Source organism: Protomyctophum bolini (assembly GCF_963924005.1).
Source record: "Protomyctophum bolini genome assembly, chromosome: 11".
Taxonomy (NCBI): Eukaryota; Metazoa; Chordata; class Actinopteri; order Myctophiformes; family Myctophidae; genus Protomyctophum; species Protomyctophum bolini.
In genome coordinates this window covers 21,111,916-21,172,780 of record NC_137872.1, presented here as the reverse complement: position 1 = coordinate 21,172,780, position 60,865 = coordinate 21,111,916, and the positions used below count along the sequence as shown (strand labels likewise).

At 42.7% G+C, this 60,865-nt stretch overlaps 5 protein-coding genes across 8 annotated transcripts; 3 read left to right on the top strand and 2 right to left on the bottom strand.

The window, feature by feature from the left end:
- Nucleotides 1–8,974: 8,974 nt before the first annotated feature.
- Nucleotides 8,975–10,982, top strand: LOC308323975 (G-protein coupled receptor 182-like). The gene is made up of 3 exons (XM_080775867.1): nucleotides 8,975–9,098; nucleotides 9,597–9,919; nucleotides 10,061–10,982. The coding sequence occupies exons 2-3, from the start codon at nucleotides 9,605–9,607 to the stop codon at nucleotides 10,826–10,828; spliced, it is 1,083 nt and encodes a 360-aa protein (XP_080631993.1). The 5' UTR covers nucleotides 8,975–9,098; nucleotides 9,597–9,604; the 3' UTR covers nucleotides 10,829–10,982.
- A 10,285-nt stretch (nucleotides 10,983–21,267) lies between these two features.
- On the bottom strand, nucleotides 21,268–34,602 carry mfsd11 (major facilitator superfamily domain containing 11). Its single transcript, XM_080775478.1, has 14 exons — nucleotides 34,421–34,602; nucleotides 33,631–33,794; nucleotides 33,134–33,189; nucleotides 32,232–32,339; nucleotides 31,997–32,076; nucleotides 31,425–31,521; nucleotides 31,260–31,318; nucleotides 30,821–30,980; nucleotides 27,847–27,890; nucleotides 27,584–27,649; nucleotides 27,013–27,138; nucleotides 26,058–26,232; nucleotides 24,923–25,058; nucleotides 21,268–23,418 (listed from the first exon to the last, which is right to left on the bottom strand). Exons 2-14 carry the CDS (start codon nucleotides 33,724–33,726, stop codon nucleotides 23,257–23,259), a joined length of 1,365 nt encoding a protein of 454 aa, XP_080631604.1. The 5' UTR covers nucleotides 33,727–33,794; nucleotides 34,421–34,602; the 3' UTR covers nucleotides 21,268–23,256.
- Nucleotides 34,603–35,324: 722 nt separating this feature from the next.
- srsf2b (serine and arginine rich splicing factor 2b) lies at nucleotides 35,325–39,074 on the top strand. Of its 4 annotated transcripts, XR_013964886.1 has the most exons (5): nucleotides 35,325–35,606; nucleotides 35,805–36,225; nucleotides 36,885–37,161; nucleotides 37,660–37,915; nucleotides 38,346–39,074. XR_013964886.1 is itself a non-coding variant. In XM_080776053.1 (4 exons), the coding sequence occupies exons 2-3, from the start codon at nucleotides 35,813–35,815 to the stop codon at nucleotides 37,144–37,146; spliced, it is 627 nt and encodes a 208-aa protein (XP_080632179.1). In that variant the 5' UTR covers nucleotides 35,325–35,606; nucleotides 35,805–35,812; the 3' UTR covers nucleotides 37,147–37,161; nucleotides 38,346–39,074. The 4 variants fall into 4 exon arrangements, 3 of the variants coding, with proteins under 3 accessions (XP_080632179.1, XP_080632177.1, XP_080632178.1); XM_080776053.1 differs by lacking the exon at nucleotides 37,660–37,915 and having other exon boundaries at nucleotides 35,805–36,177; XM_080776051.1 differs by lacking the exon at nucleotides 37,660–37,915.
- Nucleotides 39,075–39,216: 142 nt separating this feature from the next.
- Nucleotides 39,217–43,203, bottom strand: mettl23 (methyltransferase 23, arginine). The gene is made up of 5 exons (XM_080776050.1): nucleotides 42,941–43,203; nucleotides 41,253–41,357; nucleotides 40,721–40,958; nucleotides 40,405–40,489; nucleotides 39,217–40,321 (listed from the first exon to the last, which is right to left on the bottom strand). Exons 1-5 carry the CDS (start codon nucleotides 43,043–43,045, stop codon nucleotides 40,165–40,167), a joined length of 690 nt encoding a protein of 229 aa, XP_080632176.1. The 5' UTR covers nucleotides 43,046–43,203; the 3' UTR covers nucleotides 39,217–40,164.
- Nucleotides 43,204–43,346: 143 nt separating this feature from the next.
- jmjd6 (jumonji domain containing 6, arginine demethylase and lysine hydroxylase) lies at nucleotides 43,347–56,228 on the top strand. Its single transcript, XM_080776049.1, has 6 exons — nucleotides 43,347–43,940; nucleotides 46,466–46,854; nucleotides 48,794–49,080; nucleotides 50,058–50,193; nucleotides 51,369–51,507; nucleotides 55,576–56,228. Exons 1-6 carry the CDS (start codon nucleotides 43,812–43,814, stop codon nucleotides 55,714–55,716), a joined length of 1,221 nt encoding a protein of 406 aa, XP_080632175.1. The 5' UTR covers nucleotides 43,347–43,811; the 3' UTR covers nucleotides 55,717–56,228.
- Nucleotides 56,229–60,865: the final 4,637 nt, after the last annotated feature.

Sequence of the window (60,865 nt, the reverse complement as noted above, 5' to 3'; positions counted from 1 at the left end):
TTTACACTGCAATGGAACCAAACTCATTCTGCTGGATTCACACATAAATAATAATAAATCATTATTTAACTGCATGCAGTTTGGTTTAAATGAGTTGTGCTTATTTCTCTTATAGTTTAATGTGTTATGTTACGTAGGTTTTAACACCCTCTTGTTTTTTCAAGATTTACTCTACAGTTTTCTCCCGTGTGCCGGCACCGCCACAAGGAATTTAAAAGTTCCTTTACTTTACTTGAGTTTGTATTTTCTAGTTTAGTTATAGTTATACAGATTTACATGATCTATAATGAATGAAATTATTAATCACAAATCTTGAAATTGTTTCAAATAGCAGATCAAGGCCTACAACAACGTGACGTGTTTTGAGCTTGTAGTCATAGATTAAGATAATATAGTATATAAAAAAGTATATCACTTAAACCCTCTCACATTTTGATACCATGTTGTACTTTTACTCAAGTCAATTTTGAATTCCGGACTTTAATTTTTAACTTTCTACATTGTAGGCTATTGATACTTTTACTTAAGTAAAATATGTGAGTACTTGTTCCACCACTGTCTACTCAAGCCTACTCTACACTGACCGCAGTCCCCTATAGGCCTAGGGGTCTTGGTGACGGACGGTCCCCTCTTCCTTTTTTCCCTCTACCACAAATCTCTTCTCTAAAAATAATTGACTCAAAACGTGTCACAACATCAGAATTGGATTCTACTGCAACTAGGCCTACAACTTGCATTATCTTAAAATAAAGAGGTATTATTGGCGACCATCTTCGATTATAGCAACAAAGTCTTGGGAAACCATGCATGCTAAAATTGTTGTAGGTCCCCATAAACAAATGTTCCTGAACGTTCCAAATTGCTAATATAGAAAAAAAGGTGAACGTTCCTTTTGCTTTTAGAGCCCCGACACTTTTGCCCGAGAAGATAGGGCTTGAAGATAGAAGATAGGGCTTGCTGAATCTCAGCGCTCTTCATTTTAATGTACGGCGTTGTCGGTATGTCATTATTTTTCTTTTATTTGTTTGCTATTGTGAATGTATTGTTTTTATCTTTGTACTGTGGTTTCTTCTGTCAGGCACTTTGTGACTGAATGTTCTAAAAAAGTGCTATACAAATAAAGTTTATTTTTATTATTATAACGTTTTATTTATTATATTTTGAAAACAGAGCAATACTCATCAAAGTTGGTGTTTACTTGTGAATTTATAAATTGTCAATTACTTGCATGCAAGGGAGAGGTGGTGGAGTTGCTTTAGACCCATTGGACCGTCTAATGGAGTTAAGAGGTTTTGTCCAAAGCATTTTTTACTACTTTTCCATTGGTTCAATATTTCCGAAACAACACAGAGACAAGGGTGTTCAATAGCACTGACTTATGCAAAAAACCCTCAAAAATGGAGTTAGGTGTTTTCCTCCAGACAGCAACGGAAATATATCTTGCTATTGTGAATGAGTTTTACTTATTTACCAGTGCTGGTGCAGTAATAATATTAGCTTTACTCCTCGGGTAATAGACAGTGCTGACCCGTATACACGTATCTCGATGATGTTTACTCAGACTTCCACAGAACGTACAGGGTAGCCGGTAGCGGGCCTCAGGGACTGGTCTTCCTTAAACTTTCCCAGAATTAGTCATTCTGTGCTGACTACTCCTTCCTGCTGCTTTGGAAAAAGACACAATTGGCTATCAAACAGGATGGAAGAGGAGAGAGTGAACAACAGTTGTGGACAATGTACTCGGCCCCAGTACTAGAAGTATTCCTGGTCAAATATATACTCAACCACGAGTTGAGTTTAAATAAATGATGTGATGTGAAATCTATATAGGGCTGAAGTGGGTAATGTATGTTTTGTAATATTGATAATAGAAATCTACAAACTAGTATAAAATAAAGTTTTCTAATAATTGCAGTGGAATAAAAAGTACAATATTATTTTCTCTGAGATGCCGTGGAGTATAGTAAAAGTACTAAGAATTGGAAATACTCCAAATTCCTCAGAATTGTACGTAAGTATGTGTACTTTACACTACTGGAAAGAGGAGACATGCCATTAATCTGCAGCTGATGAGAATGTCAGCCAACACAAATGTCCCTGCATTCTGTCCCTGGCACACAGTGACCCTGTGTGTCATGGCCTTATACTCTCACCAGTGACCACATGTCAGCTAGACAGGGGTCTTCATGGGTTGAGGTACCCATGACCATGAGTGGTATTCCATCCATCGATCCATCTTCAACCGCTTATCCGTAGTCGTGTGCGGGGGCAACAGCTCCACCAGAGAACTCCAGACATCCCTTTCCAGAGCAACATTAGTCATTTTCTCCTGCAGTCGATGTGATCCCTCCATCTGCACCTTGGTCTGCCCGGGGGTCTCCAACCTGTGGGAGGACCTCCCTAGGGAGATGCCCGAGAAGCATCCTAACCAGATGCCCGGATCACCTAAATTGGCTCCTTTCCAGGCGAAGAAACAGCGACTCTACTCTCTCGCGTGACTATCACCCTATATCTCTAAGAGAGATGCCAGTCACACGTCGAAGAAAACTAATTTCAGCCGCTTGTATTCGCGACCTTATTATTTTGGTCATGACCCACACTTCATGACCACAGGTCCATAAGGGGCGAACTCCCAAAGATTGCTCGGTAGACAGAGAGCTTTGCCTTCTGGCTCAGCTCTCTTTTTGTCACAACAGTGCGGTACAGTGACTGCAATACCACCCCTGCTGCGCCGATTCTCCGGCTGATCTCCTTCTCTGTCCTCTCCTCACTTGTGTACAAGACCCGAGATACTTAAACTCCACCTGGGGTAATGACTCATTCCCTACCGGGACTGTACAATCCATCGGTTTCCTGCTGAGAACCATAGCCTCAGATTTGGAGATGCTGATCCTCATCCTAGCCACTCTACACTCGACTGCGAACCGGTCCAGTGAGAGCTGAAGGTCTTGGACCAATGATGCCATCAGGACCACATCATCTGCAAAAAGCAGTGAAGAACCCTTAGCTCACCGAGCCGTATACTCTCTCGGCCACGACTTCGCCTCGAGATCCTGTCCATGAAAATCACAAACAGAATATAGGTGCATGGGTATGAGTGGTATTCCGATATCCCCTAATTGCTTCCCTGAGTGCTAAATGACCACATCAGCTGGGGCAAACTGAAAAGTAGTTTCCCCTTGTTGGAATATTTAAGTCTTTATTATTATTATGAACAGCACCATGACCTTCAATATTGACCTGTGAAAACAAAATGACAGAGCTACGTGTGGGTGCTATAGGTGGGTTGGGTGGAGGTGGGTGAGTGTGGGTGGAGGTGGGTGGAGGTGGGTGAGGGGGGAGAAAGTGGCTTTGAAAGGAATGAACCTTTCTAGGACAGCAGCCTCATACAAGATGGTCCATGGTGGGGGTGGGTGGACATGGGTGAAGCATATTGTCCTTTTTCACCCCAGGGCTGTTTGCATGGCTGTAGGTTAGGGTCAGCTATTTAAAATGTTAATTTGTTTATTGAATGATCTTTTTTCTCTCCTCTCAAGTTCAGTCTTCTATATGGCTTATCGCTGCCATATTGTATTGTTTGTTTTTGCTATGGATTTGCAAGGTTTCTTTGCCAGTGTCAGTCATCAGTCATGAATTTGACTGCTGTCAAATGCATATTCAGTACTTCGTACTTTGTGTGACAGGTGTTATTACTGCACCGGTATTTCTCGCGCTCTGGCTTTGCTTCCACCCGACCAACAAACCACACCACTTATATTAGGAACATACCTTCACAAAAAGGGCCTCCCTAGTCATGTTCAATCAGGACATTTATCATCTGTACAGGGTTTTGTGACACAATTTCCACAACAATGTGGGCAGCAACATCTGCATGAATTTACATTTATGTTTATCATGCCTCACTGACGTCAACATATACCATGTATAGGACGTGAAGGGTCAATGGTCTCATCACAAACATCCCTCGACTAGAGGAAAGGTAGGCCTATATGTCTTTTTATCCTCTTCCACTGCCTCTACTGTGTTGTCACATTAAGAGTTTAGGAACTAAGACTATGTTATAAGAAGACTAGGGCTATTTACAGTCATTTAATATGTAAAATGTTTGTTGTATTAAAATTACATTTTGTTATAATATAAAATAAAGAATTATAGTTAAATTAAATGACCAATGCTTAAATTATCATTTTTCTTTTGTAGTGCTTCTTGTCATCTCATCCTAATCATTATCATCATCGTCGTCTTCGTCTCATCTGGGTTTTGGAAATGTTGCTTCATCGTCATCTTTTGTCTCCAAATGTAACTCCAATCTCCACTGATGTCATATGGTGTGTGGACCACGTGGAGGGCCCCGTCATCTGGGCATGTTTCGCTGCAGTCTTTTGCTTATGTGGCTTTCCCGCCTGCGTCGCTGTCATTTGGGAGCAATTTAAGAGACACAGAAATGGCGCCCCCTTCACCCCCAATGACGTCTTCATGCTGAACATCACTGTCATGAACCTGGTCTTCTTTGCGTTTCAGCCGCCCGCCATCGTGAATTTGTTGATGAGGTTCAACTTGACGTTTCAAAAAGTCATTACGTATTTGTACGGGGTGGTCCTCACCGCACAGCCTCTGTTCATGGCCTGCATCTGCCTGGACTGCTACGTAGCCGTGGTCCAGCCGCTCGTCTACAGGGCCAGGAAGAGTCTGATTCCCCGGATCGTGGCGGCGTCCATCGTCTGGCTCGTCACGCTGACTTACGGGACTGTATTTGTTATTTATATCATGTATTTGTCCAACAGTCCTGTGTTTTCGTGGCCGTACATCGTCGCTCTCCCCACCATTGCTTTCTGTGACTTCTCCATCCTCTGCGCTCTGAGGAGACCTGACCCCGCCGGGGGAAGAGACATGAATCCCCAGAAGAAGAGGGCTCATCAGATCATCGTTAACAGCCTGGTCATGTCAGTCATCGTCTACCTTCCTCCCATGACGTTTCCTTTGCTGAAACTAGTAATCCCACTGTCTGTGCCTGTGTTCACGTGTCAAGTGTTTTATACAATGTCCATCTTTCCATCTTTAGGCTGTGCACTCTTGCCTATTGTCCACCTGGGAAATCTAGGCAAAATTACGGTAATCATTTAAGTTCAGATGAGGTTATTGCTGTTTAAATGCTGGAAGTCTTTTTAATACTCCTTTTCTTATTAATATGGATTCTTCAATATACTCTTCAAAAGGTGGGTTCTCGTTCATTCATAGCACCTTATGTCTAAAACAGCTACTTTTCAGGATTTAAATAAAAATATAGCACTATACAAGCTCAAAACAGAATGCACTTTGAGCTTGTGCATACCTTGTAGATCTGCTATTTTTGCTACTTTTGTATAACACTGTAGTATGGAAAGTAGGGCATTAATTTACCCCCAAAAAGTTAAAATATGGAGTTATGAGGTTTCTGCCTAACAGCAACGATATGCTAGATATAGTTTTCTCGTTTTCTAAGCAACATGTAGTCAGAAAAAGTGGGTAGGCCTACTAAAGCAAATATTTTCGGTTACTATTTCTCGCTTCAAATGTTTTCAAAAACATTCTTGAGCAATGTTTAGCTGTAAATGACGTATACACCATGGTTGCGTGCATGCAGCATAAAATGAAGCAGCGCAGAGGATGCACACGCAGATCAGACACACCAAAGATCCAACATACGGGAACAACGGTCCGACATGCAGTGGAACATGTGCTGCGCTTGTTATTACGTGGCAGAGCCGCGGAGAAATTTGTTATTATGAGGCACTTTTTGGCTCATTTTGTTGCCCCCCCCCCCCCCTCGGCGTGTTGCCCTACACGCAGTGTGTATTGCACGTATACGTAGCAACGGCACTGTATAGAACTAGATTATCTTCATTATCTAGATTATCTTGGTGTTCTCAACATCTCAACATTGAATAAATTTGAATGGGATTTAACTTGTAATCAAAACTCCAGTAAACTTCAGTTGGGTCATAATTGTAAACACTGTACTCTGAGTATTGCAGCGGAAGATAATGATGAGCTGAATGGTTCTCATCTCCAACCTGACACAAACCTTCTGCTGAAGCCAGGAACCTGATTGAACTACTACATTACTTAACAGACCAATACTTGTTGACTTCCTGGATACAACCATTATTCTGTCAGAGCAGAGGCCAATGTCTTCACCACTTAATCTGACTGAAAACATAATCCCTCGCCTTCGGTGGTTCCGGTCTTCTGGCGGAGATAGGATAATAAACCGGCTCTTTTGAGATCTTAAACTTAGATTTAACAGGGGAAAAAAAGTACAGCCAAGTACAGCACACTGCGCACAAAGGGCCACAGATTTGCATAATCAGTTCAAACTGTGTTGTGTTGGTTGGTCTCTTCCAGCTGCACATATTTAAATGAGCTGATATGGTCTGGTATTGAATGTCATGATATTGTTGTTTATCGTTTGTTTTGCTATGGATTTGCAAGGTTTCTTTGCTTGCACATCAGTCATGAATTTGACTGCTGTCTATAGGCCTATACATACAATGAGTATAGACAGGTGTTATTACTGCACCGGCATGTCTCGCGCTATATTTTATTTATAGAGCACATTTTCAAAGACCAGGAGGCCAACCAAAGTGCTGTACAGGAAACATGACACAAGTAGTAAAACAAAATCAAAGCAACACAAAAAGTACACAGGTTAATTAGGTCAAACATTGAAAGCCAGGGAGAAGAAATGGGTTTTGAGTAAAGACTACTTAAAGGCCTCTAAGGAGGGAGCAGACTTAATATGAAGGGGCAGACAGTTCCAGAGTTTGGCCACTGAAAAGGCACGGTCACCTCTGGACCTGTAATTGGAATTGGGCACAGTCAGGAGCCGCTGGTCAGCTGACCTCAGGGCCCTGGATGGGGTGTAAGGGACCATGAGTGCCGATAAATACAGGGGGGCCAAACCGTTTAGGGATTTAAAAACAAATAATAGAATCTTAAAATCAATTCTAAATTTAACGGGAAGCCAGTGGAGGGAGGCAAGAACGGGAGTGATATGATCACGCCTCCTCGTACCAGTGAGTAGGCGCGCGGCGGCATTTTGGACAAGCTGCAGACGTCTGAGGGTGGACTGGTCCATGCCTACATATAGCGCATTGCAATAATCGAGCCGCGATGAGATAAAGGCGTGGATAACTCTCTGAAGGTCAGGTTGGGAAAGGTAGCCCTTGATCCTGGCCACTAGCCTAAGTTGATAGAAACTTGCTTTGACCACGGAGATAATCTGTTTATCAAATTTAAGGTTGTTGTCAAATAACACACCCAGATTTTTCACTGATGAGTGGATATTAGCACTGAGGGGTCCCAAGGTGGCAAGGGACGGGGCTGACTGTTGGCCAAAAATGATAACCTCCGTCTTACTTTCGTTGAGGGTGAGAAAGTTATTTAGCATCCAACTTTTGATGTCGGAGATGCAATCGAGGAGTGGCTGGAAGGGGTCTGTGAGCAGACTATTGGTGTTTAGAGGTAGATAGAGCTGCACATCATCCGCATAGAAATGAAAAGAGACATTATGCTTCTTGATTATGCTTCCTAGGGGCAGCATATATAATAAAAATGAAATGGGGCCTAAGATAGAGCCCTAATACAGGAACATACCTTCACAAAAAGGGCCTCCCTATTCGTGTTCAATCAGAATAAACTCCTTCCTACACCATTTGTCTAACCTGCAACGAATGCTGGAAATGGTGGTAATGAGTGGCATCGCTTCATCTAGCTGTGCCAAGAGGATGTGAACCCTCAAGTGACATCACAGTCCATGACAGGGAGGCAGGTACGATGGTTGCCATGGAGATTGTTGTGAAGCACATAATTATGAAAGAGTGACAAAAAATAAAATAATAATAACATTTAGGACTGAGGCTGATTCTAAAAACACCTTCAATCAGCTTTCAGCACCTTTTTGAGTGGTGCAACCACTCCAAGGAACAACAATGTCCGTGTTCATGTGACTATGTGACTATGTCCGTGTTAACCTATGTGACTATGAGTACCAGTAGGGGCGCTGTTGTGCCAGAAACAGAGAGAGAGATAGTGCTGCACTGTTGCCTGCTAATGAGAGAGAGAGAGAGAGAGAGAGAGAGAATGAGAGGGGGGGGGGTAGGTAGCCTACATTTCGGTGTACTCTGCAGGCCAAATGGTGCGTTCACACAGGCAGATGATACTGGAACAGAGACTGCATTTTTTTGCAACCCATTTTTTCACCCAGTGTCAATTATCTAATGTAATCCTGGGCGCTACATTTCCTCTGCCAACCTGGGCGGAACAGAGACCGTCATAACCCTTTCCAAGAAGGAAAGGATGTCCTGTTACAAGTGTGTGTGTGTGTGTGTGTGTGTGTGTGTGTGTGTGTGTGTGTGTGTGTGTGTGTGTGCGCGCGTGCGTGTGTGTGTGCGTGCGTGTGTGCGTGCATGCGTCCAAACAGAAAATTCCTATCTGATTGTATTAAACAATGTTAAACTCAACATGAGTGCGGAAAGCTTGAATTATTCTTTATATATCAGCAATGTTTTTGTTTCATAAACCATGCACCATAGACATGTTATGAGCTACTTTCTCCCATAAAATTACATGCAGGTGATTATTTTTCTTTTAAGTGTCAGGGTTTGGCTCAGTTTTCAATAACGCAACGTCCTGCTGCCTCCTGCATTATGTGCAATTTACAAACAGGTGGTATGCACAACGCAAGTATGCAGGGCCGTTGAGTGATTTACAACGAGCGCTTCCAAACTCCAACATTCCATGCTGCTAATTTTTTTTCCACTCAGTCTATCTATAGATGAGGTGGTTCTCACGTCTGTCCAGTGTCCACGTTCTATTGTTGGGAAGGCTTTCGCAGGAAATAGCAGATGGACAAGCGAAAGCATTCCCCCACAATAAGTGTTAATGAGCAGTGGGAGGGGAGAAACCGCAGGCTGCCTGATTGTCCAGACAGACAGTCCAGGACAGCAGAGCTGGTAGAGTTGTCTCGTGACTCTCAGACACGCCAAGCTGCACCTCAACATGGAACCCAACCTCTTCAGCATTTATCCTCTCCAGTAGACACACACCAACAGATCAAGGTAAATAATTATGACATATTCAGTTAATGTGGTGGGAAGTAACCAGGTACATTTACTCAAGTACTGTACTTGAGTACACATTTTAGGCACTTTTAGTACTTTTCAACAAGGCAAAGAAAATATAGTTTTACTCCGCTTTAATTAATTGAAAACTTTAGTTATAGTTACTTTGTAGATTTTGGCAATCAATCAATGTTTTAATATTGCCAAAGCTTGTAGATCGGCTATTGTCACTATATTGTCACTTAACATTTGTTTTAAAATTTCTTCGATTTTTCTTTTATTTCTTCATGAAATTACTGAAAAACATAATTGAATTTGTTTTGAATTCTTGAAAAAGTTTTCATTTTTGCGAATGTTTTCTGAAAATGGTTAATAATTAAAAACAACGAAGTGACCCATAACAGTGATCATAACAGTGATTTAATCGAATATTACTAAAATACAATGGGGCAGTTGCAGCCCTAATGTCCTTTTTCTCCGTGCTTTGAACCCCAGAGACCATCATGTCGCTGGAAGATCACGGCAACCACTCGGACAACGACACGGACTGGTACCACCACGACTGCACCTTCCACCTGAACAAGGACGCGCGGCGCATCACACTCTTCCTCCTCTACCTGGTGGTGTTCGTGGTGGGCCTGCTGGAGAACGCCCTGGTGGTCTGGGTCAACTGGCGCCGGCGCCACACTGCCAGCGGCGTCCTCTTCTGCGTCATCAACGTGAGCCTGTCGGACCTCATGATGATCCTGGTCCTGCCCTTCTTCATGATGGAGGTGACTGTGGGCGACGTGTGGCTCTGGGGACACTTCCTCTGCAAGGTTATTGCTTTTTATTTTTTAAGCATTTTTCAATCATTTTATAGATCGTTTCGAAATTGAAATGTATACATTTAAGAACGTCTGCTAAATGCCTACGGCCAGGTGTGATCGAAATTGTCTTTTTCTTTTCCTCTGCAAAAGGTCACCAACCTCATCTACATGCTGAACTTCTACAGCAGCTCCTTCTTCCTGGCCCTGATGACGCTGGAGCGCTACCTGTCTCTGTCCCGGCCCTCCGCTGTCTGCTTCCCGGCGGCCGACCGCCGGCGCCGCTGGCTGCTGTGCGGCGGCCTGTGGCTCACGTCCTTCCTGCTGGCGCTGCTGGAGAACGTGCACGTGGACCTGGTGGAGTGGGACGAGCCGGGCTGCTACCTGATCCCTGAGCACGGCCTGACCTCAGCCTGGTTCGAGCTATTCTTCTTCCTCAACCTGGCGTGCCAGTTCCTGGGCCCCGCCGCCGTCATCGTCACCTTCAACGTCCTCATTGCCCGCGCCATTCGCTCGGCGCCGCAGGGTGCGCGGCCACCGCAGCGAGAGACGCGGCTGGTGCACGTCTACTCGCTGGTGTTCGTGGCGTGCTGGCTGCCGTACCACCTGGTGGTGACGCTGCTGATGACGTCCTACATCAACCCGAGGTTGGACCACTACAGCTGCCTGACCATGGACGCGCTCTTCTTCCTGTACGGCCTGACGCAGAACCTGTCGCTCTTCCACTGCGTGGCCAACCCTGTCCTCTACAACTTCCTGAGCAAGGACTTCCGCAGCGACCTGGTCAGCGTCGTGGCGAGCTACATACCCAGGGAGGCTCAGGCGGGGACGGCGGCGGGGTCGCCACCTGACGCGGCGGGGAAAGGGGGCGGGAAGCCTGCAAGCGACGTGAGCACCAGCCATTCAGATGTTGGATCTTAACCCATTCGGGAGTCCCTCAGAGCTCTATGCTAGTGTCTTTTCGGTTTTCCGTAATTGTGCAGGGGAAAGCTTTCGCTTAAAATAGCAGATCCACAAGCTCACAACATGTGTTGCAAGCTTGTCGATCGGCTATTTTCAGTGACACGGATGCTGGGGTCTACGTGGATGCTGGGGTCTACGTGGATGCTGGGGTCTACGTGGATGCTGGGGTCTACGTGGATGCTGGGGTCTACGTGGATGCTGGGGTCTACGTGGATGCTGGGGTCTACGTGGATGCTGGGGTCTACGTGGATGCTGGGGTCTACGTGGATGCTGGGGTCTACGTGGATGCTGGGGTCTACGTGGATGCTGGGGTCTACGTGGATGCTGGGGTCTACGTGGATGCTGGGGTCTACGTGGATGCTGGGGTCTACGTGGATGCTGGGGTCTACGTGGATGCTGGGGTCTACGTGGATGCTGGGGTCTACGTGGATGCTGGGGTCTACGTGGATGCTGGGGTCTACGTGGATGCTGGGGTCTACGTGGATGCTGGGGTCTACGTGGATGCTGGGGTCTACGTGGATGCTGGGGTCTACGTGGATGCTGGGGTCTACGTGGATGCTGGGGTCTACGTGGATGCTGGGGTCTACGTGGATGCTGGGGTCTACGTGGATGCTGGGGTCTACGTGGATGCTGGGGTCTACGTGGATGCTGGGGTCTACGTGGATGCTGGGGTCTACGTGGATGCTGGGGTCTACGTGGATGCTGGGGTCTACGTGGATGCTGGGGTCTACGTGGATGCTGGGGTCTACGTGGATGCTGGGGTCTACGTGGATGCTGGGGTCTACGTGGATGCTGGGGTCTACGTGGATGCTGGGGTCTACGTGGATGCTGGGGTCTACGTGGATGCTGGGGTCTACGTGGATGCTGGGGTCTACGTGGATGCTGGGGTCTACGTGGATGCTGGGGTCTACGTGGATGCTGGGGTCTACGTGGATGCTGGGGTCTACGTGGATGCTGGGGTCTACGTGGATGCTGGGGTCTACGTGGATGCTGGGGTCTACGTGGATGCTGGGGTCTACGTGGATGCTGGGGTCTACGTGGATGCTGGGGTCTACGTGGATGCTGGGGTCTACGTGGATGCTGGGGTCTACGTGGATGCTGGGGTCTACGTGGATGCTGGGGTCTACGTGGATGCTGGGGTCTACGTGGATGCTGGGGTCTACGTGGATGCTGGGGTCTACGTGGATGCTGGGGTCTACGTGGATGCTGGGGTCTACGTGGATGCTGGGGTCTACGTGGATGCTGGGGTCTACGTGGATGCTGGGGTCTACGTGGATGCTGGGGTCTACGTGGATGCTGGGGTCTACGTGGATGCTGGGGTCTACGTGGATGCTGGGGTCTACGTGGATGCTGGGGTCTACGTGGATGCTGGGGTCTACGTGGATGCTGGGGTCTACGTGGATGCTGGGGTCTACGTGGATGCTGGGGTCTACGTGGATGCTGGGGTCTACGTGGATGCTGGGGTCTACGTGGATGCTGGGGTCTACGTGGATGCTGGGGTCTACGTGGCTAAAGGGATATTTCACTTGCATAAATGTGGGTCATTTTTACCGTGTACTCAGGCTTTTGTTAACAACCGGGACAGTTTTTAAGTTGCTCGATTCAGCATTTAGATATTTGATATTCATTTTATCAGACACGTCCCCAATCATCTTTTTTAAAGTGAAATATTCCTTTAAGCAGTTATCCTTCCAGGATTACACTATGACAAACAAAAAAGTGAAATATATCTTTAAGAAAGCTGGTGATTTATTGTTAGAATATAGCCTTCTATCATATCTACGCAGGAGATACAGTTCCAAAATCTTTCTCTTTAAGATGATAAGAAGACCCGTGGGAAAATGAAGTTTAATTCTACATGTGGTAATCTGAAATGCAGTTTGCAGAGGCATACAGTATACATTCTACGGTCTTCTTTCACAGACTCATGCTGTTGTTTGTTATGTAAGAACGATGGGCACCTTCCACTCCATCACTATACACTTCCTGCTTTTCTTTTTACCTAAAGGACCACTTCACCCATTTTATACTACTTTTATAACCAGAACGACACCTGAAGACACATGCCATAAAAAACACCAAAAAAAGCTGATCTACAAGGTCAAAACATGTCGTGTCGTGACTCTTGTGAGCTTGTAATTTTCCTATTTCTATTTTTTTTTTTTTTTTTTTTTTGCAATTTAAATAATTAAACATTATTAAAATGTGTAAGTTCTGGGTTCTCAGAAGTTCAGAGCTAAGGCTTAGAAGAACAAGGTCCAAATTAGGTTCTGATAATCTTATCTGAAACCGAGCCTGTATAGCGCTGTGTGGAAACAAAATGTTTGCTTAGTTCTAGTAGTAGGAAAAGAGGCTACAACAATTTGCCGTAGTTGCATTTCACTATCTGGCTTCTTGTTGCTTTGTGAGGAAGTCCAGGCGGATCCTGTGACTTCCATTTCATCGTGCCAGGCTTCACTTCCAACAATGTGGACTGGCTGATAAGAAGAGGACAAGAGTTCAGGATTCTGTCCACACCTGGGCTTAGAGAGGTCAAAGGTCACAAAGCTCTGGAAGTGAGATGTGCAAAATAAAGGCCTTTTCAGATGGGGAGCGACTGACTGACGTGCCTAGTGACTCATTTTCAATGAGAGGCATGCGTTTATTTTGGACGCGCAGAGAAGTTGAGGGGTGATTACGCAAGCGCATTTTCAAGGGGGAAATTGTTGCGTGCATGCTTGTTTTGTGCACACGCCCACGGGCGACTATAGACCTGGATTGTGGTGAGCTTTTTATCATGCTACGCATCCCACGCCCCTCATGAGCAGACCTGTTGCGACAACGCCTGGAAGGGCATCCGGAATACTGCTAATTCATCACTGAGCTTCTGAGGAATTGAATGTTGTTTAAAAAATTACGAGAGGTTCGGGATCATGGGACACTAATACCAGGAATGTCATCATTTTAACCACATGGAACCAAAATGGATCCTAACGGGTCCATTTGGTTCCATTTGTGTACACTCTCAGGCAGCGTTAAACACCCCCCCGTAAGGGGCCAATTGGAACCCCCTCAAGGAACCATGAGGACTCCTGGACCACAAGAGTGTTTCTAGTGAGCCAACATGCACAATATCACCCCCCTGTTTGACCAGAATTAATCCGTCAATATTTCAAAGGAAAAGAGGGCACTGTTTTTCCTTAATCTTTTGACGATGGGTTCTCAGATTGGACCAGAATAAACAGAGCCTTAATTAGCATCATTATTGGTAACACCTGCTGTGAAGGAAGTGAGGCCTATACTGTACATTCTTTCCAATATGGCTGCTGTGCTGTTCAGCTGGGACCCTGGGGCAGACACGTACGCACTGCTTTTTATTCTAGAACTACAAACAAGATTAGATTTGTTGGGAAGGCTAACATTTATTATACTTTGTTTTATTATAACTTGTTTAAAAATGAAATGGTTAAATAAATACATAAAAAGGCATTATGTATAACAAATAATTACATCATAATTCCAAATTGTAATTAGATACATACATACAGATGTAGGCCTACTGTTACTATTGCTGCTGTGCTGTGTCTCTGCTATAACAAATCTATACACGTGTTATACACATGGCTATTCTAATGTGCTCTTTTTCCTCTCTGCCCTTATTATGTTATGCTGATGTAGATACTGCTGAATCATATTTGTTTATGTTTTATTTTGATATTACTATTGTCATTATTTTTGTAGAACACTAGGCCTACGTTGTGAACCACACACACAATTGCATTTCGCTATACTTGTATACTAGTGACAAATAAACAGTCTTGATTCGTCTTGATTGTTCTGTACCAACAGTACCATATAGTACCACCCTGCCCTCAATTTCATGAAATTACTATCTCTACAAATGGGTGCCACATTCAATATTTAATATTTATTCTACTAGTTCCTGACATCAATTTAATTAGGATGGTCTAGAGTGGCTTGTCCATTACACGCCATTGACACACCTAAAAGTAAACAAGAAATTATGACATAGTCATTTTTTAAAGGAATGGTTTTTGGTCATACAAGGTTTCCACCTGACAGCAATATATGGTTCTGTATCAGTATCAGTCAGTTTGAGCAGATTCCATTCCCAATCGGCTACTATGACTGCATGCCTATATGAATTCCACCGGCCTGGTATACAACCTGGCCTGGCGGGGATATGCGGCCTGGCCGCTCAGCGCACACAGCAAATTAGTTGTCTCTGTTGCGCACCGAAAAGGGGTTGAAAATGTCAAACTGTCGTGATTCTGTCATGATTGTAACAGCTCACTTCCCAGTTAGATCAATGTTTAAACAAGGATAAGATGATGAAGTTGTAGGCATACAGTATACAGGCTGCTGCTATATTATTATCACAACATGCAGTTATACCATGGCATGGTGTTATGAACAAGGATAGGATGATAAACATATTTTTGGACCACAGTTCTTATATGAGACGAGTCATGGCTCAAAACAAAGTCAGACAGTGTTTTAATTAAGCTACTCCAACCTCTAAATGTACTTTCTTTTTTTAACAGTGGGAATATAGCCCATTCTCCAAACCATCATATATCGCATGATTCTAATCGCTCCTCACACACAGACACAGGCTGTCGGTAGTGTTGACAGGCTTGGCAGGTATAAAGAAGTCGTTACGCCACTTTTTAGCTGCGCTCCACTGTTGCTCAAATTAGTGCCCCTAAAGAATTCTGAGGCAACATGGCTGGAGACGAGCCAATCAGAACTACTCGATCAACCTCCAAAAACCAGGCAAGCAACTGTGGGGAAAGAATGATCAAATTTTTGCTGGAAATAAGCGGACTTGGCAACCCTGGAATCGAGTCTGGCTTATGCCAGGCTAGGAATCGACTAGGTCGTGACTCGTGGTCGCGTACATTTCTTGGTCATTCTTTAACCAGCCGCTTTCCAAGCAGCTGGTAAAAAGTAAGTAAGCCTTGCCGGGCCATGAGGCCCCAATGCCCCATAGGGCCTATCTCCTGTTTCTGTATAGCGTGAGGCAGCTTGATGTACAAGTACAATCCATGGCTGGACATGATAGTCCAGCTATCGCAGGGATTTACCCCCAACCCAACCCTTGATGCTGAGTGCCAAGCAGGGAGGTATTGGGTCCCATTTTTTATCAGTCTTTGGTATGACCCTGCCGGAGATCGAACCTCGACCTCCCATTCTCAGGGTGGACACTCTAACCACAAGGCCACTGAGCTGGTAACACACGCCTACTTTTGTATATTTCATTCCTGACGAAGACCCGACCGAAGGGGTCAAAACGTTGTTACATAAAAGCTTAATTGGAGGCGGCGCTCAAGACCGGTGTGCAAACGTCTTCTCTTTTCACATTTTATAACTTGAAATGGGACATTCTGCATGAGTACTTTTACTTTTGGTACTTTACGTAGCTTTCCTCAAGTTGTATTGATACTTTCACTTACTATAAGTAAAACAATTGAGTAGGCTACTTTTTCCACCACTGAGCATATTATTTAGCTGATCAGTCAAGCATGACGTGAAGGCAAAATAAAGGGCCCCAGTGTAGTAGGGTAGGTGACCTATTGAAATCAGTGACTTCATTCCGTTTTCATACCAAGAACAATCTGATCTAGTGCCCTTAAAATTGTTCCCCCACACGACGAACCATCTGGATGGGATTTCTACTCTACTCCTTGGTGGTGGCTGAAGTTGAGAGCAGTGACGATAGGTGGACGATGAGATAACAGGCCCCAGTTGGCACGGATACGCACAAGTAGGCTATAATGTAGCTCTGATCCATAGCTCTAAAATGCAACGCACTAGAGCTATGGATCAGAGCTAGCTATAATGTGGCTAATTGGCTATATTAAAATATATATTATGGCTATTTTTGAAGAAGAAAATAAATCTTTAGTGTTTAACCCATTCAGGCCTGACGTCGAAATAAAAAAAACTTTCTGAAAGATATACCTATTCAAAGATTTGTGCCGTATTTTTACGATTTTTCAAAAATAGCAGACCTACAAGTTCTACAAGCTATGAGCTTATATACAAGTTAGAAAAAAAAGAAATCTTGATGAAAAACAAAAACAGGTATGTTTAAAGAACATTGGTAGTAAAAGTATATCCATAAAAAAGAGGGATGTCATTAAGGGAGGTGGTCAAATGGAGTTGTTTTGGAGTTGTTTTGTAAAAACTGTAAAAACTGTTAAATGCCCGGATGCAAACTGTAACCCAGATGAAACCATAGAGAACCTGCTAGTGGACTGTCAGAGGTCTAGAGATGTATGGGAGAAAATACCACAGATCGGTTTTTAACATTAACATTAATGTTATACTTATAATGCAGTATTGTATGGAGTCTTTGATGAAAAACATGTCTATGGAACAAGACTTTTATTGGGCTGTGGTTTGCACTGTGGTCAATAAGATCTGGAACACCAGGAGTGATCAGGAGGGCCATCTCTGGAGAGGTGGTCTTCATACAAATAGTAACTGAACTGAAAAGACAGAGAACCCTGGACTCAAGACAGAAAAACTGATACCAACACTCTGTGTGTGTATTGCAATTCCTTACTACTGTACTGCCAAACTCAATGTAATATGAGTGCCATGAACAATAATATTGTAGGATATATTCCTCAGGTACCCACACTTTCTCTCCATAATAAGGACACACGCTCTTACACCAAATGGTAGGGCTGTAACGATTACAAATATAATTTATGATTAATTGTCACACATAATTGGGTGCTTGGACATGTATGAACTCACGCATCACTATGTCCTACACCAGGGGTGCCCATAAGGTAGATTGTGATCTACCAGTAGATCACAAAGGCTGTGCAGGTGGATCACATGGGATGCCCCTAAATGTATATAATCTATCACTTGAATTAAGGTGACTTGATTGATTGACATAAAAATGGCCTGTCAGCTCAAATGTTGCACACAAACGTCGGTAGCAAAGTTATACCAAAAAAACAACCAATTACATTTTCACTTTACATGTAACATCAGCGCCACTATTCCAAAGGTACTTTTTTCAACATTATTTTCAGCAATGAGATAACATTCTTTTTGGTGGGTAGATCTCTTTTAGCTGGGCATTTTGAAAGTAGCTCTCAAGTCAAAAAAGTGTGGGCACCCCTGTCCTACACATACAAGACAAAGGAAGTGTCCCTCTCTCACAGAGAGAGAGAGAGAGAGAGAGAGAGAAGGATGAGGCTACATGCTTGGCAGGACTTAAGAAAAGGCCTACATTGACAGAGGTGTTGACAGTGACACAAGCCAGCGTCATATGAACCAACCAGAGAGAGAGCAAGAAAAGAAAGAAATAATTATGGCCATGGCGGGCCATGAGGAATTGACCAGTACATAGAGATAAGTTTTGCAGTCAAGCCAGTCATTAAACAATAGCCGTCACAACACACAATCTTCAACACACCCACAACACAGCAGCCGCACACTTAGTAACACTAACTAACTATCTACTAACTGTAGTGTAGATGAACATCAGTCTTCATTTTGAAATGAAGCCCAAAACCTCTAGCTTGAACTTAAAAGGCTAATTGAAGTGGCCAAGATCCACATGATAATACTATTCTCTGTTACAACAACTCAGTTTGTTCAGTGGCAAACACAACACAACACAGACTGCAGCATCCACCCAATCCCAGAGCAGACACAACACAGACTGCAGCATCCACCCAATCCCAGAGCAGACACAACACAGACTGCAGCATCCACCCAATCCCAGAGCAGACACAACACAGACTGCAGCATCCACCCAATCCCAGAGCAGACACAACACAGACTGCAGCGTCCAATCCCAGAGCAGAAACACAACACAACACAGACTGCAGCATCCAATCCCAGAGACACAAACAGTCACTGACTGAACATGTTTCATTAATTGCCACCCAATCATTGCGTCCTAAAATCACAGCAACAGCTTGAAGTGTACACACAGCTTAATTTGCTTACAACACAAGCAGCAGCAGCAGCAGCAAAGATGGGGAAAAGGGTTCGTACCTTGAGCTGTCTTCTACTTCAGTTGTAGAAGAAGGGATGGCGGCCAGCAGGGTCAAAGTTTGGAACCCACCAGCAGTCCTCTTTTAGTTGGTCCTCAGATGAGCCCTCCAGCGGGGTCTCCAGTCCTCTCCATCCTCCATACATCCCGACTGTGGCGACTGTGGCTCAGGAGGTAGAGCAGGTCCTTGGGCCAAATTGCTCCAGATGTGCAGGTTGGTACCTTGCATGGCTTCCGCCGCAATCAGTGTATGAATGTGTGTGTATGTGTGTGTGTGTGTGTGTGTGTGTGTGTGTGTGTGAATGTAGTGCATATGTAAAGCGCCTTGGATAAAGGCGCTATATAAATGGCACCGTTTACCATTTAATCCCAGTGTCAATGGCACCGACCAGCCTCATTCTCCTCCTCCTGGAGGCCATCTTCTCTCACCCACCCTCGGTATCACTCCATACAGATGCATGTTGGTAACGTGTTCATCCTGGTTGATGTTTAGCACTGCACGTAGCATTCTGGTGTAGCACAGTGGGGCCAGGGACGGTAGAGCAGGCTTCAGGGTCCAGCATTCACAGCTATATAGGAGAGCGGACATCATGAATGGTAAATGGTGCATTTATATAGCGCCTTTATCCAAGGCGCCTTACATAGATTGTGCATTACATTCACCCATTTACACATACATTCATACACAGATGGCGGCGGAAACCATGCAAGGCACCAACCTGCACATCAGGAGCCATTAGGGGTTCATAAATCATAAATAATAATAACTTGAATTTATATAGCACCTTAAAAAACACACTTTACATCAACAAAAACATGCTATTTTTTTCATGAATATACTATAGTACAGTATTCTTTTTTTTACATTGTATGGTTTTATTACTGTAAATTGTTTGACATTGACTTGATAATAATAATTATAGTTGAATCTACTTGTTCAGTTATTGTTATTTTAGTATTTAAAAAGAAACATTGGCACATATAGCTTGTAGAAATGCCTATTCTCATACTTTAGTGTGACAGTCTTGTATGAAGAAGTATAGGGCATTAAGCCATTTTGGGGCGTTATACTTTAAAATAGCAGATCTACAAGCTCATAGCGCGCTATAAACTTGTAGGTCTGCTATTTTTGAAAAAAATAGTGAAAATTTGCCTCAAATCTTTGAATATATATTCTTTCAGAGTTTCAGTTCAAATCTTTGCTTCTGGGGGGTCCCTGGAACAACATATTTTCAATGGGGGTCGTGGCATATTACATATCATTTTTGGGGTACTTGACATGAAATATTGAGAACCACTGATAAAAATATATTTTTTAAATTTCAGGCCTAAATGGGGGATGATATTTCTGCTTAACAGCAAACAAACACAATAGTATTCACTTCACAGGCACAGCACACAAACAATGCTTTATATCCTGACTAGTTCTTTCATTTTACTTTTTGTAAATATAATTAGTGACATGACATTACACACAAACAAACAATTCACCTCTATTAACCATGAATGCTAAAGCAGCTAATTAACTGTAGGTAGTAGCTAGGTAAGCTAACGCACCTGGTCTCTTGGGGAATCGATGGACTCCCTTTTTTTCCAAGGACAATAATTAAACTTCTCCTCCTGCTGTCACCGTCATGTCTCTGGGCAGTTTCCACTCCCTGACAACACTGACAACTCTCCTCATCTTCCATGAGGTGGAAGTTGGTACGTTTAAACTTGTTTATTTCACTGTTTTACTAACAATAACAAACACGAAGGAGTTTGAGTCAAACAAACACTCGTCAGTTTAGAGAAGGTGTGTGTGTGTGTGTGTGTGTGTGTGTGTGTGGGGGGGGGGGCGGGGGGGGGGGGGGGGGGGAGGGGGCGGGATAAACCAAAGCCTGCGCGTGAAGCCTGCTTAGGGAGTGTCTGCCAATAAGTGAGCGTTCTTATTACGTTTTTAACTCAAATCTATGCTTCTGGGCCGGGGGTCCCTGGAACAACATATTTTCAGATGGGGGTCGGTGGCCAATTACATATAATTTTTGGGGTTCCTTGACATGAAAATGTTTGAGAACCACTGACATAGAAACATAGGGTTTTTCAGAAAACTGTCATGATTTAGAAGACATTTTGTAGAATCGTTCTCACGTCTAAATGGGTTAAACGCTGTTTCTTAATTTAGCTTTTTTTGTTTTTACCCCCACAAATCTTCTGGCAAAAACAAGCTTCATGGTGCCACCTGCTGGTCAGTTCTGGGGTGACAGGTACCAAACATTCAATCAAAATATGACAATCCTATTGATTATTGAAAGATATTTCACTAACAGAGTAGACACACACTACTACGCTGCACGCAATAAAAAACAAGCAAGCATGCTATTCATGATCATTCAAGTATAAAAATCACCTTTATTGTACATTGGTAATTCCCTTGATATCCTAGAGATACTGTAGATTGCATGTGACCCAGTCGCAACACAATCTAAAAGGCTATAATGTAAACCATGAACAAACCAGCCATTCTCAATGCTCCGTCTTCCCACAATAGATTAGCTACACAGTGTGTGATTCATCAACTGCATAAATAACAGAAAATTAAAATACAGCATGGTGAGATCCTTTGTCCAGGCCCCGATTTATGCTTTGTCGTGCGACATCCGACAAAGACAACTTCGCGAAGGTCCACTTCATACCAATGTGTTTGCTTTGTGTCTGAATGGTACCAAATGACTGTGAAACACACCATTCAGAGCTGTACCATGCGACCGTGTTTCCCCTCCAGGCTTCTCTGTGAGGGGTTTGGGAGGTGGGGAGAAGAAAACAGGATATGGACTAGATAGAAAATGATGTTCAGTTCTACATGCACAATCCAAACAGTGTCGAGTTAGTATATTCACTGCACACCCAAATGCTGCCATCGACCTCTTTACAACATGAGGAGGTCACATCGACCTCTTTACAACATGAGGAGGTCACATGGGGTCCAACGGCAGGCACCGTCGTCCAACTAGGAGCTCCCAGCTGGATTGGATCTTCTAGATTACAGTCAAAGCATAGAGTTTGACAAACTTTGACGAAAACACAAAGACAAACATTTACAGCATAGTCCTTCATCAGTTGGGGTTCACAGATCCATAGATTTCCCTTTAAACTATTAATGTAATTTGATGCCGTGTCTTTGTTTCTTTTTTTCTCAGCTGATAAAAATGGCAGACATGAACGGTCGCTTGGCACCTCATCGTGCTCCTGCCGTTCCCAGCATAGTGTAGATACATGGCACTCACATTGAAAATAATTCAAACCATACGATGTTCTCCGCGGAAAAAGGCGTGTTGCTGGATGCAACCCATCAGACAACCATTTGATAAACGCCACAGGACGTGATGAAATCAATGATAAAATCTGTCTGTAACCATTTTGCATCACATTATTATTATATTTATTATATATATATATTATTATATAGTTGAAGCCTCACTAAAGAATCTATCTCGTTCTGAATAAGAACGTTGTTGGTTCTTCACCGCATCATTTTCGCTTGGATCTACTCATGAAAGAGACAACAGCTAAAAGTCATATATTTTGGGGCGACTTAATCGCATGAAAATAATGCCCAAGCAGCATACAAAGACATTTACAATATGTGCTTATAATTTAAGGAGGAGAAAAGGGATGTAAATTTGATGTGAAACACATTGACAAGTAGTGTCCCTACAAAGCGGCGTTTCTTGCTGAGACCGGCACATTTTTGTTGGCATCATCGCATTATAGCCTATTTTAATTTTTAGGTCACGCAGTGACCTCAATATGATACCATCTGAATGTCTACAGTGACAAAACAAAAGGAGGCACGAAGTTTCATTTACAATAGCCGTGGCAATAAATATCACTGTCCCAGTGTCCCCAAACGGTGTCCATTCATTGAACTCAGAAGGCAACAAACAAACAAACAAACAAACAAAAATGGATCCTAGTGATTTATGGAGCTAGAAGAAGGCTGTGGGGGAAACAAATCAAATAGCAGAGATGTTTCAGCGTGCCGTTGAGTGGACTGGAGAACCCAGGCAGGTCCAGGTCCAGGTGTGTGGACTTAGGGTCAAGGCAGGTCCAGACAGAGATGTAGGTCTTCACCCAGGGTGGAGCTGTCCTCCTCACCAGTCAATGCTATCAAAAGTCAGGTCTGGTGACCACCAGACAGGGGGTCCAATTGCCCCATCGTAGGGGCTTGTATCTCCAAGTGAGTTAAATTAACGCTGGGGGGTCCCAGAGATCAAATAAAATGGCATCAAATATCCTCGAAATTAAAAAAGAAAAGGCTTGAATCACTGGCCACCGCCACTCCCTCCTCCTGGTCCCACTAGTGCCACAACATGGCTGGTTAGATGCTGTCGTAGTCCGAGTTCCGCCGGCCGGCCTCCACCACCCACTCAGCCATGAAGAAGGATAGCGAGCCCAGGAAGCCCACCAGCACCAGGATGAGCAGCTGCCAGTGGAGCAGCAAGTAGTTGCTGTAGCCGAACGCCAGCGCCGCCATGATGGACTGTGTGATAACATAAAACACCATTTACAATTTACATTACTTTACAGCCAAAGACGACTTCTACGCCCGTTTCCCCCAATGGCTCCCCCTGCCGAAGACGACTTTGACGACTTTTTGATGTTTCTATTAGTTCAGTTTGAGGTCGCTGATAGCCAACGTCTAGGAACGGTCTCTGTCGCCAGGAAAAGCTTGGCTCGGCTGTGGTCCATCAATGAAATGATTCCCCCTCGTCCACTGCCATACTGTATGTCGCAAGCACATGCACACAGTCGCTCGCGCATACACAGATATTGGTCACCGAAAGAAATAACCTCTTAAATATGTAGGCCTATATTCATTATTAACCCACACAACAAATCACGTTTAATTCTCCTTACTTATAGTGTTGTCATAATGCATTGACCCATATAACCTTTAGTTCATTCCCCTCTAGGCAGCTTGACAAGTGGGTACAAGTAGTTGCCTTGACAGACAGACTCATTTAGCCAATCACAGTGCGCTAGTAGTCTGCTCCAAATGCTTGAAAGATACCGCACAAAAAAACAAGGTCTGTTTAGTTTCTACTTTCTATGTGAGTGAGCTATGTCGGATATACAGTATGTCACAGTCTATAGGTCCTTTCAAACGGGCAGTGACTTAATGCGGCTATAGTTCATTTTCAATGAGACCTGCGTTTTTTTTTCCCTGTATGCACGGAGTGACTGAGAAGTCGAGGGGCAACCACGCAAGCGTATTTACGTGGGTGCGGTCCCGTGAAATTGTCGCGCATGTGCTCGTTTCGTGTCACACGCCCACGACTCACCAGACCTGGATTCTGTTTAGCTTTTTTTTATGCTTGCGTTGTCGCGCCCCTCTTGAGCAGACCTGTCGTTGATCCAGGAGACAACATGTGCGTTAATCACTGCCCGTTTGAAAAGACCTTATATCTGAAATAACTGCACTTCTAGCTGTTCTTGTTTCTGTGGAAACCTTTGAACTTGTTGCGTCGAGGGCAGCCATTGTATTGAGTACCAGACAGTGGCCTTGTGGTTAAGAGTGTCCGCCCTGAAACTGGGAGGTCGGGCGGGGTTCGATCCCCGACCGGGTCATACCAAAGTGTTTGGCACTCAGCATCAATGGGTTGGATTGAGGGGTCAAATGATTCCCAACCGCGGCACGGCTGTGGCTCACCGCTCCAAGAGATGGGTCAAATGCGGAGAACCAATTTCACTGTGGTAACGTGTGTGACAAATCTAATCGTACGACTTTAAACTTTGACTTTGACAGTACCGCAGCACGTATGTTACATCACCATATACACAAGGACCAATCAGAGGCTGCTTTTCACTGTTGTACGGCACAGCAGTTGAAACGCAGTCACTGATTGGCCCCGATCATTTTCTGATTTCTCCAGCTTCCGCATACTCTCTCTGCCTATGGGCCGAAGTCCAGACTCATACCTGGAAGGAAGCGTCAGTGAATCCACGTTATGTGTCTGGCCAAAGCCAGACTAGTGAAAGCGTACCTGAATGAACTTGAAGACGGCGAAGGCTGGAGCACTCTCCTCGCGCCACACGAAGCCGATGATGCTGAGCAGCTGTGTGTTGAAACAGCTGTCTCCCAGACCCAACAGGAAGCTGCACAGCAACGCCACCGGCACACTGATGCACGCACACGCACACACACACACACACACACACACACACAGGGTTGTTCAACGTTTTTTAGGCCAAGGACCTCTTAGCTGAGAGAGAGATGAAGCTTTCTTTCTTATAAATATTTCACTATAAAATGTTGACACAAAAACAAAAACAGGGGGTACAAACCGGCAAAATCTGTCTCAAATCGGTAACTCAGGGATTTCTATAGGCAACCGTTGTTAACTACAAGGTTTTGTCGTCAACACAAAAACTGCTCATGACGGAGCTTCCGCCAATTAAAATCCAACTGTGAACTGCTCCTGGTGGACCGCTCCATCAAATAAGCTTTATTATTGATATCAAACGGAATCGCTGTATTCTTTTTTTTGCTTGGCCTTTCCTTCTTCAGCGATCCTAGACCGGTTTCGCACATGCGCACTGTCGTTCACTTCTTGTATACAGGCTGACTAAAAAGCTGAATAACTCTAAATCTACAGAGCTCTCCATGGTTTTGACAAAATGCGCAATGTTCGGAGGTCTTTTCTGATCATCTGGTGATCCCGATTGGAACATTGGCATTTTCTAGAGCAAAGGATAGCCTCATTTTACGCAAAATATTTCGCATCTAAAATAGACCACAAATGGACCACAAAATGGCCACAAACGGACGTGCATCACACTAAAACCAAGTACATCCGGGTCAGCAGTCAAGCGTTGGCTCTTGCGTACACCAGGTGGCAGTGATACGGTTTTAAGAGTTGTCTTATTCATAAACATGGATTCCGTGATCATAAATATAAATCATGTGCTGCTGAATGAATAATATCATCTGATGTGAGTGACTGCTAATCAAGGCTGAGTCATGTCATGTTTATTTGTGTATGGAAAAAGAGAGATATCGCCTCCGTCGGGTGGAAACCTAATACTGTATGTCCAAAAATGTACACACACACACACACACACACACACACACACACACACACACACACACACACACACACAGTGTGGGGTCCTACATACCTGGGGGTGATGTAGGCCTGCAGAGAGGTGCCCTCCTCGGGGGCGATGGGCGCGTCGCTGGCGATGTTCAGGAAGATGAGGTAGAAGGCCACGAAGTGCACGATGAGCCCCAGCAGCACCACGGGGTTCCTGCCGAACCGGTTGCACTTGTTCAGCATCCCGAACACGCCCCCTCCTAGTGGCCAGGCGGGGACAAGCACCCAAGCCCAGTGTTAATTTCACCGACTAAACCGAAAAATGTTTCATGGACAAAAACAAAATAAAAAACTATACCTAAATATGTACAGACAATTATCAACAAATACAAAATAGACTAAAATGTAATAGGGAGGGTCTAGTGGAGAAGATGAATGGTATTTAGTCAATTAAACTAGACTAAAACTAAAACTTTTCAGGTGACTAAAATATGACCAAAACTAAATGGAATTGTATTAAAGACTGACTAAAACTACATAAAGATGTTGCAGTCAAATTCAACACTGCACTCAACCCCACAGAAAACAACAACTAACATCAAACAGAGAGCTTGTCTTGTGACATTCCCTCTCTAAATGACACTCGGAGCATTTCCTTGTGTCAGTCACAGCTCTGCCCTGCCGCTCTGCATGTGACACGTTGTAAACAATTGGTGGAACGTCACTATAGTACATTTGCTCAAGTGCTGTGCTTTTACTTTGCAGAAGAAGAAGAACCACTTCTTCCACCCCTGGTTAATGGTTATAAAGACTCATCCATGATGTTATGTAGTAGTGTAGTGTATTGATATCTGGCTTTATAGTTATGTATTGTGGTGATGTCTTGTTGTTTATTGTGTTTTTTTTTTTTACCGCAATGGAAATAAGCCGAAAGGCTTTCTTGTGTTTTCATCCTCTGTGGTGCTTTGACTTGTAGGCCAGGAAGTACTCCGTGCTCTTTTTATTATCACGAAATAAAATCAATCAATCAAAACACTCACCCAGGATCTCCCCTAAGCCAATGAAAATGCCAGAGACTCCGATCAGGCTCTTGGCGTCTTGGCCAAACTGCGTCATGGCTCCGATGCACGTCCCGTACACCCCGCTGAAGAATGTCAGCTCCAGACCTGCTCAGTGAGAGAGAGAGAGAGAGAGAGAGAGAGAGAGAGAGCAAAGGTTCCAAATCCACACAGCACAAAAATTAGGGCAAAGTCAGGCAAAATCCTAATCTGTGATTAGTGAAACGGTGAAAGGAGTCCCTCCACACTACTGCTGAGTCCAATTAACACAATATGCAGAATTATATGTCCTTGCTGTTCATACAGCCAACTGGTGACAGGTTGAGGCGTTAACCTAGCTGCTTCTGAACATGAATACTATCGCTAGTTTAATCTTATAAAATAACTAATAACCAAAAAGGTCAGATCTAAAAGCTCACAACACGTCAAGACACGCTGTGAGCTGGTAGGCCAATAAACAGGTGCATTTGGTTACATTTCGTTCACTCTCAGAGTTATAAATTAACACAGTACATTTGACAGTGTAGCACGAGCTGTGTTCATGTGGACCAACCTGTGTACGCTATAGAGATGCTGAGCAGAAGCATCTCCTTGGTGACCAACACTCTACAGGCTTGGACTGATGAGAGAGAGAGACTATTGATTAGAAAATGTCACAAAGGTTTCAATGAAGCATTCAAATATAGGCTGTAGATTATTTTTTCGTGTTTCACTATTTGTGTTAATAATTTAGTATTATCATCATCATCAATTAAATCAATTGACAAGTGACAGAAAGAGGTTTCAATGAAGCAGTCAGATATGGGTTGAACTCACCAAAAGCATTCGTAGCCTTGGTGCACAGGCTTACACTGGGTGTTCTGAAAAGATGAGGAGGAAGTGATTATTCTTTATGAACTCGGGAAGCACTGTGAGAAGCACAACAGGTCTTAGCAGAAGACTTGTTGTAAGATATTTATTTAGATAACACAGAAACTATAGAAACATTTTGAGCTACCACAACCATATGAGAGGTCCACGCTATTTCAACTAGGTTACTTGTGCTAATAATACAGATGACCCACCATTCGAGCACATCAACGGTTGATATATTTGAACATTGTGGGTCAATAAACCGTTGATAAATGTGCTTAGTAACAAGTGCTCTGGACATATGCAAAGGACTCCTCTGTTTTAAAAAAAAAATGCTTTCCTGTGAACCATATGAGGTTAAACATGCCTGTATTTTGACCTCTGCCCCTGGCTCTTTTCCAGGAACTATTTCATTTAGCAACGTCCAAACCTCTGCGTAGGAGTAATAAACAATGCTAACGCAAATTATGTCAGGAAACTGCCTCTATTTCACCTATACAGTCCAACAAAAACACTGAGAAACACTGAGAAATAGGTCATCAATATCGATTAATTTCACATTTTCAACAGCTAGTTTAAAGGTTGTTAACAGTTTTGGGGAGCTTCCATGCAATATTTTACTCTTCTACAATAGTTAGAAGAACTCCATGAAACATTGCAGTTTTCATCAAATACAGCGTAAGAGAGAAGCTACTTCAGTAGTGCTTTGTTATAAAGATATGTTCGTTGTTGCACTTGAACAGCTGAAGCACTCTGTACTAGTGCAACATTGTTGTGGAAAAAAACATTGTCACTTTGCAATGGTGCATGTCAAATAATAGCTTAAAGATGGGGGAGATCGCTGTGTCCGCCACACTGAGAGATTAACTTGTTTCTATTATTTTAAACCCAAAAATGTACAGACATTTAGAGAGACAGTAGGTGTCAAATGTCAAGACTGTACGTTCTTTATATCCCCAGACCAGAAACTCGACATGAAACTAAAACATTTGCATTGGAAAAAAATCACTTGCTTTGGCTCATTCATTTTCGACTACTTCTCTCAGTTTATACACAAAGGAGATTATGCAAGTGATCTCTATGCAAAGCCGGTAGCTATCTTCAATTGTCCTGTAGCCTACAATGCCAATCAGCAGTTGATGGGTTTCACCTGGGGTTGTTCAGTGTGAAAGGGCCATTCACACGGTCAGGGACCGCACAGACAGAATAGAGACAGCGCTCATATAGACAAGACAAGAGTGGCCAATACACAAAGTGTGTAGCATACAATGAGGATAGCCAGACTGAATAATGGGGGGGGATACTTATTCACCAGAAACCCCGGCAGTGTTTTCACATCACCTTAAGTTATGGTATCACTTCTGCTCACCTGGAACCTTGGAATTGCATTGGTAGCTTCCTTGTTTATGACTGTTAAAAGTGTCTGTTTTATATCTGGTTTTATTGTGTCCTAAATATAATTGCCGTCATGGACTCATGGAATAAAGCAAAAATAAAACCTCATGACTGAAACATTTCAAGTCAAACAGCATGAAAGTAGTCACCCCACACACTAGTGCTCCGTTTCCTAAACAATGACCACTATGTAGAATTATTATCCTAATCCTAATGTTCTTGCTGTTGGACCAAGCAGGACACGCATTGGAAACAAGTGTTTCATTACACTTGTAAGTGTTTATCAAATCAGTTCAAGAAATTACAGGCTTTAACCTTAGCTTTTATGAAATATCCGAGAAAATTTGGGTTTTATGGAAGATGCATTATATTGTTAGTTTGTCCAACTGAAAAATAACTGCAAATCTACAAGCTCACAAGTCAGCGCAACGTGTTGTGAGCTTGTAGATCGGCTATTTTTGGCTTGGGACAAATAATTGAAACTACACGTGGACTGATAAAATCACGATGTGTTGAGCTTGTAGATCGGCCATTTTTGTGAAAGTGGTTAAGTCTGTCTGTAGCTTTTTTCCATTTTCACAAAAGTAACAGTTTTGGACATCCACCCGACAGTGACGATATAGGTTTGTATTGTATTGTACCTCAACAGAGGTGATACTAGGTGCCCAAAGATAGGTCTGGTCAATAGAGTAGAGTTGGAGCGCTGTTACCGTGCAGAGTTCTCAAACCAATCTATGCTGTGGTTGAACTGTAGCTCTGACACTGCATTTCCACATGGGAAGTGAAGTGAGACAGCGAAAAGGTGCTGGTTGCAGATAAAAGTGCAATTTTAAATTAAAACTACAGCCCGTGCTCTTTGTGGGGCCAGTGGGAAGTCTGGAAACCCAGCATAAGAGGACATTTATAAATGGCTCTTTCCGAATACAAAGAACAAAAATAACTGTGCCGTTCTGTGATTGTTTCTGGATTTGGGCCCTGCTCTGGAGATGGTACTAACCCTGAGTTTTTGGGAACCAACAACTCCAAACTTTTTTAATGTCGTACCTACCCCTTCAGGCCTGGTTTCTGACTGGTTATAATCGAAACATAAACAAAAGAACATCCCTGACCTTCACCGGTTCTGGTAGTTTCAGGTTATTCAAGGTTCTGGGTTTACCATTCATCAGGGGTTCTCACATTTGTTCATGACTGGGGAGTGGGGACACCCACATACAGCATTTGTCCGTGAACCCCCATCTGAAAATATTTTGTGCCAGCCTGCCAGGTACCTCCATATAAGATTTGTGCTCTTAAACTGATTATTATTATAATTCATTCATTCATTCATTTATTATCTATTTTTACAAATGTCTCACATTGTTTCAAGATGCTTTTTGAAAATAGCAGATCTACAAGCTATTTTCAAATAGGGTAAAAGTTGTTAAAAGGGTTGTCATTCTAACTCATTTTACTGGGGACCCCCTCAAGGACCCCTGGGGGGGGGTCCACTCCACTGGCCTGAATTGTCCAAAGGAGCCATTAGACAAGACAGAGGTTCACTCACTGCACTGCCGAGGCACTCTCCGACAGCTCAACCTGGAGGTCTGGGTCTGACGTTTCCACGGACGTGGAGTCAGGGTCCGGCTTCCGGATGAGGAAGAATAGGAAGCAGCCGACCAGGCTGACGATCGTGAGCGAGATGAACACAGTCCGCCGTTCGCTGTCTGACGCGTGCACGCACACCACACACACACACACACACACACGAGTCAGAAACTTAAAAATGGAATTTCCTAAGGGTATGAATAGCAATGACAAAGTCCTCATGATCTACCATTGTGTCGTTTATTATTGTGCAATGACCATAATACAATTACAATCCATCCATCCAATGAGATATGCAAAAAGATACATTTCAATTGCCTGGCGTACAGTACACTGACAATAAAGTAATCTTCTCCATCCAACCATATAATATCTATGATTAACCAACAGCTAAATACCTGTTATGTGAGTTTGATGGCGCCATGCAAAGTATATATAGAGGTTTCCAAAGAATAAGCTGTAGAGAGACATGGACATATTCAACAGAAGAAGAGTACTGTATTACACAAAACGGCACAAAATGCAGCTAGAAGAGTCAATAACGGCAAGTAAACCATAGTCACCTGAACTGCAGTAAGGACCAAAATATACCACTGTTCCTGCCGATGGTCGTATCACTGGAGTTGACAGCCAGCACATATCCCTGAGCCGTCCACAACACTATGTGTAGATCACACAGATCAGAGGACATTTCAAAACACTTAAACAATAATATATTCAGACAGTGCATTGTGAGATGTATAAGCGCCTCTTATAAATGTTCCATCTGGGCGGCTCTCTGAGCTGGGTCCAAACAATATTTTTCCTAGAAATTACGAATATGGCTTTTGTTAATATTCTTGTTTAAGTTCTTTATTTTCCTGGTATACTGTGCAATGTGTGCATACATCATTTTTCCTTTCTTTTCTGTATGTGTATGTCCTACTATTATGCAGATTTTTGTGTTTGTTTTGAAACAGAAGGTGCCGGTGTACAGTAGTAATTTTAAGGTAATTTTATGCCTGCCACTTCTCAAGCCTGTGGACTAGGGTTTATTTTTTTAATTTACATTGCATAATGCAAATTGTTCTACCATTTCAATTGACATGTGAGACAAACGAACACAAACGTGATATTGCAACACTTTGATATTTACCTGCTGCTGCAACCCCTACGAGTACAGAGGCTGTATAAAAGGTCCATGTATATGGATGTATGAACATGGCGATGTAGCCACTGCAGGGGGGGTGGGGGGGGACAACATTCAGAAGCCATTAGGAGACTGGGCAAACTGGAACATCTAGTATATTAAACTGAAAGACAAGCAACGTTTGTGTGTGTGTGTGTGTGTGTGTGTGTGTGTGTGTGTGTGTGTGTGTGTGTGTTTTTACCTGTATAAAAGTCCACTAAAGAACATGGACAGTTGTGGTCCTATGACTGCGACCACTGATGGAGCGATCATATTGGATGCAGAGAAAACGCCATAGATGATAGACATGCTACAAGTATGGACAGGACAGGACGGTTAGGCTGGATGCTGATGGAAAGAGTCCATTTGTACAACATCCGTTTTGTTGTTAGAGATGACCAGAGCGCCTCAGGGGTCTATACTAGGGTCCCTCCTGTTTCCCTCTACACTACATATCTTTGGCAGAAATAGTCAATCTTGATCGTCTAATTGTGACCGAACATTCACCCCATAATGGGAATGCTATCTCATAATCTCACAAATGTTGCCTGACTACTAATAACTACTAGCCCATTTTAACTATTTTCTTATACTCCATGGCTAAAAAAACAACACTAGAAACAATTGATTGATTGATGTATTAACAGTTTGCAGAATGGGTGCATTTCACATGAAAGCACAACTCAAAGGTATTAGACAAGCTATTAAACACAAACACAATCATGTAGGATTCAAATTGCTTATCAATTTGTATAATTTTTGCTATAAAAAAAACCCATTTTGGGGTCCTGAAAATGACTCTATGCCTCAAAAAACCTATGAGTTTATTTCATGTGCTACCTTATTTCACTGGAATGCAGGGAGCTGAGAGTAAGCTTTGTTACCTAAACTGATTAGCTATGATTCATTTATCCTTCTAATGTCATTTGCCTCTACATTCGATTAAGCTTCCTTAGATGTGCGACCAGGTGAGGAATCTATCCGTGCAACTAATATATGTCACCAGATCAGAACTGATCTCATAAGCAACAAGGCCATCTGCTATATGCATACAATATACGTTTATAATAATGTAAAACGCTCAACATTCTTGTCATAAACTACCTTGTATATCCACTGCCTTGGAACTCTGAGCTGTTGAAGCTCTTCAACACCGTTTGCTGGGAAGACAAAGTAAATGGACAGTTATGCCTGGTTTATACTTCATTGTGCGCCGAAGTTGTGTGCCGGAAATAACTGACCATGTTGGTTGACACCGTCGTAAAACAATGTAAAAAATTAGGCATTACAGTTTGAATGATGAGGTTCTATGTAATCAATATGATCAGAAGAGGTTCTAATCAATATGATAAGGATTGAAGGTAGTTGTGTGTAAACAATATGATCAGGATTAAATTAAGAACTTCTACTGTACGTACGGTATATGAGGTCCCATGTAATCGACACAATGAAGAATACATGATGAGGTTGCGTGTAATCAATATGATCAGGATTAATTGATGATGTGCTGATCAATACGATCAGGCCTACATCAAGTGGTTCTGCGCAATCAATATGATCAGGATGTAATCGTGTATAATCAATGAGATCCAGTTAATTACCTCTATGTTGCCACATGTTTGAAAGGCAGTGAACATGAACATAAAGCCAAATCCCAGGATGATGATGTTCAACAGTGATTTCCCCTCGGGAGACATGGTGACGTATGTAGTGTGTCAGCAAGTCAAGTGTCTTCCAAAAATAATTTAATCAGCGTCAACTCTTCCTGCAGAAACAGACACAAAAACACGTTAATATGTATAACCAACTCCAATGTTTTTGTCACATCACTAGCTCTGCTCAAGCTAGGCGAGCTTCTTTAGTGCAAGCCCAAGTCACCTTAATTTGTATAGCACGCCTAAAACAACACAAGTTGCTTTCCAGTCAGGAGAAAACTACATCAATGACACAGAGAGAGAGCTCAAAACATAAGACACAAATAGGCAAACATCAGAGAACACATTAAAGGAAGCAAACACATTAACAACTACAATTATCAAAAGCAGCTGCCTTTTGAATAGGCTGCAGTATAATACCAAAGTAGTATAAGTAAACAGAAATAAATGTCAAAACAAATATCATGTCAAAGTGTGTGTGACAGAGTTCCTGATTCTCTTGTGCAAAAAAAGGACAAATCAAACAGCAGCAGATAAAATAATCATACAAAAATGTATAGAATGTATTAATCTATAGCATGGACACAAATAGGACACAAAGTAACTAAAGTAGAGGACTAAAATAATGAATCCACAAGTTATCAGCAATGCAGTGGAATCCCTTAGATGTACACGATTTGATTACAAGAAGTGATTTAATTATTGCAATAGTGTTTGTTTGCGTTATTAAACTCACCTTTTGTCTTATAAATGTAGTTCAACCCTGCGGGCTGCGGCTGCTATTGTTTGTGACAGCTCATAGCGACCTCTTCGGTATTGAATAAGATATAATAAATATTTTATAATAATAATAATCCATGGGCAGAAACAACACTTTTCTGTTAAGAGTAGGACAACAAATGAAGTAGTCTTGTTATTTCCAGCTCCAGGAATGAGACAGTAAAAAAGTCATGTGAATAAACATGTCAGCTGACGGGCTACGTCACTCAAACTGAAAATAGCAGATCTGCAAACTCACAGCGCGTCGCAGACGCGGCGCGCTGTGAGCTTGCAGATCTGCTATTTTCGAGGTGCGCGACACCGCCATACGACGAAGTCCCTAAAACCTTCTTCTTCCGCTTTCTCCCTTTTCGCAGACTTACAAATCATACGGATGCCCTTTCACAGGCAGAGCAGAGGCGCTTAGGTCCATCCCAATCGATGACGATCGAAGCAAGAGAAACGAAGCGGGTGACGACAACAAACGTCCGGTATAAGGAGTTTTTACTTTAATAAAAGTAAAATACCATGCAAAAATATAGCCCTGGTCCAGAGAGAGAAGCACTGGACCAGGGCTAGCGAAAATACTACCAGTGAAAGGCCTTTATTCATGTTTTGTATTCCAGCATTGGCATCGATATCATATACTTACAACAGAACCAACGTGAAAGTACTGGTATTTCATTTATTTGTTTAAAAAGTCATAGCAAGGCTGTGTGGTTAATGCATGTTTTGTGAATCTACAAAATGTTACTAACGTATTCAAATATGTGTAGTTGAGTAAAAAGGACGTAGAAGTACAAGTACCTCCAAAATACTTTTAATAATATACAGTACTTGAGTAAAAAAAACTGGGGGTGGGTGGGAGGAGTCATGAGCAGTGAGCGATACTTGTTCCTCTTCCGGCGCATGGCGGAGGGCTGGTTGGTCGACGGTATAAAACCTTAAAGAAACCCAAACAATAAAACACATCTTTTCGCTCCATTTCGACGAAACAACTCGATAGATTTTTCACTGGGAACGACCGACGACGGCGAGAACGCGAAAAACACGGAACTTTGCACGCACACGGCCCATTTCCCCCCTCCTAATCCGTAACAGGGCGCGTGGTGGTGGTGTTTGATCCGCCGCGCTCGAGCGAGGAGAAAACGGAGCAACAAGAGGTAAGGACTGGAGCTAAGATGCTATTGCTAACGGCATTAGCATCACCCCCTTCGGAATATCTTATAATCAGTAATCACGGCGATACAGCCAATCTTTGGATAATATAACGTGGGATATATCGACAACTCGATGGATATATTATAGAAATAATCGAATTCGTCGTGTTTTCTTTGCGTTTTATTCCCCCCCCCCTCCAGCAGGCAAGATGAGTTACGGAAGGCCTCCTCCCGACGTGGAGGGCATGACGTCGCTCAAAGTGGACAACCTGACCTACCGCACGTCGCCGGAGACGCTGCGCCGGGTCTTCGAGAAGTACGGCCGGGTCGGGGACGTGTACATCCCGCGGGACCGATACACCAAGGAGAGCCGCGGCTTTGCCTTCGTGCGCTTCCACGACAAGCGCGATGCTGAGGACGCGATGGACGCCATGGACGGCGCCCTGCTCGACGGCCGCGAACTCCGCGTGCAAATGGCGCGCTACGGCCGCCCGCCAGACTCCCACCACGGAGGAGGAGGAGGAGGAGGCGGTGGGGGCGGCGGCGGCGGCCGCCGCGGAGGACCACCGAGGAGGTATGGTGGTGGTGGAGGAGGGGGTTCTGGTGGTCGCCGAAGCAGAAGGTGAGCGTGATCCGTATGGTCATTCTCATTGTTTTGCAGGGTTTAATTGTCATGTCTTATGTTTAAATGTTTTATTTAATTGAAATCACCATATATTCTTTCGGATATAACATGCCGTTCTTTTCCCTCCATGTAGTGGTATTTAGAGCTATAGGTCATGTCTAAACATAGTATAGCCATAGGGGTCATGTTCTTTGTCTCTGCAAAAGTTGACCAATTATTGCAATCATGATGATTAACAGGCTTTTCCTCTTAATTCTACAGAACGTAGATGTCTTGTATGAAATGGTTTCACCAATATTCAATTTAATGGACTAAGCACTGGGGGAACTTGTTTATAATAATTTGAGTTTTATATTTTTCACCAATATTCAATTTAATGGTTTTCACCAATATTCAATGTAATGGACTAAGCACTGGTGGAACTTGTTTATAAGAGTTTGAGTTTTATATTTTTCACCAATATTCAATTTTATGGTTTTCACCAATATTCAATTTAATGGACTAAGCACTGGAGGAACTTGTTTATAAGTTTGAGTTTTATATTTAGTATTTTTACCAAGATGCCATGATGTTAATTAGTTCTTTTAAAAAAAGCTATGACCGGCAAGGTTTTATTTCCTATATCTAAAAAAAAAAAATCTTTCCCCCCTGAACAGCCCAAGACGTAGAAGACGGAGTCGCTCCCGCAGCAGGAGCCGCTCTCGTTCCCGTTCCCGCAGCCGCTCTCGATACAGCCGCTCCAGGTCTCGCTCCTACAGCCGTTCCAAGTCCCGCTCTCCCCAGAGGAAGAAGCCCGCCGCCTCCAGGTCACGCTCCAGATCCAGGAGCCGCACTCCTCCGTCCAACAGAGCCTCCAGGTCGAGATCTAAAAGCCCGCCGCCCAAATCGCCTGGAGAGAATGGAGACGGATCCCCATAGAACATCAACCACAGGGTGCGTATGGGGGGGAAATGACAATATTGCAACTAATGAATGTAATGATCAGATGCGTTGGTGAATTGTTAATTAACTTATCTTTCTAACATTAGCTACATTGTCTTGCAATCAGGGTGGGAAATTGACTCCATCAAAATTTCCAGTGCATATTTTGTGTCGTTGGTTTGTCTGCTGTTTTACCAACAAATTGAGCATGCAATTCATGAACTGCCATGATCAGATTTCATTCTGCATGACAATAATTTGTTAATTTTCTAAATTTATTGATTCTACTGGCAACTCGGTTAATTTCCTGCCCTGTTTGGATTTGGATTGCAGGTGGTTTTTGTTTCCATTCCTACAAATTGATATGCAAAAAAACAGTTTTGGATTTACTGTTTACATGTTCATACCAAGTGTAAGCAAGTAAAAAAAGAGAAACAAATCAGTACATGCTAAGTCTTTTTGACAAACGGTTGTGATAGTAAACCACATCTGGAATTTTCTCCTTCTAAGCTTGCGGAATCCTGTTTGCAAAAGTGGAGCTTGGAGTTTGAAGTACTGAGCTGAACTGAGGAAATATGAGCAGTTAGAAGGGGTGTGTGCTGCCCAGGGGTCGCCTGTTGCTGTTGAGGGTTTGCTATGATGGAGCAGGTTGGCGAGGCAGTCAGAATGGTGGGGTTTGGTGGTGAGGTACGTCTGTCTGCTCCACAGTGGCCTCCAGGTTAAGTCCCTGACAAGGGGCATGATGGTGGTTGTGCAAAAAACCAAGGTTTGTCCAAGTCTTAAGCCATGCAAATTACATTTTTTTTATTGCTCCCCTCCATTGTGTCAAGAGCTCACTGTGTGCTGGAAAATCACCACCAGTCTATGTAAAAATGATGCCTTTTACACATTTTACATAGGCTGGTTCTCAACACACAGATCACACTGGGGAGTGATATGTCAGATTTCCATGTCCATCTCACAGTAGACAGATGGCATTTGTGTTCAATACCAGCGAAGTACCCCTTTATGGCCAAATGATGTAACATTGAGGTGTACTGTTTGGTGCTGTTTTTAATAGTGACTTGGAGGGTCACAAAATTTGGCACATTGTAGACTTAATTTGGGAAATTAAAAAAAAAATTGGGGGGGAAAAAAATTCTGTCGTTGACAAATATTTCGTCTTGTAACCATTGCTTTGTTTGGACATTTTGCAGGTGAAGACGTCAGAACTTCAGGTCCCAGACTGCACAGAGAGGACCCCATCCGAGCAATGATTACCTAGTGTAAAAGGTTATTGTATCATCCTAGGAATGCCTCTGTCTATCTGGTGTTTATTTAGCCAACAAAGGCTCAGCTTTCATTATTATACTGTGATTAATTTCCTTTTCAAATGTTCATATAATATCTTCTGAGCTCTCCTCTCTGTGCACTTTGTAAAATTGTTGACAGCCAATATCTTAATTCTGGAGTATGACACATTGAAAAGATCATGACATTGCTAAATTTTACCAGGTTATCCAGGCTGTATCACATATTTCCATTCATTTTGTTTAAATTTAACTAAACATGCCACTTGTTTACTGGCTGCTTGGTGAGCTTATTTTTATTTCATTCTTCTAATCTTCCTCCCTGTATTGTTTTTGTGCATTAGGCGCAGTTGTGTAGCAGTTGAATTTTGCTGGTTAGCTGTTAAGGTGGCGTGTTGCTCTGCTGAGTGTGCTGATGTTTCCAGTATTCTCCAGAACGGTCCTGTGACTACCTTTGGGTATGGCTGCTCCTACCCTCTGTAGGAGGTACTTTTTCCATTCTGTCAAATTGGAGGTTAAAGATCTATATTTTTTAATTCTCACAAACAGTACATCTTATTTTATGTAACTTTTCTTTCCCCTGTGGTGTATTTTTGACCACTGTGAATGCGATTAAAGTTTTTGCATTTGTTTAAACTGGTCTCATGTTTTATTACTGACGTTTCAATTGTGACAAAGATATGTAATGGAGATTAAGAATATTTATTGTCAAAGATGTCATGTCCATGCTCACAAGCAGTAAACTTCACTGAGTGAACATGTAATCGAATAACTCAAGAATGAGCAATACAAGTCTTTCTGTACATTGCAGTGATGTAAATGGGTTTTCAATTAAATGAGTCCCGGGATGCAGGAATGGTCTTTTAGATTAGTCTCTGGTACATTATGAGTCACACTTCAACGACGTTAGGAGTCATATTTTTGCCTTTTTCTTTTTTACAAATTGCAGCATTTAACTCCATTTTATATGGTTGTGGTTACATTCATGTAGAGAACAGAAGAAGAAATGATTAACTAAAGCTAGCAAAATAAAAACAGTAACCAGTGGATGCAGAGGTCGTTGTTTTATTGCGTCCCTTAACTATAAACTGCGTTTTGGGATGCAAAATGCACCCTATTGTAATCTGCATTGTGTCTAAGCTTTGTTTGGACAGGTATATGGGCTACAAATGTACCCTATTTTAGCAATGGTGCAACAATGAGGCTCTTAAACGTGTGCCCCAACATAATTGACCATGTGACATGATCAAATCAAAAAGCTAATCAGTAATCGTGATGCACCATGTTCGCTCGTAGATCTATTATCTTTCTCAGGTGACATCCTGTAAACATTAGCCCACTTGACCTGTTCTGGCCCTGGGACATTTTTTTTAATGAAATGTTATATCAAAACATTTTCCAAAACATTCAGTTTATTAACTTAATTCCAAAATATTACATGAATTTCATGATCATGACTGGGAACCCTGGATTTCGTGTACATTGCACAGTAGCAAACAATTGCTGATGTACAAGCTAGTCTTTTACATTGCCAAACCTTTCAACAACCCCCTCCACTCAGGCTATGTGAGGTTGAAAGTGGTTAAATATTTAACCAATGAAAAGTAGGGGGTAGTGACTAAGTAACCTTTGGAATTCTGGTTATTTTTCTCATGACCTGGCTGCAAAGTAATGGTTTGACAATTGACATACAAGGTTTGCATCCAACGGTAATATTCTGGTTGTCTTAAGTCCCAAGTGTGATTTTCATCATTTCAACAGAGTGGCTCCCTGGTAGTGTTGACCCAGCAAGCTGAGCTTTGTCTGCATGGAATGTTTCCAGTGGAATGTCCGTGCACTTTAAATTCCATCTGTGGAGCAACGCCTCGATGGACCAGTCAGCACTGAAACACAGACAACACATGGCAATTCAGGAATAAACCCCACTGCAGTCTCAGTTCCTGTAATGAACACTTTAAGACCTTACCTTCTTTCTTGGTATGTGGTCCAAAACTGGGCCTTTGGGTTTTTCCTCAGTAGGAAGGCAATGGTCACAAGAACATTTTCAAAGTCTGAAAAATGTAAGAGTTACCCATTCTCATGTGTGCATACCGCTATACAATATATTCAGAGAGTAAACAAGTGGATAGCTGATCTGCAAGCTTGCAATGACTGAGTGTTGTAATGAGCAATTTTCACTATTAAATATATGAATGCACATTATTGGTCATACGTTTCCACCCAAAAGACCGTATGAATAATCCCTTATGTCTGTCATTGGACACATTGCATGTAAAATAGACCTTCTGGCTCATAGAAGACATCGGAGCCCAGGATGACATCCAGGGCAGGGAGTTGAAGCAGATGTGGGGATATGTCCCCCCATGTCAGTCCCATCACGGTCACATCAGTGAGACAGTTGGCAGCACAGGAGCGCCTACAGTTGTCCAGACACACAGGAAGCTCTGCGCTGTCCGACAGAATGACCCGTGCCCCACACTTTGCAGCCACAACACCTGGTAGACTCACACCTGCACCCAGCTGGAAATAGTTTACAAAATATGTTCAATAAAGTCATTGCTAACTTTTGTCATCATCAGCACGACAGCACTATTAATCAACCAGTTACGGGCTTAATGCACCAAAAATAGATGTACAAACACAGTGCATTGCAACACTCATTGTGAGCTTGTAGATTGTCAGAACACAATGCACGCACACACAAGACAATTGTCAAACAGTTTGGGAACCGCTGCATTCGCACACTAAAGCACAGTTGACCATTGATCATACAACAGTGAAGAAAGTAATGAATGCTAATGCTTTGTAGCATACCTCCAGTACCGTCTTGCGCTGCAGGTCGTCTCTGTGTGTCCATACATACTGGGCCAGTACCACTGCACAAGGCCACACATACATGCCGTACTGTGCATCAAGCACCTTAGGGTGAACATTATACACACAGTCAAATCAGAAATTGATACTTTTCAACTATACATGATTGTATAACTACACAGTTGAACATGATCTAATTAAAAATAGTTGATGACAGACAGTGCAGCACATTTCCAGTGGTTTAATGATTTCTAGTTAATAACTAATGTATTATGCTACTTGCATTTATTTCATGCACTTTGCACATTGTAGTGAGTAAAGGGGAGCAGAAAATGGTGTGCGGACTCTATTTATTCTTCAATACTGCAGCTGGTAAAGGCTTTACAGGTTACGCTAGTAAAGCCTTTACCAGCTGCAGTATTGAAGTAATGGACAATAATCATAATCCATAATACCGGTACAGTCCAATAACATCGTATGAAATTTTCTGCACAGCGACTCCTTTTTACTTTTTCTACAGTATTCTCAAATACGTTTTACTTTGAAGATTTTGAATTCAGGACTTTAATTTGTAAATTGTTACAAAGTATTTATTTATACACTGATATGTTGGCTATGATTCATAGCTTTAATGCAACGGCAGCAAAGGGCATTAGGGCTATGGAACATAGCTATAGATCTGACCAGAGTGTAGAGTAGTAGGCTAAGAGTGGCGTTGACTAACTTGACTCCCATTGTAACAATGGAATGCGGAAGTGCTCATTCTATCTCATTGGGATGGTTTATTAGTTACTATATTACTCTGGTTCTGACTACAAGCACCACTGCATGGTTAAAATTAGCCCCATATGTGCCCTCTCCCTACGCTCATTCTGTAGCTCCGAGATGAGGTCACACACTAGCCCCCTCCCACGCGTTTCAGGAACGGCCTTCAACGGCGCAAGCTTCCGCAGTGTACATTTCTTATCCTTACCACACCATTAATCCAAAAAGTGTATGGACAATGCACCTTTACACTAATTCATACATAGGAGCGGCGCAGAAAATCCCGCCGCTCCTATGTATGAAAGCCTTTACGTCCCGTCTTTTGTCAGTCGCTTCCATGTTTATCAAGGAAGTTGAAAAGCTTTAGCGCCTCCCCTGGTCGAAATTTCCAACTGACTTCAGTTCACTCGACATGCACGCGCACACGCACACTTCCTTGATAAACATGGAAGCGACTGACAAAAGACGGGACGTAAAGGCTTTCATACATAGGAGCGGCGGGATTTTCTGCGCCGCTCCTATGTATGAATTAGTGTAAAGGTGCATTGTCCATACACTTTTTGGATTAATGGTGTGGTAAGGATAAGAAATGTACACTGCGGAAGCTTGCGCCGTTGAAGGCCGTTCCTGAAACGCGTGGGAGGGGGCTAGTGTGTGACCTCATCTCGGAGCTACAGAATGAGCGTAGGGAGAGGGCACATATGGGGCTAGGTTAAAATATATATTTCATAGTAGAACGGTGTCGCTGCCTAAAAGTAACATATCTACATGCGTGGCCTAGCTCTGGTCCATAGCCTTCTACTGCAGGGCAGAATCGAAGCAGTAGAAGGCTAGGGACCAGAGCTAAGCGTGGCCATGCAATGTGTTGATAACTTGTAGGTCTATTCTATTTAATCAGTTTACAAGACAAACGGACAACAAACCTCGGGTATATGGACTGTGAGTGAGTTCAGGGTGTCCCCTTTCTTGTCTTCAAACGTGAATGTTTTTTCTGCTGTCATATCTGCTTCAGTTCCACTGTGCTCCATGCTTGGCCATTTTACTTGTGATTAGATTATTTCTCAAATAATTTTACGATTACAATACAACCCACCATGCTGCCATGTTTGACATTATAACCAATGTTATAATTCTTTCACGCAGCAACTGTGGAAAGGGGTTTCTATTTACTGTTCAGTACTCAGATCCGGTGTAGAGCCCACCTAGTGTATCTGGTAATTTCCACCTACACATACTTGCAAACTGAAATACCGGTAACCATTTCCACACCGGATCTGCAACATGCAAAGCGAATTGATCCCAGTCAGAGAGAAAGGCGGGAAGGTGCCGACCCAATAAGGGCCCAGAGTAATGTAAGGGTCTTCCCTACCACACCCCCGCAACCAATGAGCTCTCCGTGTGTGCAACAGGGGCGGGGCATCTATTGCTAGGTTGAGCATTGGGGGCGGGTTGGATGGTTGCAGTCGCATTGTTGTCGTCTCACCAAACTAGCTCCTCCCGAAGCTACACTTTCACTTAGCACTGCAGACAGCTTCACAACGTCTCTATATCAAAACATAAAACCGAATACATTCATGAATAAATACTACTCTACTTGGTTCATTGAATAACCTTTTGAAGCTGTTAAAACCAGCTGACGTTAGCCTCCTGTTAGAACAACAACAACGCAGCTAGCCGGCTAGCCAGCCGGGCAAATGCATTTCCCCGTCCACCGAAGTAGATAGCTAAGCTAACAGCTAAGATAGCAGCATTCGTAACGTTGTTTTTGTCGTTGTTTGGGTTTTCATGTGAAACATGAACCACAAGAGCAAGAAGCGGATCAAAGAGGCCAAGCGGAGCGCAAGACCCGAGCTGAAGGACTCGCTAGACTGGATCAAACACGACTACTGTGACACTTTCGACCTGTCACTCCGCACTGTGAAGGTACGAGTACTGTCGCTGTCACACGTTATGCTAACGTTAGCCTAGCCAGCCTCCTGCCTCGCACGTTGAGTTGAGTGCAGCTGGGCACGTAGGCAGCACCGATAGTGACACCCTCTTTTAGGTAGCCCAGGCTATTTAAGACCAATTATAATATTCTGTAATGCTTTCATACTTGATGATATTACAGGGCTAACTTGATATGCATGATCAAATAAACAGATACATGTGTGCTTGTATATTACTGTTGCATTGTAAGTAACTGAAATGTATTATTTTGATGAGGAGTTACCAAACTTCCATTCTAAGTTATGGGCTAGCTAACTAGCTAGCTTGGTAATTTGCCAAACTGGACTATCTATCTACCTGTCGATTTGTCATGCATGACAGTGATGTTTTTTATTACCACATTTTGTACTCGTGAATGTGAAATGAGAATGTGTATAATCTGCCTTTTAGGGGTTGGGTCAGTTTACTTTGAAGTGTAGGCTAGTTACTAATTAAATGTTTAATCAAACTTCCTTGACAATTATAGTATTATAGCTATTATAGTAGTTACACGTTTTTCAGAATGTAATCTGGTCTGATTATAATATATTATTATTTTTCATAATCTGACCCGAAGTCAGTTGCTACTAACCCTGTTTCTGTTGTATCCATCTTTTGTATAGCAGATGTTTTTAATGCTAATCAAAAAAAGCTCTAGATCTAGATTCAGACAAATATGCAATCTGATTTCTAAATTTGAGCAAACATTTCAGCACTAGTTGGCTGTCCAATTTTATTACTCTTATGTTTTTGTAGCCCCTTTCGGAACCCTCGGTTACTTTTCTGAATTTTGGACGGCGGTACCCTAGGGTCCCTCGTAGCTTATTCCACCCATAGGACACAGATTTACCCACTGTCTGTTCATGGAGACCCGCACGGTCGCTTGAGTGTTGGTGAGATGTTTCAAAGATGCATACAACAGCAAAAAAAGACAATGGCACTTAATGCCGTCTCGCACACGTTTCAGTTGTCTCCTAAAGCTGTTGTATGCATCTTTGAAACATCTCATCAACACTCAAGTAACCGCACAGGTCTCCGTGAACAGACAGTGGGTAAATCTGCGTCCTATGGAGGGTAGAATAAGCTACGAGGGACCCTAGGGTACTGCCGTCCAAAATTCAGAATAGGTAACCGAGGGTACCGAAAGGGGCTAATGTTGCTGAGGTATAAGTCAATCACTTTCATGTTGTCTGTTTAAAACCACAGTAGTTGGCTCCAGTTGCCACATTTTGAATGTAGTAATGTTCAGGAACTACAGACTAAAGACAATAAATATTTTCATGGAAAAAAATGAGAATCGTGATCTCAATTATTGTGGGGAAAATTCACATTTGAGCAATAACTCTTTGTGCATGTTTTATAGGACAATACCGGTGAGATAAGAGGAGATGATTTGGGTAAATTGTGTTGTCTTTAAATTGTTGCAACATATAATTAAATTTAAATAATGTCACAAACTTTGAAATATCTCCATACTGTTTCATGTCTATCATATTTGAGAGTTTGATATATTTTCCAAATGTAGTTAAAGGGACACTTCACCCTTTTTGCAAAAGAATATATGTTAATGACGTTTAGAAGCTTTAGAACACTTTCCTGGGAGTCTTTATGTGTGTAATATGTGGTTTTAGATATTTTAGATTGTAGCAGTGAGCCTGTTGTCTCTGATGTCATGGACACTGGGCTCACTTCCTTCCTGGACTACATGTTGTCTCAGTAAGACAGCTCTCCCCCCTATCCACAAGGAGGAGCAGTGCACCAAATAATTATGGGAATTGTAGTCCAGGAAGGTAGTGAGACCAGTGTCCATGACATCAGAGACAACAGGCTCACTGCTACAATCTAAAATATCTAAAACCACATATTACACACATAAATACCCCCAGGAAAGTGATCTAAAGCTTCTAAACGTCATTAACATATATTTTTTAGCAAAAAGGGTGAAGTGTCCCTTTAATGCATCAACTGCTTTTGGTCATTTAGACTTAATTGTAGAGAGATCAACACGTTTGAAGTCAACGGCACATCTCAAGCATTTCGTTCCTAAAAATATTTTCCAGGATAAGAATTCAGTTTCCACCACAAAATTGGCATAGTTTGAATAAGTGTAAACCATTGATACTAGTAGTAGCACAATTGTTTTTTACATAATCCAATAGTTATTTTTTGAGGTGTGCGAGCCGATTAATTTAGGCTGCATTAGGGCCTGTTTCTACTTTGAGGTGAGGCTAAGACTAACCTTTGTCTTGTTGCTCAATACAAGAATGCTTCTTTCTGAGCAACACGCCTGTGTGCTTGTACTTTGTGGCGAGCTGGTGTCTAGCACTGAAAATAGCCGATCTGTAAGCTCACAACGTGTCACTCACAGTGTGACGTGTTGTGAACTTGTAGTTGTAGATCAGCTATATTCTGCATAGGACACCATTGTATTATTGTATGTCAGAGTATGAATCGGGCCTAAATCTATTCTGTGTTGTTAGGACAATGTGGAACGTGCCGACTCATTGCGTCTCACCCCCGAGGAGTTCATCGAACGCTTCGAGAAGCCCTACAAGCCCGTCGTGCTCCTCAACTGCCAGGAGAGCTGGCCGGCCCGCGAAAAATGGACGATGGAACGCCTCAAGCGCAAGTACCGCAACCAGAAGTTCAAGTGCGGGGAGGACAACGACGGGTACTCTGTGAAGATGAAGATGAAGTACTACATGGAGTACCTGGAGGCGACGCGGGACGACAGTCCGCTCTACATCTTTGACAGTAGCTACGGCGAGCACGCCAAGCGACGCAAGCTGCTGGACGACTACATGGTGCCCCTGTTCTTCAGAGACGATCTGTTCCAGTTCGCCGGGGAGAAGCGCAGGCCCCCTTACAGGTCAAAGACTCCTGTGTAACTATGGCTACATAACAGCTGTTCCTGATGATACATGCGGTTAGAGCTGGACAGCAGGTGTAACAAAAAAAAAAGTGAAGTGAGGGGCGCTCTTATCTTTGTGTAGGACAAAAATAGCCGATATCACGTAAATTCTCCATTCATTGTCAATGGGAATTTAATGTTTGTGTAAGACAAAAATCTACACTAGCTGAATATAGGAGGGGCTAGCACCCCTCAAAAAGTGGTATCATCATGTTTCAAAATTTCGCCAAATTGTTTTGGTTTTTTCCAAACCCCCTAAATGACTTGAACCCTGTTCCCCTATTCTGGGGTGAACATTCAGTGGAAATTGCTGATTTAAAAGCTTACAACATGTTGCCTATTTTCAGCAAAGAGATTTGGTCTAGAGGGAAATAGTTACTATACATAATATAATGTATGTATAATACAATAGGCTCTGTGTGTGACTGTTGTTACCTTTTCCAGAAGCTGGCCTTCCTGAGTTGGTGTTGGCTAGACCTCACTCTCGCAGTAACTAACTAACTAGTCTCTCATAGCTTCATTTGATTGGCTCAGCAGCAGCGGGATTTGAACCAGAAACTTGTATGAATGTATTGTGTGCTTCCAGTTAGAATCTGCTGCTGAGCCAATCAAATAAAGCTATTTTGAAACTGTCCACGATAAGGAAACGGGAACGCCACCTCCCAAAAAGGAAACTGCAGTCATGCACAGGGCCTATACGGCAGTAGTCGAGGAGGTACTGTAGATCGGCCACTTGGAAGTCAGGAGGTTCCATGTGTGGTCCCTGGGTTAGTGTCAAAGTGTCCTTGAGCAAGACACTGAACCCCTAACTGCTCTGATAAGCAGGTTGTTGCGTTGACCTATGGCTTGCACATGTATTTTTAAGTGCAATATCTCCCCTGACCAATTAGGGATTGCCTCTTCGCAGAGCTTGGTATCTCATGCGGGAGACAAAAATAGCCGGACAAAAATAGCCGATATCACGTAAATTCTCCATTCATTGTCAATGGGAATTTAATGTTTGTGTAAGACAAAAATCTACACTAGCTGAATATAGGAGGGGCTAGCACCCCTCAGAAAGTGGTATCATCATGTTTCAAAATTTCGCCAAATTGTTTTGGTTTTTTCCAAACCCCCTAAATGACTTGAACTCTGTTCCCCTATTCTGGGGTGAACATTCAGTGGAAATTGCTGATTTAAAAGCTTACAACATGTTGCCTATTTTCAGCAAAGAGATTTGGTCTAGAGGGAAATAGTTACTATACATAATATAATGTATGTATAATACAATAGGCTCTGTGTGTGACTGTTGTTACCTTTTCCAGAAGCTGGCCTTCCTGAGTTGGTGTTGGCTAGACCTCACTCTCGCAGTAACTAACTAACTAGTCTCTCATAGCTTCATTTGATTGGCTCAGCAGCAGCGGGATTTGAACCAGAAACTTGTATGAATGTATTGTGTGCTTCCAGTTAGAATCTGCTGCTGAGCCAATCAAATAAAGCTATTTTGAAACTGTCCACGAAAAGGAAACGGGAACGCCACCTCCCGAAAAGGAAACTGCGGTCATGCACAGGGCCTATACGGCAGTAGTCGAGGAGGTAGATCGGCCACTTGGAAGTCAGGAGGTTCCATGTGTGGTCCCTGGGTTAGTGTAAAAGTGTCCTTGAGCAAGACACTGAACCCCTAACTGCTCCTGATGTGCAGGTTGGTGCGTTGACCTATGGCTTGCACATGTAAGTGCAATATCTCCCCTGACCAATTAGGGATTGCCTCTTCGCAGAGCTTGGTATCTCATGCGGGAGACATGAAGACATGCCTTTGTCAATTTGAATAATTCTAATTTTTATATTAGAACCGGTCACTTTTATTAAACAGGTGAGTCTAACATTGTGTTACTGTGCTCGTGTGTTTCTAATGCAGATGGTTTGTGATGGGCCCGGCTCGCTCTGGGACGGGCATCCACATCGACCCGCTGGGCACGAGTGCCTGGAATGCCTTGGTGCAGGGCCACAAGCGCTGGTGTCTGTTCCCCACCCACACGCCCCGGGAGCTGATCAAGGTAACCCGGGATGACGGGGGAAACCAGCAGGATGAGGCCATCACCTGGTTCAACGTGGTGTACCCGCGCACGCAGCAGCCCACCTGGCCCGCAGAGTTCAAACCCATGGAGATCCTCCAGAGAGCCGGGGAGACAGTCTTTGTCCCTGGTTAGTCATTTTTACAACTCGCAAACTCATTGCATCAGCATAGCGTATTTTTGATAGTCAAAAACTATAATGACCGTGCCCAAAAGCCAAAAATCGCGAACCCAGGTTGAAAGTGGTTATTTCTTCTTTGTTTTTGTGGCATTCCTAAGCCAATAATTTGATGACCACATCCCTATGCTCCCTATACTCCTTATGGAGACACAGAGGAGACTCTTTGTGTCTCCATAGGGAATCACTGCTGGTCATCCATGGGATGAGTAATCGATATCTCTCCATGGTAGTAATCGATGGAGAAAAAAAGTAATTTTGGAGGTGAACTATCTCTTTAAGCCACATGTTTGTGCATCAACACAACAAGGACAGACCAAAATGTATGGGGCAGGTTTCTTTTCCATAAACATTGACAATACTGCAGCATGGCATGCCACTTTTTAGACCACCGCCAGGAGTGTGACTGGTACTTCAGAGCTTCATGACAACACGGTGTGATAGCGATGCATGTGACCTAGATTCTTTTAATTCTCCCTGGCTGTAAGATGGCAACTAGATTGGATTAAACGCTCAACTGTTTTTGGCACGAGGCCCAGGGGTTGAGCCTCTCTTTTGTTGCTCTGGTGGATGATGGCAGCTGTGACAAAACCGCACAGAACTGAACTCACTGCTTTGTAGCCCGGCCCTGTCCATCTGGGGGCCTTAACCTTTAATCACTTAAACGTGAAAATCCTTGTGTATTATACTAAAAATCTACTACCCCCCCACCCCCCCAAAAAGAATCAATTGCCCCTGAGAACCAGTGGCCTTGAGAACCAGTGCTGTAGGTGATGACAAATATGTTGTAGGCTGCAAATGTACCTCCACACCATAAACCCAATGATCAGCATTGTAATAATACTAATCTATATTTGCTGATGACTATGATCGACATTTCTTTCATGGCTTTCATGACATTAATGAATGATGACCATCTGCTTGTTCAGGTGGCTGGTGGCACGTGGTGCTCAACCTGGACACGACTATCGCCATCACCCAGAACTTCGCCAGCACCACCAACTTCCCCATCGTGTGGCACAAGACCGTCCGGGGCCGACCCAAGCTGTCCAGAAAATGGTATCGGTAGGTGTCAACAGACAGTCTTTATGAAACCCCATAGTAAGGGTTTGGTTGGTTTGAAACCCCAGGCTTTCAGAGAGATTAAGGTTGAATTATTACATTATAATACCTATTGGATTGTCATTATGTGACACATTGTGAGCTTGTACATCTGCTATTTTTGGATGTGGGAGGAAAAAATATCACGGCAGATATCACGGCAGATATCACAAATAATATAATGGAGTAACTTTATACTTTATATGAATAGTGGAAATAACTGATCTACAAGCTCAAAGCGCATCACACTGATGCGTTTAGAGCTTGTAGATTGATTTTGTACTATATTTGAAAACATGAATATTTTACAACATGAAGACTATTATAACGACTGCCGATTATTATATAATTAAAGTAAGGCTGTCAAAATGATCGCGTTAACGGCGTTAATTAATTGCGTTCAAATATTTAACGTGAATCAGCGTGGCTGCGCCTGCAGTAGGCTATTACCAAAACAAACACATTGTGTCGCACATGGTCATGGAAAGCGACTGAAAAGGACCATGGATATAAAGACAGTGCTGCTGTGCACAGCGGAGATAATGCACAACTCCAGGTACGAACTAAAACACTGACTGAAGCTGATCATTCACAACTAACTAACTCCAGAGTTCTGCAGTCCTGCAATGAAGGAGAGACAATCTCTCTCATTAGTCCACTTCTCTACAATGCCATTCTAGCCTTAAAACTTGTTATTCAATTATATTACTTATAACTTATAACTCCACAGGAGGAAGTCACTAATGTTCTAAGTCACTAATGTTCAGTCTACATGGCCAAAAGCCAGTGTTCATTTAACTCAAAGTGTAGGCTAGGCCTACAAATGCTCACATCATATACTAAATGCATTAGAAAACAAAACATTAAAAAAACAAATGTATATCCGCTTTCTGTCATTTATATTTCCATTTCCACAACAATATACAGGAAAACATGGCATATTTTGGACATAGTTTGAATGGTGATTAATCATGATTAATTAATTTTGAAGCTGTGATCAATCTGTTTAAAAATGTTAATCATTTGACAGCCCTAAATTAAAGATTAGGACGATTATGCAAAAAATAACAGCAATTATCTCAAATAAATGCAACTATTGATTATGTTATAATTTACTTTGTTCCCTGTAATTCTCCCAGCATTCTGAAGACAGAGAGGCCTGACCTGGCCGTGCTGGCTGACAAAGTGGACCTGCAGGAATCCACCGGCATTGCATCCGACAGCTCCAGTGACTCTTCATCATCCTCTTCATCCAGCTCGTCAGACTCTGACTCGGATGTATGTACACACACGCACACACACACACACACACACACACACGCGCGCGCGCTCGTAGTGAGATATTGACACCTTCAAGCGGACACCCTTCTGTTTTATGTTGTTTAAGATCTTATATCCTCCTGATCTGTACCGAAAATAGCCGAGCTCATAGCTGCTATTTCCGTACTGTCTCAGTCTCTTCATACTGTCTCTTATTGGCATACAGCAAAGTATATATTGTAGTCGGTCTTAAGCGGTTAAAAAGTAACGCATTTGGTGTGATATCTTTCACATAATATGCCGGTAAAAAAGAATAGCAGCAAGAAAAGCTACAGTGCGCTCCCAAGTTCCAACCAAGACTGCAGACACAGCAAAATGATCAAGGTTGCTACGTTACTCTGCGATAGCAGTGTTATAATGATGCTCTACTTCATTAACATTAACATCCTTTCAATTAGTAACACCCAGAGTGCAGGACGAAGTTTTATCCAAAAGACGAAGATTATTGATATCACAACCGATCGCATCGCTCCACGGCCTAGGAGCGCCTGTTGCGCAATACTCGAAGTTGCGTAACAGTGGGGTCATCGAAAATATTCCGTTAATAACTCTTGATCTAAATCATCCCGTCCAATTATAAGAAAAGATCATGTGTTAGACGAGACGGCCCACGCGGTCCCGTCGCGTTGGATTTAATCATACCTCCCGTTGTTGTCGATCGGCTTTAGTGTTTTGACTACATTTAGCTGCTACATCCACATCCGGGATAACATCCGGTCCGTCGGTAAAAGTGCTCCGCTGCTATAAATCGCTGGGCGCTATGATTTAATGGATTCAATAACTCCGGGCAATTGGAGTGTTAACATACATGCTAGTCCTCCCTGTGTTGTCTGAACTGCTGTTCATTTTTGATTGCACAAAGGTCGTTCAACCATTCCTCTACACTAGAATAAGTTTAAATAACGTTAGTGTTTTTTGTTGGTTTTTGTTTTATTCAGTCATGAGGCTAATAAATTTAGCATTATGTAACCCATGTTCCATGTGGCAGCCGACATGTGCTTGGCATGTTGCCTCAGGGCCAATCAAATAGCGGAGGTCTCCTGTATTGAGTTCCCTGACTCAGCCTATCTTTCCTGAGTGTAAATGCTTTTGGCATTTCCACTTGACCTCCTTGGCCGTCAAACCTCCTCCCACTGTACCGTACTGTACTGTAAGTTAGATACTAGGTTGGCTCCGGTCCCGTTGAGTTTAATGTCATTACAGTGACAGGTGGAACTGGGCACAGTGTGACACAATGGACCCTTGACCCATGGCCCATATAGGCCTTGTCGAGTGGTGGCAATTATTTTGTTAATCGCAATTATTGTTGCATAATCATCAATCGTTTCCATGTTGAAAAATGTCCAAACATTTTTCAAAAATCGCTGAAATCGCAGATCTACAAGCTTACAACATGTCGTGTTGTAAGCTTGTAGATCATCTATTTCGCTATTCGGTAAATCTTTTGGAAAGTGATTTCTTATTTGTATTTATTTGTCATATATGCCCTGTGCAATTTGTGATTACAAAGCCTAAAAGTCAAACAGAAATTCCGTTGCAATGTTCCAATTTACGTTCCAATGTTCAATGCAAAAAAAATGCTATTAAATCATTAATCGTGATTATTTGTGTGACAAATGACAATTAATCGTCAACTTAAATGAGTAATCGTGACAGCCCTACGGTAGGTAGTTAAGTATACAGATTACAGACATTGACCGACTGGCAGTATCAGATTGTATCCTCTTGGATGTATATCTCAATCAACCAGTGCTTCCCAGGCCCTGAAAAGTACCGACATGTGTTTGGACATACTGTAATAGGGTTTCGCCGACAGAGACGATATGCATTTGTCTACGGACCCCCATTCTTAACTCTCAGAGTGACTGACCCGTAAGGGTCCACTTGGATCCAAAACTATTAAATCATTTAGCTGGGGAACCCCAGCTAAACGAGGGACACCTGGGGGCCCCAATATAGAGAATACAATGTCCCGCTAGCTGTAGATTAATGTGAACAGCTGCCTCTGTCTTCAGCAGCATCCATACAGGAGCTGTCAGCAGGGACATTAGATCTGTATGTAAGCCCTGGACACAGCTGCTGAGAAGAACACCATAAACACGTGTCACATTCTATATCATTGCTGCTGTCAGGGCAGAAACTTCTTATCTCCGTATTTTTACTTTTTGTGTTCTTTTCCCCCCATAAATGAATGCCCTACTTGTCTTGAACATGCTACAGCTTCACACAAAAGCATCAACATTGAGCAGATGCGCAAGCTTGAAACGTGGTGTGAAGTGATGCGTTTTGAGCTTGTAGATCTGCTTTTGCAATTTTTTGGAATCTGAATCCTGAAAAGTAACTGTTTTGGAGTGACATACTGTATGAGGTTTCCACCCGACAGAGAGGATATGTTAGTACCCATGATAAGGCTGTCCCCGAACATTCAGGGTTCGAATGTTTGCTCGTTAGGGTTGGCACTCGAATCTTAATTTATGGCCTTGAACCATTCGTTTTTAATTTCTTTATTATTATAATTCTTTATTATTATATATATATATATTTTTTTTAACTTTTTTTTTGCGAGAATGCGATATGAATAATAAGAGTACTATGTTCATGTTGTGTTTACAATAATTTGAAAAGTCCTGCATGACGGCAGAACACAGTGACGCACACACACACACACTATGCCCACTTCACTTCAATGCGCTTCTGAGAGTACACAGGTGAAACAAATTAATGAACGAGTGACAGCTAACGAGCAAGCTACAGTACACTGCAGCCAGCAAGCTCACATTGGGAAGCATTTTTGATCATACGACAAAATATATGGACAGTTGTACTGTACAGGTAGACTACTCACAATTACCATGTTTTGGGGGCTGCTTGAAAAGTCATGGCTCATTTTGAAACCGCTGGTGCAGATCAGTTATTTTCGCATGTCACAGCACAGCAGCCACTTGACACTCGGTGTGTGTGTGTGTGTGTGTGTGTGTGTGTGTGTGTGTGTGTGTGTGACTGTGTGTGTGTTGGGAGAGACGCGCTGCGCTCTGATCATGTTCAAGACAGATATCTCTTCTCAAGTTGGCATTATAGCGAAGTAAAGACGGTTGTATCCACACTCAAAATGCACACCTTCCCGGTCGGCCAACCCGGTAGCAACCCTCACCAACCCCTGATGAACCATTATTTCACTGATAGTCTATGCAACGTCGCCCCGGAGGATCTATTTATGAATTGCAGCCTGGTTAAAAGCACTCTGAGAAATGAATTAATTAGAACCAAATGGTTCGGATGTTCGCTCGAAAATTCCTGCCAAAGTTCGAGTCTTTGCCAGGCTTTGCTAGGGTACAGCCTTAACCCATGATCCCCTTCACTTATAAGTCCTAATTCAATCACAGCAACACTTTTCTAAGACAGCCTGGGTGTACAGTATAGCACGGTTCAGTGAACCAAAGTGCCGTACATGGTCAAAGCAAAAAGTAAAATTAAAAACAAGCATTCCTAAATGTGTATAAAACAATAGCACAATACAAGACATGAAACTGAACTGGATAATGTGGTAGTATAATATAATATAATGTGGTAGTAATCATGATTGAATGAATTACACTATAAGTGTGGGGAGGGGTATCTGTCAGTCTATATATAACATTAATTAAATCAGGATTTTTAACTATATTGAACTTGACTATTAACTGTATTAACTTTATTTGATTTGATTGTTTCTCAATAGACAGACAGAAAAGATAGGCCTTTATTAATCCCAGAGGGGACTCTTCAATTGTCCATGCAATTCCTTATGTCCCTACATGATTTTGGGGGGTGAAGTGACAATTTAAGGACTTTTAAGACTGAAAAGAAAAAGACCATTAAAGTGGTTGCACACGTCTTTCGGAAAACCGATGGAGAAACACAGCTAAAAATCCGAAAGTGTGTGGGGACCTTTACAGTATCAAAAGTAATCACCAAACTATACTACTGGTCAAACTTTGCCAAATTTAAGACTAAAATATGTGACCTACCCACCCCATCCGTTTGCAGGCGGAGTCGGGAGGCTCGGAGGGAGACGCCATGTCGTCGCACCACAGGAAGAAGCGACGGACGTGCAGCGCCGCAGCAAACGGGGACGCCATCACCGCGCAGGACGACTGTGTCAGCAAGGAGCGCAGCTCCTCGCGCTGATCCACCACCACCACCGCTCCTCCGCTCCCCTCCATGATGTCCATGGGAGACTCCCACACACGTGCGCCGATGACTTAACAACCAGGGTTTTCATTTGTATTTATTTTGGTTTCTCCTATACCGCCGTCCCCCCTCCTCTTCCTCTAGTTGTTGTTGGTGTTGTGCCACGGAGGCACTGCTACTGCTCTGTCTGTTAGATCTGTAAGACCACCGGTGCTGCCGTCGGACAGATGGACAGATGATCAGGACGGAACTTCTGAAGAAGACAATGGTCTGGGGTGGGATCGATCGAGGGTTCTGTTCTGTATAGCTGCCGCCACTGTGCGCCCCGTGTAGACAAAATTGCTTCTGCCGCTGTCGCTTTGGCCTGTCTTTGCCTTATCGGGCGCCACTGGTAGGGTTTCATTGTCTTAAAATCCTGCGTTGGGGCTGTGATTTGTGCGCAGTAGAGAGGCACAAATTGATTTTGAAAATATACAAACTCACCTAGATTATATATTTCCGACGCGGAGATTCGGTGTAAAGGGGGAGGGGGGTTGGGGGGTGGCTGGGAGCTAAGCACAGACCCCTGGGGGACCCCAGTAAAGGGGGGCGTAACCTCTCAGTACTTAAATGTATTGAATGTGGCGCGTTGTAATTGATTGACTACCGCCATTCGACAAAGTATCAATCAATGGTTAGTGACTTTGGAGTGTTTTCTGCCGTTGGTAGAGAGATTGGAACGTATTAGGGCTTAACATGCAGAGTCCCAATTTAAATACTGTCCCACAGGGTTACAGGTTAGTGGTATTAACACGCTGCCTCTTTTCTTTTTATCATAGATGGTGAAAGAGAAGTCTGCATCAGTCACTTATATTTCCTACTTCCAGCAACCTTTTTGATAACGTTTATGCTTGAATTCTGCACTCCTGGAGTCATGTCGTGTCACGTTAAGTCGGTTAAGCCTTAATCAAATTAAGCAGTTAACGGTTGTCCGCAGACAGACAATTGGCAAAAACAATTAAAAAAATAAATAACCCCAAAACATATTAATTGTGACATTAATTCATATCGTACGTATATTTATTTTTGTCCAAGCGTTCACTCTTCTTGTAGGTATAGGATATTTATTCCACTTGACGATGGGATAACAACATGAACGAAGGGAGTAAAAATGGCAGAAGTAATCCTTTAACAGTAGTTTTTTTATACAGTTAGTTGTTCTCAGGTGCCAGAGTGTTAATGTCTACTACTTAAATTTAACAGCAACCAATATCTGCCACTAGTTTTCTTTTCTTTTTTCTTCTTTTTTTGTATTCTGCCTGGCTAATCACACTTGTGGTAATGATATTAAAACAATAAATTATTTAGAATGCTGTTGTTCATATAGTAGCATTTATAAGTAAAACACAAACAAAAAAAGAAAACTGTGCCATATGCTGCTATGTTGAGATGGACTACAAGATGTTGTTCTTGTGAGGTAGTCTTTCTGAGTCTGAATCGCATTGTCTTTTTTTTATATACTTTTAAATTCCAATCGGTCTATGTGAAAGTTGATTCTCCAGCAAAAACACTAGAGGGCACTACAACTCATTGAAATGCACTGCGGGATTGTAGCTTGTTGGATGGATGCAGTGAGTGGGTTATTATGCCTAGCTTTAAAAGTCCATTTACATATTATGTTGTTTTAGAGCAGGTCAAGGGCCAAGTGAGCAAAGTGTAATGGCATTCATTCAGGTTCTACGTCGTCTTGTAAACTAACATCTTGTTTCTCGCAATGAGCATGTGTGAGTTATGTAACATTATGTGACAAACAAGGCTCAGTCCGAGCTTGTTCCAAGATTCTATTTCTCACTTCCTTCTTTCAAGCCACAGAGTACTGTGCAGTCAACACAGATCCCACTTGGGCCCACCCACTGTTTATTTTTTGGGGCGTTGAACATGGCGTCAAGTGAATAATGGTTTTGTGCTTTAAAGCAAGAGACTCCATCATCTAAACAATGAATCACTGTAATCAAAATCCACAGTACATTTTTAATCTGTTTAGACAAAAACAAAACAAAAAAAGTGCCTATTAAGTACCACATGACTGAGGTTTTTTGTTTGCCCCTGAGAGGTGTGTGGTTTGGGTGTGACCGGCTGGCTGCGTTCTCTCCCTCTCTGAGCTGACTACATGTAAAAAGCATTTAGCACTATTATTGTGGTCCCTGGGCTCGCTCACACACAGTGCCTTCAATGTGGCTTCTGTCCTAGCAGGAGGCTTTTCTCCTTCATGTCTTAAGCCTGATATGAGCTAAGCCTGATTTAAACCTAGATGCTGTGCAGTGAAAATAGAAGATCTACAAGCTCTCAACACGTAAGCTTGTAAATCGGCTATTTGCACTTGACTAGGTAAAACCCAGGCTTTGTACTTGGCTGCATGCCAGTGTCGCACACCAGAAGTAGCTAAAATTCCGGCTATTTTCAGTGCACAACGAAGTATATGAAGTCATTTATGGAATCCTTTAATTCACTGTCCTCGCCTCCGCCCAACAAGCATTGTAGCTGGTCTGAGATGAGAAACTAAATTAGTGAAAATAGGCTAGCTGATCTACAAGCTCACGATGTGGCACTTTGTGAGCTTGTAGATTGGCTATTTTCACTATTTTAAAATGATGATAAAGGAATGGTTTTGGACATACAGGGTTTCCACCTGACATTAATGATGTCACAGGATTGATGGTCAGTGTTGATGGAATGAGCGAGAGAGAGAGTGGGAACACTGATACCTTCACCTTATGGAAATCAAGAGCAAAGTGAATAAAGTTTGTTGAGTTAAATAAAGTTGTTTTTCTATGTATCAAAGTGTGCTGCTCTTGTTGCTCTTGCTTCATACATTTTCCTTTCTTCAAGTTCATTGTTTTTATAGAGTATAGTCATACCACATTTGGGTTTTAAGATAAGTTAGTTACTGTTGTATTCTCAGAAAAACTTAATTTGAATGACTCAAATTACTCTTGAGTGCAAATGGATCCAAATGTAATTACAATGTAGTTACAAACCTTCAATTGTCCATTTTATATTACAGATGGTTAAATTACAAGGCTTTTAAGGTGGATTATCCTGGACAGGAATAGTTATATAAGTGAAATTCAAGTGATGGCACTACGAAATTAGCTGGATACTGGATAAATGGGTACTCTCCTAATTGCCTGAAATTGTGTCACCTACCTGAACACATTTTCTGTTTATTAAAGAGAGAGAGCCATGCCATGTTACTGAACAAACGTAACTATAGCAATGATTAGCCTACAGAATATAGTGCTTTGACCTTTTAACAAGAATCATTGTTTTGACCAAAAAATACCACTTACCCTACCTTTAATTGACATAGTCATATTATCGTTAATTGACATATAAGGAATACACTGTCCAGATGAACTGCATAGCATCATAGATAGAATATATCCACTGCACTAGGCAGAGAGGACATACAGGCAGATCAGGAGGGAGTCATTGTCAACTCTGCCACCAAATTAAAAGCACAGAAATTGGTTTGTTTGCTGTAGTCAGAATGGATAATGAATTAGCACAAAGATAGTGCTAGTCTAGTACTCAACTATGTATCCATCCCACCCCATACACACATAGTAGGATACAGTACTGCAGCAGTGCAAGTATACAAATACCAACTTGAACTTACACACACACACACACACTCTCTCTCTCTCTCACTCACTCACTCACTCACTCACAGCTCGCTCACTCTCTCTCTCTCTCTCTCTCTCTCTCTCTCTCTCTCTCTTTTTCTCACAGTTAACAGTCTTTGTATGAGTTGTGCTTGAAATGTATCAATCAATCAAACTCTATATATTACATTATACTGCATTGTTACAGCATTATTACACTTAACTTTATGTTTTATTTGATTTGATTTCTGAGAGTACAAGAATGTGCTGCTTAAATATTCTGGTGACATTAAACATTGAACCTTGAACTTTTTTAAATATACGTAGGCCTACATTATGCCAGTGGTCCTCAAACGTTTTCGTGCCAAGGACCCCTTCACTGCATTTGAAGACAGAGTGCGGGAGTCCCTTCTTTTTCATTATGTCAAGGACCCCCCAAATTAACATTTGGCCACAGACCCCCTTCTTAAAATGTGTTTTTACAGAAACCCACATGATTTGTGATTATAAAGTGTTTAATTATTTCATGGTCTTTTTGAAAATAGCAGATTTGTATAGGGTTTAAGTCATTATTAAACACATGTTTGATTCATGCAATTAACTAATTTGGCTAGGGACCCCCTGGAACCCCCTCAATTAGACTTTTAATTTGTAGACATGGGCAGGAAGTGCTGTGTCCTTAAACCTCAGTGTGCATTACTTGATGCTCCGTGCCGCAGCCTGGCCGCAGCAGTTATTTGCAGTGTTGCCAAGTTTGCTTATTATAAGCTGATTTGGGCTTGTGTTCCTGTAAAGTTGCTTGCAAATATATAATTTGGTTTGATTGATTGTTTGATTGATTGATTGATTGACATTTTTATTAAAAAAATTGTAGAATGGGTACAGTTCAAACGAAAGTACAGGTCCATTTTCAATTCATCAGAACATTTAAAGACGTACAAATATACACTTCAATTTATATACAAATCATCAGTTAAAAATGGAAAAAACATGTACAGTATGAAAAAGATAAAGGGGGGGGGGGGGGGGGGGGACTTTGACTTTTTTACCTACCTAGGTTCTATCCACCAACTTAATCAAAAAAGTCAATCAAAGAACAAGATTCCTTTACAGGATCTTCTCACTGGTCAACAAAAACACCTTGAAGACCTTAACAGGAGCCCTCGTACAACGTTTATTTGACTATGCATCCACCTCTTGGTACCACAGCACCTCAAAGGCCCTTAAAACGAGGCTCCAGATTTCCCAAAACAAACTGGTCAGGCCTCACCCCCCGAACCCACCTCACCCCTGCCCACTTTGACAGGCTGGAATGGCTTAGGGTCGACGACAGAGTACAGCATCTTGCAATGGGTCTGGTCCACACGATTCGATACACCACCAAGATACCCTGTCTAAATACTTCCTTAATGTTAACGAAGTCCACACCCACAACACCAGAGGGAGTGCAACAAACCATGTACAACCCAGATTCGGCACAAACAAGGGACTAAATTATTTTC

Bases quoted from the DNA above. Each gene is read 5' to 3' on its own strand.
- srsf2b (XM_080776051.1), top strand. From the start codon at position 35,813: ATGAGTTACGGAAGGCCTCCTCCCGACGTGGAGGGCATGACGTCGCTC. The intron at 36,226-36,884 runs GTGAGCGTGATC...CCCCCTGAACAG, and splicing joins GGTGGTCGCCGAAGCAGAAG to CCCAAGACGTAGAAGACGGA.
- LOC308323975 (XM_080775867.1), top strand. From the start codon at position 9,605: ATGTCGCTGGAAGATCACGGCAACCACTCGGACAACGACACGGACTGG. The intron at 9,920-10,060 runs GTTATTGCTTTT...CCTCTGCAAAAG, and splicing joins GGGGACACTTCCTCTGCAAG to GTCACCAACCTCATCTACAT.
- mettl23 (XM_080776050.1), bottom strand. From the start codon at position 43,045: ATGGAGCACAGTGGAACTGAAGCAGATATGACAGCAGAAAAAACATTC. The intron at 40,959-41,252 runs GTATGCTACAAA...AACTATTTCCAG, and splicing joins AGCGCAAGACGGTACTGGAG to CTGGGTGCAGGTGTGAGTCT. The intron at 40,490-40,720 runs GTCTATTTTACA...TACATTTTTCAG, and splicing joins TGTCTTCTATGAGCCAGAAG to ACTTTGAAAATGTTCTTGTG.
- mfsd11 (XM_080775478.1), bottom strand. From the start codon at position 33,726: ATGTCTCCCGAGGGGAAATCACTGTTGAACATCATCATCCTGGGATTT. The intron at 31,319-31,424 runs GTGACTATGGTT...GTCTCTCTACAG, and splicing joins TGGTCCTTACTGCAGTTCAG to CTTATTCTTTGGAAACCTCT. The intron at 30,981-31,259 runs GTATTTAGCTGT...TGCACGCGTCAG, and splicing joins CCATCAAACTCACATAACAG to ACAGCGAACGGCGGACTGTG.
- jmjd6 (XM_080776049.1), top strand. From the start codon at position 43,812: ATGAACCACAAGAGCAAGAAGCGGATCAAAGAGGCCAAGCGGAGCGCA. The intron at 49,081-50,057 runs GTTAGTCATTTT...CTGCTTGTTCAG, and splicing joins GGAGACAGTCTTTGTCCCTG to GTGGCTGGTGGCACGTGGTG. The intron at 50,194-51,368 runs GTAGGTGTCAAC...TAATTCTCCCAG, and splicing joins CTGTCCAGAAAATGGTATCG to CATTCTGAAGACAGAGAGGC.